Source organism: Dasypus novemcinctus, chromosome 11 (assembly GCF_030445035.2).
Source record: "Dasypus novemcinctus isolate mDasNov1 chromosome 11, mDasNov1.1.hap2, whole genome shotgun sequence".
NCBI lineage: Eukaryota > Metazoa > Chordata > Mammalia > Cingulata > Dasypodidae > Dasypus > Dasypus novemcinctus.
In genome coordinates this window covers 123,253,759-123,314,706 of record NC_080683.1, presented here as the reverse complement: position 1 = coordinate 123,314,706, position 60,948 = coordinate 123,253,759, and the positions used below count along the sequence as shown (strand labels likewise).

At 48.1% G+C, this 60,948-nt stretch overlaps 1 protein-coding gene and 2 long non-coding RNA genes across 3 annotated transcripts; 1 reads left to right on the top strand and 2 right to left on the bottom strand.

The window, feature by feature from the left end:
- Nucleotides 1-6,681: 6,681 nt before the first annotated feature.
- Nucleotides 6,682-8,164, bottom strand: LOC139440027 (uncharacterized). The gene is made up of 2 exons (XR_011650162.1): nucleotides 7,888-8,164; nucleotides 6,682-7,101 (listed from the first exon to the last, which is right to left on the bottom strand). It is a non-coding gene; the product is annotated as an uncharacterized lncRNA (long non-coding RNA).
- Nucleotides 8,165-8,567: 403 nt separating this feature from the next.
- LOC131280476 (uncharacterized) lies at nucleotides 8,568-22,429 on the bottom strand. Its single transcript, XR_011650163.1, has 5 exons — nucleotides 21,869-22,429; nucleotides 11,109-11,269; nucleotides 10,014-10,129; nucleotides 9,647-9,688; nucleotides 8,568-8,683 (listed from the first exon to the last, which is right to left on the bottom strand). It is a non-coding gene; the product is annotated as an uncharacterized lncRNA (long non-coding RNA).
- Nucleotides 22,430-22,901: 472 nt separating this feature from the next.
- On the top strand, nucleotides 22,902-23,572 carry SF3B5 (splicing factor 3b subunit 5). The gene has a single exon (XM_004452037.4). It carries the CDS (start codon nucleotides 23,028-23,030, stop codon nucleotides 23,286-23,288), a length of 261 nt encoding a protein of 86 aa, XP_004452094.1. The 5' UTR covers nucleotides 22,902-23,027; the 3' UTR covers nucleotides 23,289-23,572.
- The last annotated feature ends 37,376 nt before the right edge of the window (nucleotides 23,573-60,948 follow it).

Here is a 60,948-nt window from a genome sequence, read left to right as displayed (position 1 = left end):
CTCCTCCCAGGGAACTGGCAACGGCTGCTCCCACGCCAACCTGTCCACGCACGTCCGCAGCGGCGTTACTCGTGGTCCTGAAACGCGGCAAGCGGGCCAGACGCCCCTCGGTGAAGACGCCGGGGCACCCCGCGTGGGATGTTCCTCGGCAGTGAAAGGACGACCACGCGGCTGGCAGGCCCCCGGGGGCCCTGCTCGAAAGTGGCTCCATTCCTATAGCGCTCTCCAAGTGACAGGCCAGCGGAGACGGGGACAGTGACTGCCGAGGGACAAGGACGGGCAGGTGGGGGGACGGGCGCCGGCTTAGAGGAAGGCGCTGCAGAGGTGCCCTCCCCGACTGTGCCAGCAGGTGCACGGACCCACGCGGGGACTGAACTGCCGAGCGCTGCGCACACGCGGGAACGGCCGCTTAACATGGCAAAACGATAACGCCCGCTCCATTTCCACCTTGACATTGTGCGGTTATGTAAGAGGCCCCGCTGGGGGAGCTGGCTGAACCGTACACAGATTCTTTGGACTATTTTGTGAGCCGATAATTATTTCAAAATAAAAAGTTAAATTGGAAAGACAATTACAAGACCATAACTCCCCGGGACTTATTGCGGAATTGGACGCATGTACACATATGAAATTAGCTTATGATAAATGAGTAATTTGGAATTTCAAATGGGAGGGTGAAATATGTGTTATTCTGTCAGCAAATTGTATTCGTATACACTTGACTAGTCTTTGGGAAAAAGTAAAATAAAGCCATGTTATTGTTTCCTTTCCTTCACCAAAAGAAATTGTAGAATCTAAATTCCAAAGTGGGTACTTGGTAAATATTTGCTGAGCTGATGGGTACGTGATTTAAATATGTGAAAGGCGTAGTTTTGTTGCGCAGGCACTGTGTACAGTGCAGAGAGCCGAAGGCAACAGGTGGCAGCCGCTGGCACACACCCTGCTGCTGGGACCTCAGCTCGGGGCGGGCCCCCCCAAGGCTCCCTGCAGAGCCCCAAGGGGAGCCAGCCTGGCGACAGCTCGGCTCCTTCCCCGCGGGAGAAGAGAGGGGAGAATCCGGTTCTCCAGAGAGCCATTCCCCTCTGTGATGTGAGGACACAGCGTGATGCCCAGGAAGGGCTCACCAAATTCCCGGCGCCGAGTCCACACGCCGCCACGGCAGCTCCTGGAGCCCGGGGGGCCACCGAGCGTTCTCCACCAGAAGGAGCTGTCAGTTATTTATGTGTTTGAAAATACACCAACAACAGGCTCAAATAATTGAGCAAATATTCATGGTGGAAAAAACGCTCTGTGAGAATGCTGGAGGAGATTTCAACCAGAAAGAGCCATCGGATTTATTTATGTGTTTGAAAAAGTACAGCAGGAACAAATAAATGAGTGGGCAAACTTTTATGGGGGGGGAAAGACTTCGCTGTGAGAATGTGGAAGGTTTCCCAGGGCTGGTCTTGGAGGCAAGGTCTTTCTCCTCAGAAGGAGGAATGAGAGCAAAAGTAAAGAAGTGGCGAGAGGGCCGGGGGCCTTGGGGAACGCTTTCCCAGCCGCCGGTCCCGCCAAGCCCACCCGAAGTGCTTCACGTGCCCAGTTCCTTCAGGGTGTGGTGGGCAGACGACGGCCCGCAGTGGCTCACATTCAGAGCTTAATTCCCAGCCTGAAATTCCTGTGGCTTCCCAGCCCACAGTTCGCAGGAAGACGTTTTGTACTGATTAGGATTGGGATCTGCTATGAAGGGCAGAAAGTCCCGGCAGCAATGGCTTGAACAGGGTAGACATTCATTCCTCTCGGGTCCAGTTCCGGAGGTAAGCAGGGCAGGGCTGCCGTGGTCCAGGTTCGTCCAGCTCGTGGCCCTTCCATTCGTAGCTTCCACCTCATGGCCCAAGAGGGCTGCTCCGGTTCTAGCCATCGCGTCCACGTTCCAGTCAGCAGGAAGGAGGAAGATAACGAAGAGCCTGCCTCTTCCTTTAACGTCACTGCACAGAAGGTGCGCATGCTGCTTCCGTGTGCTGGGCCCAGACCTTAGCACCTGGCTCCATCTATCCACACGGGAAGCGGGAATTTGTCTTCACCCCGGGGGCTAAAATTGGGGGTTTACTAGGAAAGGAAGATGAGGAGCGGTCTTTGCCACAGGTGCCCAGCTCTTCAAGGCCCTCCCAGTGTGACCCACCTCCCACCTAGACATTTCCACCGTCCCCTCGCCCCCCGTCGGCCGCCCCCACCTCCGAATTCTCCTGAGTCACTGTTTTTATTGTCAACTCCAACAGCTTTCATTAAGTCACACCTTGTCCCACAATCTCCAGGGACCCTTGACTTACAGTCATGTCCACGCTTTGGCTCACCGTGGCGACAGGGCTCCAGGCGCCCTCCAGCTTCGCCTCCCCCTGCGCCCCTTCCCGAGGTGACAGGGGCCTCCTGGAAACGCTGCAGGCTCAGCCCCAGCACTTTGGTGGTGACAGACCCAGGCCGGCAGGGCCCCCGAGGCTCCCGCCACCAAGCCCATCCCGAGGTCATTTCTTTTATAAACTCGATCTTCTTCACGCCTCTTAAAAGCGCTCTCCTGCTGCTCTGAATGGGCACGTTCTCACGCTGCCTTGCATTGTAATACGTCTCAAAATGCTCACAGTCACAACCACAATCTGATTTAAATCTTCAGCCTTCAGTACTGCTCATTCGCCTTTGCAGCCCTAGCACTAGCCCCTGGCGTTCCGCCTAATTGCTGCAAAATGCCTGTTTATTAAATGGAATTGATGTGAAAGATTTGACTTCTAGAAGGAAAGAGCTAAATCTCAAGTCAGCTTTCTTTGGATAAAGCATTCATTTAAACTGAATTAAATAAATGCTTTATCAATGTCTAGTTTTATTTATTGCACAATTCTCTCTCGACAGGTGCTCTGTTAGAATTATTTGGAGTGATTTGTGTTACTCAATACGGGTTTGCATGAGGAAGAGCAGCTCGTAAGAGCTGTTGTCTATTTTCAGCTCAAACCAGGAAGCGGCAGTTTTTCAATTTTTAGCAGAAGTGTTATAACTTATCTCAGTCAGCCCTGCTGGGTCATTTGGCCTGTCACTTATATATAACTAAACTTTCTGTGTTAACTTCTCTGGCCTACATCAAAATACAAGACCTGGAAAATTGTGTTTTGCTTGCTGTTAATTTTTTGTGACAGAACCAAATGAAATGAAAATATTTTCAAGATTGAATTGTCTATATATTAAAAAATGACCACGAAACCTATTTCACATTCCTCTTTTATCTGTGTTGGCCAGTTTTGTCCACATTTCAGGAAAAACGTGGCTATAGAATTGGAAGTAAGCAATCAGCTCCATTTAAGAGCTGCGAGCCCCACGGTCTCGCCAGGACAGCTCCTCCCGGGGATGGGATGGCGCAGCCCCCTCTCGAGGCCCCGTGCTCTCTGCCGCCCCTCGGAGTCCTTCTGGCTCACGTGCACTTGGAGCCGGCCAGCCGGGCAGAGGGTGGGGACGCAGCGCTCAGGGCCACAGGCCACTCCAGCTGGCTTGGGACGCATCTGGGCGCGAGGGACTTAGATGCTAATGCCTCCAGTTCCAGCTCAGGATCCGGTTTCCTGCCCCTTTTCAATGCGAGGAGAGCCGCTTGCGTTTCCAGGAAGCTTCCAGCAACAAGACAAAGCAGAACAAAAGCCAGCGTCGTTTCCAACACCCTAGATTTCTTAGGCTATTACTTCCTCCACCTACTTTAAAGAAAGAGTTAATATCGTTTTGACAGAGCCTCTGCCACGACGTGCAGGAAGAGGGAGCTACCCTGTCCTCAAGGGACAGTAGTCCTGTTTGTACTCAGAGGCCCCCTCGGTGGCGGAAGGCCAGCGGGTCACAGCTCCAAATTGGGGAAGGACGAGTGCTGCAATGGGGGAGCAGCCGCAGCTGCCAGGCGTCCGAGGCATGCTGGGGCCATGACCCGCGTCTCCCCAGCCTTCCTCAGCCCGACACTGAGGCCGGGTCCCGAGGAGTTTCTAGGGGACCCCGAGGTCAGCACGTGTCCTCGGGATGCCTGCTCCTGTGCTGCCACCGCCCTCCTGCAAGGCAATGGTGCTGTCTGCTGGTATGTCCTTGCAGCAGAGCTGTGTCCTCCCTGGGGAGGTGCGCAGCTCTTGGGGGACAAGGCTGCCACGTGGGGAGAGCCCCCTCCCCACCCCCCCCTGGGGGCCCCTCCCCCGTCTGGGTGCCCCTCCCCCACCTGCGGCCCCTCCCCCACCTGGGTGCCCCTCCCCCCTGGGGCCCCTCCCCCGTCTGGGTGCCCCTCCCCCGTCTGAGTGTGGGGCTTGGCTGGATGAGCCCCCAAGCCACCACCAGAGCTTTAGTAAGATGCCCCTTGAGTTGCCCACTGGCCCATCTCCCCAGGTCTCACCCCACTTTGTAAATCAAGCTTTTTGAAATCTTGCTCAAGCTCCTGGTGCCTAACCCTCAGCAGCTCTCTTCCCAGATGCAGAAGAGAAAGGCACCTGGGAGGCCTCGGTCCCAGGCCACAGACCCCCCCCCAGGAGCGCTGCCGTGGGAGAGAGCAAGTGTGGGAGAGTGCGTGAGTGAGTGGATTCTCAGCCACCGCAGGTGAGTCTGCCCCCAGGAAGCCCCTCAGGCTAAGGCAGACTTAGCCTCTCTTTTCCAGACATCCCAGCATGACATGCCTCCCTCAGAGTCTAGCTCCTTAACATTTAATTTCACGTCACACCGTGAAAGAATCCGTGAGCAGGCTGACCTCGTCCCTCTTCTGGAGAAGGGGTCGGCGCGCCCCGCTCCCCCGTTCCTTCATCTGGATAGTAAATTGGACCTTGAACGACCCTGCCCTCAACACTCCCTCCTCTGGAGAGCTGGCCCAGACGAGGCCCAGCCAGTGCCCTGCCTGACACGTAACTATTGCCATCTGTAGACTATTCACAAACGCAGAGAAATCCAACCACGTGTTTACCTCCCTGTTTTACAGATAGAGACACTGAGGCTCCGAGGGCTAAAGACGTTTATCCTTCCATCAGTTCCTTCCTGGCTGGGATTAGGGGTTGGGTTAGAGTCAGGACACAAACCCAGAGAACAGACTGCCGATTAAAATGTATCCAGTTCTCCTACCTTGACACACTTTAAAGCTACCTGGAAGACCAGGCGGGATTTAGATTTCTGGTTGCCGTGCTGTGGCTGCGTGGGAGCCTGACCCCCACTCCTTCTCTCCACTCTGCCCCAAGGCGTGCCCCTGCATGCACACATGCCCAGCCTGCGTGTGCAAGCTCCGTCCCTGACCACAGCCTCCTGGGCACCCTGAAGACTTGGCGGTGCCCGTCAGCAGGCAGGGCGGCCTTTGGGGAGGAGCCAGCTTGGGGCCATCTGTCTGGGGACTGGGTTTCAAAGCCTGACCCGTGTTGTGTGTGTGCATGCAGGGGCACGCAGACACCAGGCGGTGTGTTCTCCTGACCCAGGGGCGGCGCAGCTCACGGGAGGTGCAGTGGGAGGGGGCCAGAGGGAACCTCTAAAGCGAGGGGCCCGGGGCGGGCCCCCCGTGCCTTGGTCTGGGAGGAGAACCCAGACACAACAGTGGATGCTTTTCTCGCCTGTTTAAGTAAAGCTCTTAAGCCTGATATAAAGTCCATCCTAGTAAACCAAGAGGCACAAAAACAGATGAAAGGGAAAGCTGATACAGCATTTTGCTGCCTTGAAGACTCCAAAATTGACACTTTGACTGGAAATATGTTTCTATCTCTCCAGAGCAAATGGGGTTGTCAAGCAAGTGGAGCAGTCAGCACACAGGGTGACCTCACGCAGCAACGCCAGGATTTCTTCATAAGAGAGACTTCGAGGTACATATCTAGTGGGGAGGCTTGAAACTGCATTTGTGGGTTACATAAGCTGAAGGAAATGTCAATTGTCCATTTTAAAGAAAGGGTGGGGAAATGGCAACTGGTATTTAGCTGTGGTGGTGTGACAAACCGTCCCACCCTCAAATTCCTTTTTGACCTTCAGCTACCGCAAAGCAGTAAACACTACAAAAATCAGACTTGACTCTGTCGTCTTCCTTCAGGCACTGAACAGAGCATGTCTTTGGGGACTTGTAGCCTCAGCCCAGGAGCACTCGTCAGTGACATGAGAAAGAAACACAATACACGTGCAAAGCATCACGACAACACACAGCTGGTTTGAAATACGTTTGTTTTATGAAAATGAGTGCAACTTGTGGGGAGGGCAAGAAGCCGTTCTGGCTAAGGGTGTGTGTTAGCACTTGTCTAGCCCTTCCTGCTCTGCAAAGGAAAGACAAACTGCCTTTCTCACTAGGAGGCAGACGAATCTCGAATCTCACGTTTGCTCAAGTCAAAGGTAGACGCTCAGCTCCTCGGCTCTGGATTCGCAGGCAGATGTGCCCGGAGGCAGTCGGTGGTGACTCATCTCTCTAACAGGCTCCCCGCACCTGCACGGCAGGCAGGTCCCACCCCGTCACTTCTCGCCCTTAGATTCCACGTTCTCGCCCTTGTGGTTACCCGTGCTGGAGGACCTCAGCTGAACCGCTCAGCTCTGAAAGGGTACTCCAGGCGGTCCTTTCAGATTACTCACAGAAGCAGCTCCAAACCATTAAAAGTTAACATGTGCTGAGACCAGCTCAGCAATAGGTTTGCACGAAGGGAAGGACGCAGAACAGAAGAAATAAAAGGACAGAAAGAAAGATGCAAGAGAGAAAATAAAGATGGGACCAGGCGGCTCAACAGCTTCTGGAACTGAGAGCCTCGGCCCTAGTTTCCACATCGTATTTATTAGAAATGACAAAGCAGTAGTTATCTCTGTTTATTTTCAAGGCTGCTTGTTAGTAAAGCTGCAGCACCGGCCATGCTGGGGAGCAGGCCACACAAAGTTCAAACAACTCCACACGCAAACAGTTTTCATGCTGACCAGACAGTCTAGTCTAGGCTGGTGTTCCTAAGCCCACACTTCTTATCTGCATTATGGAAACGTTCAACGTGAAGCCAGGTTCCCACATTCAAATTCAAGCTATTTTCCAACATCTCCCCCTTTTTTGTTTTTGCAAAGCAGTGAAGGCAGACTTGGAGATTTCTTGCTGCTTCATACCCCAGAGGGTTTGTTGCGTGCATCTGAGAACTAAATACATACACAACAGACAGGAACAGATAATTAATATACCTCCTAGAAGACTCCTTCCCCAACTCTAATCCATATCACAGGGTTCAGGGATCTTAATCCACCCACAATTCCTGTCATAGTTTGTGAGGCAGGAAGCAGTTGCAAAAGAGCATGTTGAATGCTGGTTATTGGGCTTGTAATTGAGAAACAGCTAAGCTTAAATTGCTTTTATGACCACGCAAATGATGTTTCACTGATTCCTAAGGAATATCACTGCTATGGTATACCTAGGGGGTCACACACCAACTAGATATATTCCAATCTCTTTGTAGGCGTAAGCACATATTTACAGTTTGTCATTCTTCTACCAAGCTCAACGCTGCATTTTATACATAATCTATAACTGCAGATTATACAACAATAAACAGTAAGACTTCCAACCAGCAGACGTTTAATGAATAGACTTTCATTTCTCATGGGCTTAAGATTCCCAGCCAGCAAGGGCACCTCGGCCGGTACTCGATCAAAAATGACCTCTTTTTCCCCAATTTGTATGGTCTGAGGCATAGGCGCAACAAATTACTGTTACTTTCCCATTTTGGGCTGTAGGGTAGCTGGCACTTTAACTCATAATTTCAGTGCCTTTGTTGGTCTCATTTTAGCATCTGTATTGGACCTGGAGCCACAACTCAGTGTTGAATTTAAACTTAGTCCATTGTTGTGAGGATTCATTTTCTAATCAGAAAATAGTAGCTGTGTTATTATAAGAGTCCCAATGCAGTGTCTGCAGCAATGAAAGCATACCTCATCCCTCCCAAGTGCAACTGTTTGCCTATTTTAGGCTCTTAAGATAAGATCCTATTGTCTCTGATGTTTCTTTTAATTCTGAAAAAAGGATTACTGGTTAATGTAATGTCATCAGTAGGGTTTCAGCCACAGATGTCTTCTATGCAGCCAGATTCTTTGCCACCAGGCCAGGGCAGATGGTCGGGCTATGCACACAGCCTTGGGGAGGCACTGCAAAAGTCCACTGTTGACTTTTCTACAGGTAGGAGAATGCGGACCCGCCAGCTTGACTTGCCTAAGGAAATACTAAAGAAAGTCTTAGCAAGTTTTAAAACAAAGTGATAGTGACACAATTGGATATTAATTTCTTGCAACAAACTAGCAATATTTGGGACTGCTGCATACAGCAGTGGTGTTACTTTAATTTACAGTGAGAGGTTGTTTCTGTGACACATACTATTAAATAATTACAACCATGATTAACAACATTGTATTTTTATCTAATATTATGCTGAAACATTGGTAAATTTCCAGAAATTTTATACACTCTTTATTCATATGAACTTTTCATTCATATAACTTTAATTAGCAGAGGGTTAAATAATCCTTTTAATTTTATAACACTTTTAAACACTTTCCATTCAACTTACAACATATTAAAGGAACTTAGCTATTTTATTACTTTAATTTTTTTTTAGGTAAAAGAACAAATTTTTTGCAATAGTTTGAAATAAAAAGATACTTTTTAGGAACTGACTTTGAGAAAGCAGATTTGAACATTATGTTCCTTCAAAAGTGATGAGACTTGCTTCTTCTTAAAAAAAAACAAGGAAATGATAAGGTTAAACTACAAGAATCTATTCTGATAAAACAGATCTTTTTTGTATACTGATTATTCAGAAGAAAAACTCTTTATAAACTTTTACTAAAATAGACCAATTACTTGAGAAACTTTGAGAAAGAACTAAATTTTAACTTTGCATCAATATACTATTTGATACTAAAGCTTTTAAAACTTTATAGATAGACCATCAAATCTTACTCAACTTTAACCATGACAATTCCTTTTCCATGAACCGTCTGCACTTTCAGTATTCATTCAGGCTTTGTCCCATAGTTTACTCTTTCTAATAACCAATCATTTTATCTTAGGACAAAATTATTTTCTGTTTCTTTAATAATAAAACACATTCTATACATCCTGCATACATAAGTTACCAAAATTATTTTGGAAACTGTCTCCAAGCAAACTTCTTACAACATACAATTACCATTAACACTAAACAAACTTTTAAAAATAATGATTTAGTTTGGTTATATGCAAAAATAACTTTATTTTAAATACCTAGTATTTATTTTAAATACCTAGTAGTATGTAACAGTCTTTAGAAACAAGTTGGCAGGGGAGGCTGGCTGCCAACAAGTTTTCCTGTTAAAAAATTACTTTTTGCTATTATTGTCAATTTAGTTTCTGTTTAATAATGACTTCTTGGAATTAGCCATGTTTGTTTAATTCAAACAATGTTTCCATAAACTTCTTATATTTATAACCATATAGACTATAATTATATTATTTTAAGACAAATTTCACCTTCACAGAATACGTTCCCTTACTTAATGTTACCATAATACCTTCTACAACTTGCCACATGCATTCAAGTCCTGTCCTGTGTATGTTCATTCTGATTCCATGAAAACCAGCCATCTTATTTTAGGACAAAACACACTTTTTTTGAAAAGCTTGTTAAATTTCAGTCAGCACTCCCACAAACTTTACCTTCTTTAATATTCATTTACGTTTTACATCCTTCATTTTATCCTGTGAAGAAAAATAAACTATTAATTTCAATTTAGGCAAGAACTATTCTTTATGAAGACTTATAGTAATTTCGTTAATCAAGACTTACAATTATTATCATTGTAGAGATCTTATTAACATTTAAACTTATGTATTAATATAAGCACTTATTTAATTTTTGGCCATTTGAATAGAGCTCTTCTAAAACTTTTTATTTATTAATTTATATTATATTACCATCCGGAGGTATCAAAACATACACTAACATTGAACAAACAGACAAACAAAAACAAACACAACACACCAACAGAAACATAAAGTTTACAACTTGACTCACAATTCTTACTTTTCTGGTATAGCTGTTTTTTCACATCTCCATTATTTCACTTTTAGATTTACTGCTTTTAAGATTTCTTCTAGAATCCATGTTGTCTGTAACATGCACGCTTGTTCTTGGAAACACTTTTATTAGTAATCAGCAGCCAGTTAGAATAACTTCAGCAGCATAAATGCAGCTAAGCTCTTATTTGGCAGTTTAGACAGACAGCTAACACACATTTTTTGGATGACTACTCTTTAAGACTACACTAAGACTTGAAGTTCAGGAGTAAGCTACTGATTCAAAACTGAAAATTCCTTTTAACTTGATAAAAATCTTGTACTAATTTATTAATTTGGCCAAATAGGCCTAATCAGAATCAGTATGAAAACAAAATAGAATACCAATATTCCCATGTTTTCCTTCTCTTCCAGAGATTTAATTCTATTACCCCCCCACTAGCCCACAGCTACATTATCATGTAGGCAGCATAAGGGGGTTTGCACAGTTGCTGCCAGACTATTTTCCTTCTCTTAGTTAACACTTTAACAGAGAATTTTCTTACAAGCATGATTGTACTAACAAGGGCCTTACTTAGCACTTTTGCCTGTATGGGACATTGTATTTGTGACTTAACCTCGCCTTGCACAAGTGGCTCCGCATGATTTCCCTCCGTTCTGGCCTGCAAGATGCCCTGCTGTAAAGCTGACAACTTTGGCTGAGCATCTCCGGGTGTGGGAGAGGGAGGTGTCAGTGGAGGGGAAAGTGACTTTCTAAAGTCAATTAACGAAGGAGCTGAGGGCAAAACAACTTTAGATTTAGTATCAAAACAGATTTAATAATAGTCCAAGTGGGCCAAATAGTAAGAGGGAGCAAAACACCTTGTACATGTAATTTTAAAACTCTTTTTCTATTCTCTCCTAATCTCCTAATTCTAAACTTCCTATTGCTGGAAACTATGAGCAGTATTTTTCTATAATCTGTAAGAGTTCTAAAATACAAGACTCACTGGCCTTGGCTCCTCTTGCCTTGACGAGTTGATTTAGGAGACAGACATACGGGTGAACTGTCTCCGTTTCCCATCGTGCCCGTGCTAGAATGCCCGAGGGCATCCTCACTCACCGAGGACGTGGAAGGCCTTCTCATCCACTTGGGGCTCTGCACCGGGACAACACCTTTAGTTTCACTGGAAGCGATCCTTCTTCCCCTTGAGTCCCAGCTCAGGCGCCAGTTGCTGAGACCAGCTCAGTAATAGTTTTGCACGAAGGGAAGGCGACACAGAACTTAAGAAATGAAAGGACAGAAAGAAAGACACAAGGGAGAAAATAAAGATGGGACCAGGGGGCTCAACAGCCTCTGGAACTGAGAGCCTCGACCCTAGTTTCCACATCGCAGTTATTAGAAATTACAAAGCAGTAGTTCTCTATCTTTACTTTCAAGGTTGCTTGTTATTAAAGCTGCAGCATGGGCAATGCTAGGGATCAGACCATACAAAGTTCAAACGTCTCCACACGCAAACAATTTTTGTGCTGACCAGACAGCGTTCTGTCTAGTCAAGGCTGGTGTTCCTAAGCCCACACTTCTTATCTGCATTGTGGAAATGTTTCAACTTGAAGCCAGGTTCCCACATTCAAATTCAAGCTATTTTCCCACAGATATGTTCGTAATTCTGTAAAGTCCTGTCATATGTCTTTTTCTCTGACGTTAACTTCACAGGAAAAAAAAATCGCTATCCTAAATCCACATCACTGAGGCTCAGGGTAAAGGACTGTGGGGACCGTGGAACTCCTGTGGGACGCTTTGAGGGTCTGGGACTCTCCCTGCCTAACCCAGGATGAGAACAACATCCTGACTGCTAAGTATTTATTGAGTGCCTGCTGTGGGTATGTTATCATGTTACAGTAAAGCCGGGAGTTCTGAATCGTAGAAACTCAACAACTGGCTCTCCAGAAAGGTGGCCGGACAGTTTTAGTACCCGCGGGCCCAGAGGAGAGTCAGTCTCCAAATTCTGAGCCCCGTTTTTCAGTTCTCATAGGTTTATATGGGATTTCAGGTGGGATCAACCTAATCTTTGCTCATTGGCTAACGCGTTGCTAGGCGAAATTTTGCAAGCAGGGGGGTTAGAGAGGCAGAACAAGGCTGCAAGGTTGCGGGCTGATTTACAGAAGGGGGGGAATCACCCCTTTGATATCTTCCTTCTAGGCCATGTTTTCACAGGCTGATTTACAGAAACAGGGGGCAGGGGTTATTCATTTGATGTTCTCCTGCAAGGCCATGCCCTCACAGGCCGATCCACAGAAGCGGGGGCAGGAGGGACTTGTTAGATATTTTGCAATCACACCGCCTATTTCAAAGGAGCTTGTAGGAGACACGGCGCATGTATTCAGAAAATGATGGGGTCTAAGAGCGTTCAGAGCTCAGAGAGCTCAAGGAAGGCTTTGCAGGAGAGAGAGGCCCTGGAGTCAGACCTTAAAGGGGACTAGGATGGCAGCAGGCTAGTCTCAAAACAGGTTCAGAGCACGAGCAAATGCTGGGCATTGTGTGCGTGGACAGACGTCCATGCGGTGGTTCTTTTGCTGTCATCTCCAACTCAAGTGTCATACATGCACTCCTAAGCGTGGAGCTTGGTGACACTCAGAGAGCAAGCGCCGATGTGTAACTGCCCCAGTTCAAGAACTGGAGCCTCGCAGTTTCCCCAAGGCCTCCTTGTGCAACCACGAAGCTAACTGCTATCCGGACTTCAATCACCTTAGTTTGATTTTGACCATTTTTCAAACATAATATATGTAAGTGTGTATTCTTTTGCGTCTGGCTGGCTTTTTTTTTTTTTTTTTTTGAGGTACCAGGGCCAGGGATTGAACCTGGAACCTCGTATGTGGGAAGCCGGCACTCAACTGCTGAGCCACGTTGGCTTCCCTGAGTTGGCTTTTTCATTTGTTTTGCTTTTTGCTTTTTCAGAAGGCTCCAGGAGCCAAATCCAGGACCTCCCATGTGGGAGGCAGAAGCTCAACCGCTTGAGCCAAGGTTGCTCCCCTCTAGCTGCTTTTTGTGACGTCATGTTTGTGAGATTCATCCACGTTGTTGCAAGTAGTTCTGGTTCATTTGTTGCCATTATTCTACGGCATTCCACTGGATGAGTATGCCACAACCAATTGCCCTCTCTAGGGCTGATGGGCATTTGGGCGGGTTCCCTTCAGGCTTTTAAATAACAGTTCTATAAATATGCTTGCCTATGCATTTTGGCATCCATTTGAAGGCATTTTTGTTGAGCATATATACCTCAGCTTTAATAAATACTGTTAACATTTTTTCAAGTTCATGAAGGTTCCAGGCTCTGGAATTATCAGTATTTTAAACTTTATCCATTCTGGTGACTGTGGTATGGAATCTTGTCTTGGTTTCAATTAATTTTTTTTTAATTTAATTAATTTTATTTCAAAGGTAACGCATGCTGTTTGATGGAGAGTCCATCAAAACCCTACCTCAGTTGCCCCATCCTATTCCCAGGAGGGAATTGGTTAATCACCGACCTGTCCTTTTTCTTTGCAGACACACGTGTATGATGTAGGTTTACAAAATGGAATCATAGCGTTTATATTTGCTACAACTCCCCTTTCCCACTTAATACAGAATGGACATCTTTCCATGTCTTTTTTTAATCTACTAGGTATATGAGACTTTGTAAAACTATTTATTAGTACACCAAAATTTATTTAATTATTCCTTTATTGTTGGACACTCATTTCCAATCTCTTGTTATCACTCATGAGGCTGTAGTGAACCATAAATACTAATATTAATTTAGTACCTATTATATGCTGTCCCTACTCTCGGTTCTAGGAACAGAGCAGGGAACCAAACGCTAAAAATCCTCATCCTTATGGACCTCTTCTTCTAGCCAGGGAGGCCGACAAGAAGGAAGATAAGTCACTACATAGTGTGTTAGCAATAAGTGCTAAGGGGAAAATAAAGGAAATGGTGATAGGAAACGGTGGTGGAGGGACAGGCTGGCAATTTTCAATGAGGTGGCCAGGAAAGGACTCCCTTGAAAAAGTGCCATTAAGTGAAGCCTAACCAAAGCGTGGGTATCTGGGGAAGAGGCCTTCCAGGTGGGGGAAGCTAGAAGCAACAGGAGCCTGAGCTGGAGCCTGCCTGGCCCGCGGGGATGGACTGAACGGGCAGGGGACAGCCAGACAGCGGGACAGCCCTGAAGCTGTGTCTTTACACCAGCTGTGTCCTTGGCGGAGCCTGGGACGTCCGAGAGGGCAGCCCTTGGATTGTGCCTCCTGCCCTTACGCCGGGACTTCCCTTCCACTTTCATCACCTGGTCAGTTCCTTTTTCTTCTTCAAAAAGCAGGCTGCATTAACTCCTCCAGGAAGTCTTTCCCAACGCCCCAACAATGACTGAGACCACTCTCTCCTCAGCTCCCAAAGCCTCCCGCACAGGTGGGAATCCTGATGCTCCAGATTTCAACTGCCTCCTTTGCTTTGCAGCAGGGTGTAAAATTCAAACAACACCCTGCTCTGTGCGGCCACTGCTCGCATCTCCAGCATCTCCAGCCTCATCGGACGCTTCAGCCACCGTGCCTCCTCCGGGCCGTTTTCTCGCCCTTCTGTGTCTGAGTGCTCCTCCACAGTGCCTGCATTGCTGGCTTGTTCTGTCCTTCAGGACACATGTACATGTCACCATCTGGGTGGCCTCCCTCACCCGCTTCTCCCTGATGGCCTCCTAACCTCCTCCCCATCACGCTTCCTCACAGCACTCTGTTTTTCCTTTCTCTGCGGTCACAGGAGACTCTTGGTCAAATCCCTTTCCTAGAAACCCTTACATGCAGCACATATTTAAAGATGATTTTTCTCTCTCCTTGGAAAAGTAAGAAAATAGCAAATTATGGCTTAGGTATTTTTCTCATACAAATCCTACAGTAAGAGTAAATACAATATTATTGCAATGAATGGAACATGTGATATGATGCTTCAAAGTTCCTTTGTGAAATTTCTCCTGTAAATTTCTGTTCAAAATTGTACCAGGTTGTGATTTAATGCTATTACTAACGGACAGAGAGGGACCTGCCTATTACATCTCAAATGAGAAGTTATGGATACTATTACATCTGCCGCAGGAGAGAGAAAAAAAATTACAGAACATTGTACCTCCTGGAAGTGTATGCCTGGCTAGGGGCAAAGCTCTCTGCATCCACCCCTCTAAAAATAGAGAGTTCTAGGATCTGCTCAGATACAGGAAACCCACGATGGCTAGGAAAAGAAAGCCAGATGCTAAATGCATTAACAATAGCAACAAAAGTAAGATCATGGTGGAAAAACATTTTTATTAGGAAAAAAAAAAAAGATAATGGCTCACAAACTTTAAAAATTCCCTGAATTCCACACTAATCCATCTATAAATAAACCCCAAAGTAAAATTTATATAATTATTTATACTTTCCTTCCAAGTTATCAAAGTCTTTAAAAATACAGCAGCCCAGTTTTAGCTGGTTGCTCACGTTAAGTACAGTTTGGGCGACCTCTAGTGTGTGTGAAACACCATTTCAGTACCTGGACATAATGATGGTCCTTTTAGTATTTTAATATTCGCTTCCAGACTAACAATGGTATCTAAAATAATTATTCACCAAAGGAAATGTGACTTGACTTTAGTTCATTTAAATTTTCAGGTCATAATTTTCTGCAATAATAAAATTCGAATGACTTCTGAATACAGAAGACATTTGAAAAACACTGAGGATCACTACGGCTAGAAACTCATCAATACATGAAGGGTGCTCAGAGCCACTGTTTGTTTGTTTTAAATAATGCTCCAACTCCACTTCTAGGATTTATCCTACATATATATGTGCACACGTGCAGGAGGAACTATGCGTAAGGTCAGTCATTGCAGCGCTGGAAACAATGGAAATGTCAATTGATAAGGGTGATTATATAAATCCATACACTGGAATACCATGCAGCTGTAAAACAAGACCACAAAAAAAATAATAATAAAGAATGAGGAAGATCTTTACGTACTCACACAAAGAAAACAAAACAAAAACAACCAAAAAACCAAGGTACATAACTATGGTGAGCATTTTGCTACCATCTGAATTTTAAAAGGTGGCAAAATATCATTTATATTGGTGTTTGTTTGTACAGCCATATAAATAATTTCTGAGAGCATACACAAAAAACTAATATAGCAGTGGTTACTTTTTTAGGACGGATGTGGGAAATGGGCAGATGTTAGATTCTGCATTCTTTTGTATACTTTTTAAATTTTGAATGATGCCTTGCCTATTGAAAATAATAAATTACTGTTTGGAAATTTAAGAGCCAGCAGTACAAGATCAAGAAAGACAAGAAAAGAAAATGTTGTCATGAATTTCCAGCCTTAAAAATGGATTAGGGAAGCAAGTGAACATGGGAGGTTGTCAGGTATGTGGTTCAAACTATAATGTTAAGAAAACTCTTTAGAAAATACAATAAGGAAGGGTTACTGGTATAAGGTGTTTAATGGGGTCCATCTGGCACAGGGTGCACTTGGGGCAGGCTTCTAGGGAGTGTGTGAGTGCTCATCTTGTCACAGTGTGTTCTATCAGTGGGTGGAGACAGATACAATTGAGCGGGAAGGTGTTGTACCCCCATCCTGGGGAGGCCTGATGTTCTCAAACAGAGGGGAGGGTGTCTCTCAAGAGCATGAGTGGCTCCCAATGGGGGAGGAGAGACCAGTGAGTCAAGCCCTCAGCATTGTTGCAAGTATCTGTGAATCTTGTCCTTCAAGCAGTGAAGCTTGGTTGTCACTGTGGACCCCGAGGAGAGGGGAAGAGAGTAATAGAATAGTCAGAAGAGGGGGTAACTGGGGGGCAATGGAAGTATTCTGCAATGATGAAAACAGGCCAAGTTAAATATTGCCAAAAATTTATAAAGGTGTATAGTCTAAAATGTAAACCATAATATAAACCATAATGGAAACATGGTTAGTAGCTATGTTTCAATATCTTTGTATCAGATGCAGCAAATGCAACATCCACATGTAAAAGGATCATTGCTGGGGAAGGGGGAAAAGGGTGTGATGTTGGGTATACGAATCCCCTGTATTCTATATGTGACTTTACTGTGACCTAAAACTTTTTTGAAGACGTATTAAAAAAAAAAAATGGATGTAGACACTGAGGAAGAAATGGAAGAGATTGCCTTGCCACTGTATATACAGGGCAACACCTATTACAGTGAAGAAAGGCAAAACGCCAAAAAATTTTTGATATTTTTCACGTTTTTAATGCCCCAATTTATCTTTTTAGTTTTTCTATATTATGTATTCTATTTCTAATCTTTAAACCTATCATTACTATTACATTTTCCTATTAATTGAATTTGGCAATATAATAGGCTTCATTTTTTAAGAAGTTTGGATCACAGAGGGGTTCAGCTATGGCAGGGGAGGAGCACTGGTGTGGGGTGTCACTGATGGGGGATGCATGGGTGGGTGGGAGTTCTCCAGGGCATGCATACAGGGTATATATGATGTAGGCTATGGGTGGGGGGTTGTTCATAGATTCATAGAACCTGAGCGGTACGTTTTCTGTGCGGTGTGTTTGGGACAGTGAGAACTGCAGCCCTGCCCTTGGTAACTATGACAACGCCAGTCCTGGAGAAACAATTTAGCAATGCAAACTCTATAAAAATGCAGACCAAATGTGCTAACAGCGTATCTAGAATGTATGAAGTCCATGCTAACAGCTTACCTAGGATGTAGAAGATATATGCTAATTCAAGCCTGTTGAGCGCTGAAACAGAAGAACCATTTGGCCCTTCCTCTCTGTAGAAAAGAACTCAAAAATCTTGTTCGCGGCTCAGGTTTGAAACAGAAAGCTCCCGAGTCCAGTCAGCAGTCAATAAATAATTTTTTCCTTCTCAAGATCATTCCTGAGTCCTGGCCTTTCTACATGCAAATAACTGAACCTCTCTCATCTTCTACAACATATAGATATATTTGGATGGTCATTGGGTATTGACATAATGGGTAGAGTTTCACATGACAACTGAGGGAGTGCTGAGTTCCCATTCCAGGGAGCTCTGTCACATTCCCCAATGGAACAGCAACAATCCCCCAAGTGCAAGGGCAAACACCAGTGAAGAAGGATGGTCCAATGATGGGCCCTTGATACTGATGACTATGCTTAGGAGCCTGTGTGCTTGAACTTTCAACTAGGCCTAGAGCTGCAGGGTGCCTAAGAGTTACCTCCTGAGAGCCTCCACGTTGCTCCAATGTGGCCACTCTAAGCCAAACTCAGCATGTAAATGCATTACCTTCCCCGCAGCATGGGATATGACTCTTGGGGATGAGCGTCCATGGTGCCAAGGGATTACTACCAAGCACCGGCTGGCGATGCAACTAGAAAAAGACCTTGAATAAAAGGGAGAAATGGTAAAAACAAATGAGTTTATATGGCTAAGAGACTTCAAAATGAGTCAGAGGTCAGCAGAGGGGTCATGCTTACCCAAGTCTCAGGAGGATCTCAGAGCCAGCCAAAGTAGATACAACCCCAGGTAGGGGTGCTCCTGAGGGCTATGGAGACAGCTAGGTCCTACAGTCATGACAGATGGCTCTGGAGTTCAGTGCCTTGTCAGTGAGTCCTACTTTGGAATTTGTGCTCCTGAGTGTGATGGAGTTAGACTCAGGTATGACCTCTCTCTGTATGCTTCTTCTGTCACTTTTACTGAACCTGTGGTTGGCACTGGGGTTGGTGTATGCTCAGGAGACCTGAATCTCTGGACTGTCCATGTGCCAGCTGGGCCCTGAGCCTCAGCAGAGTTGCAACACCTACTCTCCGGTTCTTTGGACTTATCCAGGTCAGCTGACAGGGAGGTGAGGATAGTCAACTACCACATCAGGGAACCAAGAGAGTCTACAGCTGTAAGCAGGAGCATTCCATCCAACAGCCATGTGGGATCTAAGCCCCCTCTCGATTTAGAGGTGGAGTGGACATCGTCAACCCAGGGTCCTCAGGATGGAGGAATAAAATATGGATTAGAGTGGATTTACCAGTATTCTACTATAGAATTATTTTGACTCTAGCAATGGAAGAAATTATATCACTGATGTCGAGACAGTGGCCACCTGAGTTGCTGAAGGCAGGGAGATGGAAGAAGAGGTGTGATACAGGAGCATTTTTAGGACTTGCAGTTGTCCTCAATGATACTGCAGGGACAGATGTAGGACATTCTATATCCACTGAATGGACTGGGAGAGTGTAAACTACAACATAAACTGTAATTCATGATGTGTAGCAGTGCTCTTATCAAATGTAATGAATGTACCACACTAATGAAAGTTGTCAGTGTGGGAGGAGTGGGGGGTGTAGAGAGTGGGGTATATGGGAAACTCTTATATTTTTTAATGTAACATTGTGTGATCTATGTATCTTTAAAAAAAGATAATTTAAAAAAACAATTAAAAAAAGATAAAAAATGGGTTAGATGTTGTTAATGTGGGGAAGTACGGGAGGGGGAGGGAATGGGCATATGGCAATCCCTTATATTTTTTATGTAACATTTATGTAACCTAAAGCTTCTTTAAAAATTTAAAAATGGAGTAGACAAAATATAATTTTCAATCTGAACATTTTTTCTTTTCCTCATATATTTTAAATTCTATGTAACTTTCCAATGGAATCTTTTCTTACATATTTTCCTTATTCAAATGCCAAATTTTAAGACCACATTTGATGGTTGCATGGAAACAAACGAACAGGCAGGATTGACTTGAGGAAATATCTTAGGGCGGGAAATGCTAACAGCTCTCCCAGCATGCTTGCCAACAAAGTCACTGGTGCTAGACCAAAATTCTTTATTGGCAATAAGTGTGAAAAACTGTGATATTCCCTACCAGGCCACAATTTAAGACTCATAAGGAACATCTGTAAGTACACATTACAGCGAGCCAGCAATAAATCTAACCAAACACGTGAAGATCCTCACGGAGAAAATTATACGAGTTTTATTTAGAACTTTTAAAACTGAGTTAAATAAACAGAACTATGTGCATTGATGGAAAAATTCATTATAGTTAAGAAGCCGATTCTCTCAAAATTTATCTATAAATTAAAATAAAAATCCCACCAAGGTTTTCATGTTATTTGCAGACTGACTTTATTGAATGTGAGGGGCTTGGGTGCCTTTTAGGGTCATTTGGGGGACGTAGAAAGCATGATTCAGAGATTTATTTAGAGGTTAAGAGTTAATGTTCAATGTATTCAAGTTCTAAATTGTTAAAAACTGCCTTTTTTCTTAAGCTCTTAAACTCAGCTGAAAATCCTAATTTATTTATAAGTCCAGCAAATTTTAGAAATCATTTTAAGAGGTTGTTAAAGTTTGGTTCCACTCCAAATTTTAACTCTTTCAAACATTTTAACCCACAGTTATTAATGTACATTTCACTTTCTTTGTAAGTATTGCAATTATCTGGCATATCAAATAAAACCTTTTAAGTACTTATAATTTCATCTCAGAGATCAAGACTTACAAATTAACAAAACCCTGTATTACTGGTACAGGGAGAGACAAAGAGGCTAATGGGCCAGAATGCCCAGAAACAGAGCCACCCATTTATAACAGAAGCAATAAAGATAAGGAGGAAAATGATGAACTATTTAATGAATGATTAATTACCCTGGGAACCGGGGATCTGGTTAGCCATATGGAAAAATATAAAAAATTAGATCCCTACAACAACACAAATCTTTAGGTGGATTAGTCTTAAATATGAAAAATCAAATTTTAAAAACTTTTTAATGGCACCAGTGTAGGAAAGGGTTTTCCTTGATTTAGTTTAAAGCAAATGCAAAATGCACAAACCATAAAGGAAGACGGATATGACTAAACTTAAGAACTTCTATATAGCAAAAAAACTATAAAGGACCACATAAAGATACTTTCATTACACATAACTGGCAAGCCTAATATCCTGAATATATAAAGATCTTCTAAAAATTAGTAAGAAAAAGACCAACAGTTCAATAGGAAAATGGGCAAAGGAAATGAATATACAATTCACAGAAGCAGAAGCCCAGCAGGCCAAGACACACACAAAAAGATGCCTGGTCTTCCTTGTAATCAGGGACATGGAAAATAAAGCCACAACGAAGTTCCATACTACTCATCAGATCTGCAAATTTAAAATGTCTCAAGACACCACGTAGCAGGAAGGATGTGGAGCAAGAGGGATTCTCATTTCGCTGGTGGGAGAGCCAAATGTTAGAAGCACTCTGGAGAGCAATTTGGCAGCTTCTAGCAAAGCTCGAAGACGTGCATACTTATGTCCCAGCGATTTTATTCCAATATATATGCCCAAGAGAAACTCCTGCACATGCAAGAACATTCACTGCAGCACTGTTTCTAATAAAAATCTGGACATAAAGTATCCATTACTGTGAGAGTGAACAAACCTTTAACTTCATTCAGTGGCTATTGGAATAATGAAAATGCTCTAATGATTAAACTGATCAATGCACAACTATGTGTTCATACCAAATACCATGAATTGTACACTTGAGGATTGTATGCTTTTTGAATATATATCTATAAAATTGATTTGCTTAAAAATATTTAAAAATTCACTGGCATACCGCACAGCAGTAAAAATGAGCTAAAGCGATATATACACGTCGAGAGACACTGAGGAGTGAAAAAAGCAACTTCTATAACAGATCACGCGTCATTTATATAAAACTTTAAAACATGCCTAACAATAACCCCTATTGTTTATAGCTACACAAACATTCAGCAAAAGGAAAAACAGGCTGAGGAATAATTAACTGTAAATTCAGGAAAGCTTCCTGAGGTGAACAGATTTGGGAGGGGAAAACAGAGAATTTCAAGTTTACCTGTATCGGTTTATTTCTTAAACAAAAACACCAAACTAAGTCCTGGAAAAATGACGATGTTTGATAAATGTGGGTGGTGGACCCCCAGACACGCTTTATAATCATGTCCTTTAGGAACGCAATGTTTGCTCTACACAGTTGAACCGGCAGAAGAGGAGAATCTTAAAGCTCTCTCTGCCAGTGGAGCGCCCTCTCTTGAGCGGTGGTGCGGCTGTTTACCTAGCCACCGCGGGCTCGGGGCCGTGCGGGTGTGCTGAGAACAGCTCGGGATCCCTTTCGCAAGGAATGCCTATGCGCGTGAGGAGACATTCGCAGGCCACGTGAGGTTGCAAGGCGACGGTAACGAGGAGCTGCCGGGGAGGCAGGGGCCTTCGCAGCTGTCTGGAGCAGCCAGCGCAGACCTCAGGATGCTTTCGGGCTGACTTCACGGCAGCAGCGCGCGCCAAGGCAACAAGGGCGTTCCCAGCGGAGGAACGGCTCGTCCGCGGGCCTGCGGCGCCCGCGGCACGTAGCACCGAGCGGCCGGGCGGGGCAGGGGAGGAAGCCGCCGCGGAGGAAGGCGGGGCTTCGAGAGGCAGCGCGACGCCTCCGCGGGCGCCCGAGTCGCCGCGGGGTCCCCCAGTCACCCCGGGGCCCCAGCCACGTCTCTCCTGCCCGGCTGGGAGGCGGCCGCCGCCCGCCACGTTAGCTCCACGAGCCCAACTGCACCTCGAGGCCATTTTCCCGGTCCCAATTCCTCCCCCAGCCCCGCCGACTGGGACGTTCCCCGTCTCCCAGACCCTGCCTTCCATAGGCCTCCGGACACCGGAGACGCCCAGGCGCCTGCGCGCGCTGGCCGGCGGCGGCCGCAAGTCCCCGGATGTAGCATTCCCATTTGAGAGGAACCGCCGGGCCGCCACGAGGACCAGCATACCACGCGGCGCGAGGAGGCGGTGCAATGGCTGCGTCGCCTAGGTAACCCCAATGAGGTGCCAGAACACGCTTCCGCCTCCGACCCCGAGCCCTATGGCCGAGAGCCCGTGCGGTGGCGTCGTCGTGACGGCATCATCCTGCGACTGCGCGCCCTGAGAATTTCCTGGGCCTACCTCGAACCGGCGCGAAGCTTTGGAACCGCTGCTGCCTTTCTCCCGCGGCGCCGGTAGCAGAGGAAGACGGCGACATGACGGACCGCTACACCATCCACAGCCAGCTGGAGCACCTGCAGTCCAAGTACATCGGCACGGGCCACGCGGACACCACCAAGTGGGAGTGGCTAGTGAACCAGCACCGGGACTCGTACTGCTCCTACATGGGCCACTTCGACCTGCTCAACTACTTCGCCATCGCGGAGAACGAGAGCAAGGCGCGAGTCCGCTTCAACTTGATGGAGAAGATGCTGCAGCCGTGCGGGCCGCCGGCCGACAAACCCGAGGAGAACTGAGCCTTCCCGGATTGCCTCCCCGCGCATCCCTGTCTCCAGAGCATGGCTCCGGTGGCTGCCGCTTGTCGCGCGCCCCTTACACACCAGCGCCTGCCGGGAACGTCCCTCCCGCCCTGCTTTCCAGTGGACCATTTGGAACACAGCAGTGGGAGGCCATCGGTACTCCTGAGAACTGGGACCTAGAGAGATCCTAGAGCCGGCTAGCGTCTGGGGAGGCGGCCGGGGTTTGGAAGTTCGTGATTGTCGATGTTGCTTTTTTCATAAAGTTTAGACGTTGTTCGCTTTCTTGGTGTAGACTGCTTGTGTTCGAGCGGAGGGATCCTGGAAAGGCCCTGGAGGCTGACGTTTCGTGGGCGTCCCGATAGCAGATGGTGGGCCTCATAAGACCATCGTTCATTGCCAGCCACTGAAATCCTCGCTTCCCAACCTTTATAATTTTCCCAAGCGCCTTTTTATCAGGCCCACAATGCCTTCAGTATTGAGGTTTGTGGCATTGTATCCCACCTTTTTCTTCATGTCGCTGTCATTGTTCTCCTCGCTGTAGGTTGCCTCCCCTTTTGCTCTTGGGACTTTGTGACCTTGTCTTCAGGACTGACAAGCTGCCAAACAAGTTCTTTCATTCAGTCAACGTTCAACAAATATGTATTGAGCTTTATGTGGCAGGCATCTTTCTCAGGCTTTTGGGGCTTCCATTATACAGGTCGGGTTGGGAATTGGGGGATGGAGATGCCAAATAAACGATAAGTATAAATGAGCAAATATTAGAAGATACCGGAGGGAAAAAAAGGAAATTAAGAAGGAAACTGAGTGGCAATAGGGTTACAATTTTAAGTAGAAGGGTCATGTTAAAGTACTGGTATGGCGACATTTGAGCAAAAACGTTAAAGAAGTGCTTTCAAGACAGAGCTAACTGCCAAAACGAGGGTTCCAGCACTGAAAGTGGGTCTGGCTTACTGGAGAAACAGCAGAGACCCAGGGTGGCCCGAGTGAATGAGCAAAGGGTAAAGTAGAGGGAGTTGAGGTCTGACAGCCGACGGGGGGAGCAGCTCCAGTAAAGCTCCAGGGTAATTGCTTTGGCTTTTACCCTGAGGGAGATGGCAGCCAGAGGAAGAGGTTAAGCAGAGGTTGAAGATTTTGACATATTTTAGGTCAGTGGTTCTCAGACATTTTGGCCTTGGGACTCCATTGCACTTTTTAATTATTGAAGACCCCAAAGAGCCTTTGTTTACATGGATTATACTATCACTGGTCACATTAGAAATTACAATTGAGAACATTTAAAAGTATTTAGTAATTCATTTAAAGCAATTAATTGAAACCACATCTAACAAACAAAAAAAAAACATTTTAGTGAAAAGTAACTATCCTCCAAGACATGAATTAGTGAGAAGAGTGGCATTGTTTGACAGTTTTACAGATGGTTTCAGTGTCTGCCTTAATAGACCACAGCTGGGTTCTCATTATCATCTCCCGTATAAAAAACTTCTTCTGGCTTCATGTCAGGGAAGAATATTTTAATCGTTTTTTCAAATAGTGGATATTCTTTACTGCTCTAGCAAAATCCAACAAGTGGTAGTTTCTTAAAAATTATGAGAAATCTGAAACTACATGAAATTTTCTTTCCCTATTACCCATGTATGATTTTGTAACATGCATTAGTCATTTGCAAAATGTTGGCTTATTGAGTTATACAGATCTTCAAATGTTGGCACATTTCATACATACCAAAAAGTCACTTTAGTATCAACACCAATCACATCAGGAAAAATCTTAATCGGGAAAGGGAAAAGCTCATAATGATGGATAGACATTTTCCAACATTTCAGGTTTTCACTTAGTTGTTTTCTTTGAAATGACAGGCCACCTGGTTTATTTTCAAGGAAATGTCTGCCAAATACCCAAGTCTGATCAGCTATGGCTTGGGTTCTCTTATGTAAGAATGATATTCCTTAAAGCAGCCAGTTTCAGTTTGCAACTTGAATAACTAAAAGTTTTTCCTTAAGAAAACCATCATACTTTGGGAGGCAGCAAAAATGCCTTTTGCAGCCTATAAATTTTGTCACAAAATATTAAAAAGACATGTCCTCGTGTTAAGATTGAATAAAATTGGTCATTTTTACTGCTTCATCAAGGATGCTCTTTAAGTGAAACGATTTGAGTTTTATTTTATTTTGTTTTATTGTTGAGTATGGCATTGAAGAATATTGTGACCCCTTGCACATGTGGTGCAGCTGTCCTGGTTCTTGCCAGGTGCCAGGAGTTATGTACCTTGACTTTACCTTACCATCCAGGCAAAGGTCAGCTCAGTGAAAAAAGGCAAATATGATCTTACTATTATTGTGATAAAAATAGTTTGGACTGTATGGATTCCCTGGAATTTCTTTCTCACCGTTTTTCCTTGGATTATAGACTGATAGTAGATTAGGCTATTTTTTTTTTTTTTTTTTTGGTTTTTGACTTAGTTATTTGGCAGATATTTTCTCAAAAATAAATGAAATTGGCTGTCACTTCAAAGAAAACAACTGAATTGCAGTTTCAGAGGATGCCTCTGGATGCTGTGATGAGAAGAGAATAGACTAATTGTCAGTAACTAGATAAAGATGCCCTTTTTTCCTTACTGGGTCAAGCTGTAAGTCATCACTATTAACAAAACTTGATAAAAGGTATACAGAGTATACTTCTGCATTCCTAATTAGGGGTTGACAACCTGCATTGGAGATGGAGAGGAAGGACTGGATAGTCATTCATATGTAAAGAATCATGCAAAGTGAACAATAAGAACTGCAAGAATTGAGGAAGTTAGTAATTTATGCAAAGACATCCATGAACTGGCTAAGATTCATATTAATAGGTTTCACAAGGGCAAAGATTATGTATGGTCTGTTTCATTCACTGATGTTTCACAAGTGTGACTGGTGCCTAATGGGTTCAGTAAACGTTGAGTGTTGAATATGGCAGGATATGGCAATCCAGATGATGTGCTGGGCCTAGGCTAATTCACAAAACAGGTGATACCAAAGAAGAGATAATGGAGAACCCATGCTTCCTATGATAGTAACAGCTAACAGCCTTTTTTATTTTTATTTTTTATTCTATTTATTTATTTATTTGAGTTAGGCCAGTAATTTATTCAGGTAGGAGGGAAGAGAAATGGGAGAAAATAACTGATCAGGGGTCCCAGGTAGAGAGGAAGGGGCTGAAAAGTGATAAAGAGACTGATTTACAGGCTACGATTTCCCATTATAGGTTATAAATGCCCAGGTTTTATGTGCGTGGTGATCCAAGCGGGGGAGAAGGCAGCTGGAGTCTGGGTCCAGAGGCAAGAGAGCACACTGAACCTTTTTAAGGTATGCTAAGAGTTTGATCTTGTGTGATCTTTGGGAGGGATTACCTTCATTTTACAGATGAAACAGTTCAGGAAAGTTACTTGCTCAATGTCACAACTAGTAAGTGGCCAAGCCAGCATTTGAACCAAGTCTTTCCAATCTGTAGTAATCTTAAGTACACTGTTGCCAGAGCAGGTCTAGTATATAAAAATCATACTCAGATGATATACAGCTGGTCATTGTCTCAGAGGGGGAAAATTAAAAATTAAAAGTTTAGTAGATTATACTGGAGGAATGTCAGACCAATATGAAAGTTCTCCTATAACTAAGTAAGAAATTTACCTTGAAATATATTGAATAAAGATAATAGCAAGGTAATTTGTAGGGGAAAAAATTCTATCCTAGTAACTGATAGTAACAAAATGAAGTCCAGATAAATTTAATTGAGCCAGTCATTTTTTGTTCTGGTATAAAATAACATTTCTATCAATTACAAGAGAAAAGCATTACTTTTGAAAAGAGTCCCAAATTTGTAGATTCCTGCTACCTTGGGAGAAAACTCAGTTGTTTCTATGTTTATTTACAGAGTGATGCAATAGAAAGCCACTTGGCAAATGATAAAGCAATGGGCACATTTTTTATTTGCCAAACTTGAATCGTTATTGTACAGACAAGGAAGGGACGGGATTGTGAATCCCGGCCTTGAAATGATACTAGTTGAAGAAATTAATTTGGCAGCACATAAATATGACCTGTAGCAGAAATTAGTAAGTGCTACAGAAAGGACGGAGAAACAGGAGTTTATAGGAAGAGATTATTGCAGCTTTCCTGAGAGGGAGTGGTGAGGACATTGTTGAGAAATTGGCTTCTGAGCAGGAATTTGAGTGATAAATGGGATTTGTGGGCACTGAGATGAGGAAAAGGCCTCATGAGGCCTGGGATGTCATCAGCTGCCAAGCAAGGACGGACAACCCAGGCCACTTTCCTGCTTCAAACCTTTCTGTTACTTCCAATAACCTCTTATGTGTATTTGGTCTCTACTTCCTAAATGAGGCTGAAAAAGTTAAGGTACAAATTGTAGAATGGTAGCACTGATGTAGCAGCTACTATTTATTTGCCAAGTGCTTGCAGTGTGCCAAAAAGCTACATAAATTATCTCAATCTTCACAACAAGCCTGGGAAGGTTATTATCCCATTTTGCTAATAAGCAGACACGGGAGAAATGCAGTTGTTTGCCTAACGTCATTCGGCTGGTAAGTGTTAGAGCAGGGGCTCAAGTCTGGTTCCAGGGAATAGGCACGTCCCTGGGTAGGCCAGGAGTTCCCAGACTCTCGCAGAGTTCTAAGCCTTGAAAAGTTAGAGGTTTGTTTATTTTTAGGGGTAAGCAAAGGGGAACATTCTGGTTAAATAAGTCTAAAAACTGCCACACACCTTGCAGTATTAGCTTATTAAAGTTGTACAATAAGAAATGTTCAACCCATCATTTCCTAAGCTTATTTGATCTTGGAACTCCTTTAAAAAAAAAAAAAACAAACTCACCAAGATAATTGACGCATACGAGGGAGACCCTGCGTTTTGGCAGTGAGGAGGCACTGAAGAGTGAAATAATACATTCACGCTCCTGGGTTGAGGAAGGTGGGTTTGGCCTCAGAGTCCAGGGTGGAGCTCACAACCGTAGATGCCTTCCCTTTCCCGCCGGTCATAACGCCCTCATCTGAACATGGAGACCTCTGTGCGGGGAGAGTGCTTATCCTCGGCCCTCATTCTTTCCACCCCTGAGACCGGCACCGGGGGGATGTTAGGGAGGAAACATTGGCTCTCCCACACAGACTCGTCGGGAGCACTCTCAGCTCCGTTCTTTCCCAGGCAAAGCAAGGAACCAGCGTGGCAGAGGACCCTGGACATGGCTGTGCGCTCGCTTGAGTGTCTGAAGATGTGTCCTGGCGGGCGGGCATCTGCTGGGAACGGCCCAGCAGTGAAGGTTGACCCACTTCGGAGAGATAAGAAACTGCTCTTCCTTTCACTGGTTTTATCTCATGGCCCACATTTCTTCCAGCCTCCCCCGTCCTTCATTTTCCTGCCGTTCAGTAAACACACACAGCCTCGCACATTCCCGCCCACCCAGGCGCTTAGGCTGAAATCCTCTTACACAACCCAGATGGTCCTTTGAAGCGCCAGCCCTTTGATGGGCCTTCCCTCACTTTTCTCATTTCCGGTCCTCTGTCCTGGGTCCTTATCTTGTCCTCCAGCCTTCCTTCTTATCAGTTTATCCTTGGGTCAGTGAACCTTAGCCTCACTTCCTCCGTGTCTCCTCACAAATGCTGCAGTCCTCAGAACAGAAGTGTCTGCCTAATGCTAGAAATGGGGTGGGGGGGAGACCACGGGCTCAGTTTCGGGGTTGTGCGCAGCACCCTAGAGTTTAGGGTCTTCTCCTCCAGCTCTCTCCAGCGGGCTCCCAGCCCTGGCCTGCCCATTGTGGCCTATTCCAGAATTCTGCTCTTTAGAGGGAGGCCTAAGGGGCAAATGATGTGTGCTTTTGAGAAAAGTTGTCTTTTTTCCCTTCAAATAATCCAGACAGAGGCAAAGAATAAAATGCATATTCTTCCTACCCCAGATTAACAAAGGTTTATATTTTATCACATTTGCCTCTCTTTTCCCTGCTGTTTTATGGTTACACTAATAACGTATGTATCTACGTCCCTTTGGAGATAAAGCGGGTGGCTCTGAGCACCCAGAGCCCAGCTGCTGCTCCCTGCAGCCCTCACCCCCCCCCCCAGGTCCCTGCTCCTGTGAGAGCTCCCCAACCTGCACCCCTCAGTCCTTAACATGCACCTGCATCAAGGAACGCAGGGGGGAGCAGGACAGATAAAGGTGCTACCTGCTGCCTTCAGCCTCTGCTTCGCCCACACTTGGTTTTTCTGAGACCTCCTTGAGCTGGGGTCGAGGCTGTGCGCTCCTCTCTCCTCCCCTGCTAGGGGCGAGTGAGGCTCTGGCAGCCTCACCATGGGCCTCAGGTGCGTCCTTTGGGTGCCTGGGGGTTTGCAGCCTCGTGGACGTGCAGTTCCTTTGCAGAACTCCCCTCCTAGCCTGTTCCCACATGCTGAGGCTGCAGCAGACCAGCTTGGCCGCCGCCTTTGGGTCCCCAAGGACCAGTGGGGAGGGGGCCAGGCGGCAGCTGGTGGCAGGTGGGGGCGCCAGGCTGCACACCTCCACCCACTTGGGGCGCCTACCCCCCCTTCCCCCTACTGCTCCTTCCCGCCCTGCCCTTCCTCCGGGGTCCTTAGCTAGCCCCCCCATTGCCTCATCGCCCCACCTCTTTGAACATCCCCTTCTACTTACTGTCTCCAAGGCACTTTGTAAAAAAGTACAAGCTTTAGAAGAAATGTTCCTAAAAGCGAGGACAGTCCAGAACACCCTGAGACCCAGCAGAGTTGCAACACCTATTCTCCGGTTCGTTGGACTTACCCAGGTCAGCTGAGAGGGAGGTGAGGATGGTCACCCACCACACCAGGGAACCAAGAGGGCCTACAACTGCAAGCAGGAGAATTCCATCCTCAGCCATGTGGAATCTAAGCCCCCTCTCAGTACAGAGGTGGAGTGGACATCACCATCCCAGGGTCCACAGGATGGAGGAATAATATATGGACTAGAGTAAACTTACTGGTATTCTACTATAGAGCTATTGTGACTCTAGCAATGGAAGAAACTGTGTCATTGATGTGGAGACAGTGGCCACAGGAGTTACTGAGGGCAGGGAGAAGGAGGTAGAGATGTTATGTGGGGGCGTTTTGGGGACTTGGAGTTGTCCTAAATGATATTGCAGGGACAGATGTTGGACATTATATATCCTGGCATGATCCACTGAATGGACTGGGGGAGAGTGTGAACTACAACATAAACTATCATCCATGCAGTGCAACAGTGCACCAAAATGTACTCACCAAATGCAGCCAAGGTGCCACACCAATGAAAGAAATTGTTGATGAGGGAAGAGTCGGGGGTGTGGGGAATGGGGTATATGGGAACCTCATATTTTTAATGTAACATTTTGTGTGTTCCATGTATCTTTTTTTAAAAAGATAATTAAAAAAAAACTAAAAAAAAAAGTGAGTAGAGGGAGGCAACATGCATTAATACCTGTCCCCGGGGGACGGGAGCATGCCCCCTGCTCTGGCTCGGGTGCCCTGCTCTGGCCTGGCGCTCAACAGGGTGGGCCTGCGCCGTCACCCCTGCTGAGGCCAGCATCCGACACCCCAGGGACACCTCAAAAGCGTGTGCGGAGCCCAGCGCCGTGGCTTCTCCGCCCTGAGCCCCGGGTGAGGACGGCGGGCCCCGCCTCACAGTGGGCACTTGGCGTCGGGGTGTCCGGGGGCCAGAAACCTGGAGAGGGGCCCTGGAGCTGACCGAGGCCCACAGGGTGGCCGGGTGGTGCAGGGGCCGCGCGCAGAGCCCAGCCACGTGGCCCAGGTCCCCCCGTGGCGCCCAGCATGGCGCGGCTACCCCAGCCCGGCCTGGCGAGGAGGCTCTCCCGCCCACATGCTGGCAGACGGACAAGCAACGGGGAAGAGACCCAATGCCCAGGTAACCCCTGCGGCTGATCCGAGAGCCTCCAGCGAAGCCAGTCCCGAAATATATTTTTGACCGACTAAGCAATGTCACAATATCCTTTTTTACAGGGTCATGTGGGAATTCTTGCTCTTAATTTCTAGAGGAAAGGAGTTTGCTAAAAAATGAAACACTGTCCACATGCAGAAGAAAGCAATTTTTGAATTGTGAAAAATGAAATCTCAACAGCACCGGGCTGCATGTGAGCCTTGTTCTCCAGGTAATTTTAAATACCCCAGAATGCTTGGAGAAGGGAAAGTCAATATGTTTCCACTCAGGGAAAGCTGACCCCACATTCCTTTTTTTGTCAGCATTCTCTGGCATTTGGTCTATCTCCCTTCTCAATTATCTCTTCATGATTATGGCTGTTCTGTGAAAATAAATTTTGCTATTAATTAGTATAGTGAAGCCAATACATCTTTAACACTTTCAGCCTTAGAACTTCTTAGGATTCGACAATTAAGACTTGTAGCGCTAATGAAATTTCTCACGCTTTTAAGTTTGTCACATAGAGATTCAACTTTTTAAGATGGTAAAAGTAAGGTGTCTTTGTGAGAAGGACTCCATATTTGTTGGGATAGAAAAGGCATAACTAATGGAAAATTCTATGATAAACAGTTCTTTCATACTTACAGGGAGAGCTGCGCTAGAAGAAGATTGCGCCGTTATTAATTCTTAGCAGCACCTGGGTATGTTTCAAGTATTAATTATATTTGAACTGCTTAGCCTCAAATCTCTGGAAGAAAACCTGTTAAACTGTGTCTCCCCCCGTTGATGGATCTTCTTTGGAAACCCAGTTGGAAATAGGGTCTCTGAAGGTGTGGTCAGTCAAGAGGAGGCCATAGGACGGGGAGCCCTGCCCAGGGTGGCTGCTCTTCTAGCGGGGACAGGGACCTGAGCTTAGAGACAGGCAGATGCAGGGGCAGAGGGGACCCGCTGCTGCTGCCGGGGGGACCCCCGGAGGCCAGCCCTGCCCAGCCCAGCGCGGTCCCGGCCCCCCCGCGAGCCCAGGCCTCAGGACTGTGAGCCGGCGTCACCCCTGTTCCGGCCGCCCGGTCTGTGGCCTGGCAGCGCAGGAGCTGGCGCTGCTGAGTTGCTTTGATGGGAGCATTTTCTGAATGAGACCGTCGTGTGGTGCACCCACTCTGAAGCAGGTGCCTTTGCTCACTGCAGTTCTGCAACGAGATAGAAACGACATCCCTGCCCAGGCCAGACGCGTGGGCCTGCTTCCAGGGGAGGAGGGCTGCAGACCTGTCCAGGGGCTGCCTGGAGCCAAGTCCAACGCCACAGCCCCTGCGCAGCTCCTGGTATTTCCTCCCTAGACAGAGTGTTGTGGGTGGTGGCGGGTGGGTTGGTTTTTTTTTTTCTTCTTTCTTTTTATGTTTCTGGGAAAATTACTTCAAGTTTTAGATAGACGACCAATAACATACCAAGATATCAATATCCAGAAGGTTCCTCTGATACTCAAAGCCTGTGCAATCCAGATGGCCAGATTAGGGCTGTCCCATGCGTCTGTGGGATTACATTTGGAAGGTTCAGTTAATCCTTCCTCTATAAAGGGAGCGCCCAAGACCAGGAGGATTTTAAAGGCCCTGAGGGTCCTTTCCTCATTTCCCCGAAGTCTGCTTGGCCCCAGGCGCAAGGCCATTCCCACGGTAGAAACTTGCCTTCCCTAGGTGCAAACCCAGTTTTAGGTTTCCAGTAGAAGCAGTGATATCTGCTGAAACCTCAGTTCCCACTTCGTATTTGAGTTTTAAATACAATTGGTATCAGTAATAACTGGCTTTTATTTTGTCAAATATGCCCACGACTGCACTAGTCTGTCCTGAGCTTTAAGTCTGACTTCCTCGGACGAGCTCTGAGTTAATGAGCTCTCTCGGCCTGGGACTGGACGGGAGCGCTGGAGCGCACTGCAGCGCCCAGTTGTTCCTCCCCACCCCTGCCCGGTTCCCCCCGTGGGGCGCGCGTGCGTGGAGGCAAACTGGCAGTCCAGACAGCTGGTGCTTGTTCCCCAACATGGCATGTCTTTTCCTTTCTCCTCACCCCGACACGCTGAATATTTTTTGTTCCAGATTTCCACAAAGTAACTAAACCTCGAGTATCAGGATGTACACGGGGAACAAAAAGGCTTTACTTCAAACTACCCTTTGTTTCCTTGGTGGGACTCACTGTGACACCTTGGAAGCAGGACTGCTGGCTCTAAGCCACGGGGGCGGGGGATTGAGCCCGGGACCCCGTATGTGGGAAGACGGTGCTGAGCTGCTGGGCCACGTCAGCTCCCCTGAGTTGGTTTTCTCATTTGTTTGGCTTGTTGTGTGCTTTAGTTTTTTCAGGAGGCACTGGGAACCAAACCCGGGACCTCTCGTGTGGGAGGTGGGCACTCAGCTGCGCGAGCCACATCCACTCCCTGAGCTATAATGTTAACTCCATGTCTTAATTTGTTTGCAGTGAGAGACTACCACTGTGAAAAATAAAAAGTTTATCACGAACATGGTTAATAAAAGCCCAAATTGTGCCCATTATACAGCACATGTCTGGAAATTCTTCCTAACCAAGCACACTCGTGGGCATGTACCCTGTTGGTGGGGAGGGGCACTAGAGCAGACCTAGCAGAATGCCAGCCTAACCTGCGCGAGGCTGGTGGGAAGCCACCCGTTGTGCAGGAGGAGCTTGAGTGGAGAAGCACAGCGTGTTGTTCACATCTATAGCCAGGCTTTGTCTGGTAGAGCCCGTACCCAGTAGGTGTGCCAGGAGGGCTGGTTGCACGGGTCCCTCTGCCTAGGGCCTCGCCTCCTCTGTTTTGATTCAGGGTTATTTCCGTTGCACAAGAAAGGCATTGAGAGGCACTGGCTGAGGCAGGACGGGAGCCCCGCGCTCACGTCCCCCCACACAGGGGTAGCTCCTCGTGCTTCACGCTCAGGGCTGGAGCTTGGGCCAGGACTTGGGTTTTCTCTCTCTCGGCTACTTATTTCCGGTTCGTCAGGCTGCCTCCCTTCTCTGGGGCCCCGCGGTTGAGGGAAGGCTGCCTGTTGCTCCAGCGGCGCTCCACCTCCAGGTTCAGACCCCTGACCAAGCTCCCACACTGCCCGGGACAGTCGCCCCACCAAGGCCACTGATCCTCAGAACACTTCAGCCGTGGCGTGGGTCTCCCCTGGGATCACAGGGGAACTCTGCTGCCGGAAGCTCCTGGGCCCCGGGTGGGCAAGGGGCTGTTGCTGTCAAGTTGTGTTCTCAGAACGTGTGTGGAGCCCTGATCCCTGTTAGCTCAGAAGGCAACTTGGTTTGGTGATAGGGTTGATGCAGGTGGAATTAGTTGGGACGAGGTCATACAGGAGAAGGGGGTGGGACTTGAACAAGTTGTCTGGTGTCCTTGTTCTTGTGTGACACAGAGGGACGCGGGCGAAGGCCAGCTGCGGAAGGAACGGGAGGCCCCTGCACGCCACCAGAGGCGGGGAAGGCTGCCCCCTACTGGTGTCTGACTTCTGGGTGTCAGAAATGTGAGCCCATCAATTTCTGTTGTTTTAACATCCAGCTCTTGGTACTTTGCTAAGTACCTAGGAGACCAAGACCTGGATGGGCCTACTAGAAGAAAGAGGTGGATGGCTTCAAGGGAAGACTGAATGGGCGTTGGACAAAAATCACCCCGAGTTGTCCCTTAGGGGCATTTGGGTTGAGCCTAAGCGTTCAGCTGCCTCCATGCCTCACACTACACTTCATTTATTCTCAGCACGTGGTCATGTCCTAGGATCGGGGAGCTCAGGAGGCACCCCCGGTTCCTGCTGGCTGGAAGCCATGGTGATGTGGTTGTCATGGTATATGAGTCAGGGTTCTCAAGGGAAACAGAACCAACAGGAGATACCAGGAAATATTACGAGGTTGTATAAATTGTCTCATGCTGCCACGGGGATGCACAAGTCCAGATTCCACAGGGCAGGCTATAAGCTGAGAACTTGCATGAGCGTCCTCGTTGAGGTCCCCAGGGGAGTCTGGCTGTTTGAAGCGCAGATGGGAATTCTCTCTCTGGTGCTGAACTGACTTCTTTTAAGGCCTTCAACTGATTGGGTGAGGTACCACGTATTTCTGACCCTAATCTGCTCAGTTGATTATAAATGTATTGAGCCAGAAATGGAGTCAATTCACTGATGATCCAAGTCCACGAAATATCCCTGCAGTACAATTAGTCTGAAATATCCCTGCAGTACAATTAGTCCAGTGCTTGACCAAACAGCTGGGCACCATTACCTGGCTGAGTTGGCCCAGCAGCCTAGCCATCACACACGGTCTGTGCCACACCCACTGATAGACGCTCCAGCCAGCACCAAGACCCATCAGAGTGGCTGGTGGCAGCTCGGAGAGAATCCAGAGACAAATATGGCTGCACCCTCTTAGCCCTCAGGAACCAAATGGTTGTGGAAAATTGGGGCGGGGGCGGGGTTGGTGGAAAGTGGATCAGTTGTGTTCAGTGACATCCCTGAAGCAGGAGTCAAAAAGAATTTCTGTCTACACACTTGCAAGGCCAGCTCCAGAGCCAGCACCAGGACTTTTAGTGTTTTTTTTTTTTGTGAGGTCTTTTCAGAAATGCTGCATCACCACCACTCTTTTTGGGACAGTGGGTGGTATAAGAAAGCATTATGCCCTAGATGAAGAAGTAGCACTCTTTTCCTCTCAGTGAGATATAAAATAATGGTGAACCCTACATCCAATAGCATTTTAGATTTGATGGAATATGGCACCTGTTCTATGTCAGGATCGGTAAGGACAAAGAAGAAATTATACGAGGCGTCATCCTTGGCCTTGGATGCCGTATTCCAGCTGGGAGGTGAAGGCATGGATTTGCTGTATTTAGGTATATACGACAAAATGAGATAGTGGATAAATAAAGACAAAAAACAAAAAAGGATGAGGTAGTGGGTGGTGCTGGCCAAGTGGATGGCTTCGAAATTCTAAAGAGGTGGAGACAACCGTGAGGAGCACTCACCTGGGAATGAGGCAGGGAAACTCTTCCCAAAGGAGTGGGTCTTGAACTTGGCATCTAAATAAGGATGTGACTCAGTGGACAAAAAGTAAGACAAAAGAGGCCACCTTAGAAAGAACATGCAGTCATAAGAATTGGAGGTGGCAACATGTGCCTTGGGGAGAAAACCAGTCAAGATTCAGGGATCCTTCAAAAAGATACTGTACCCCAAGTGTCTACAGCTCCTTCATACACAAGAGTCAAAAGGTGGAAGAACCTAAGTGCCCATCAACAGATGACTGGGTAAACAAAATGTGCTCTGTCCACACGATGGAATATTCTTCAGCCATAAAAAAAAAGTTCTGAGACGTGCAACAACGTGGATGGAGTGTGACAACATTGTGCTAAGTGAAAAAGTTAGACATGAAAGTATAAATATTGCATGATTTCCCTTACATGAAATCCTAGGCCAGGCAAATTCATAGAGACAGAAAGTAAATTGCAGGTTTCCAGGGCCTTGGGGAAGGAGAAATGGGTGCAGAGTGTCTGTTTGGAGAGATGAAAAAATGTTGGTAATGGGTGATGGTTGCACAACATGCTGATTATAGTTAATGCCACTGAACTGTACACTTAAAAATGGTTAAATGGGAAATTTATATATTATATATGCTACCCCAGTAAAATAAAATAAGGGATTTAAAAAGATTCCAAGGTTCTTAAGGAAAGGTATGCTGGAAGCCAGATTGTGAAAGAGTCCCAAAGGGTAGGGCAGGACAGCTGGGCTCGGCTGGGGCCGTGGGAATGTCAGAGCAGAGATTTGCCTGTTCAAAGCTGTGCTGATAGAAGTTGAACTCGGAATTGAGTTGTGGGAGAGGAAAGGGTGACGGAGGCGGAGGGGGCAGGGGACAGGAGGGAGAACGGGCTCTGTCCTCGGAGAGTGAAAACCAAGCAAGCAATCTGAGAAAGAAATAGAAATAAACGTCACAGAAGGAAGTGAAAAAGCAGAATGTTAACTTTAACCAAAAAAAAAATCATCGTAACAAGTTTTCCAGGTGGTTTAGCATGATTTCAGAACATTTTTCCCAACACACGGAGGGGGCCTGCAAAAACAAAACAAAGCCCAGGCAAACCAGTTGGGACTTGAATAAACGCCCGGCTGTTCCAGGACGGCCGGCTTGAAGGTGACCTTGAAGATCTAAAGGTCGCCGTTCCTGAAGGGGTGAAGATACGGGGACCAGCAACTTTTCACCCGGTCTGCTCCCCCGGAGCTGCTCTCAGGAGTGCAGACCCCTCTCTGGGGTTCTGGGAAGGATGGGGAACCCACATGACTGGGGGGACCCCTCCAGGGACCAGGAGCCAGGCACGCGGGCCCACTTCCTTCTGCGCGTGCCGCCACTGCTAGCACCAGGGCCGGTTGTGCAGGGGGAGCAGAGGGCGCTGCGAGGCCCCCTCAGGCCTCTTCAGCAGTGTCACCTCTGCCCGCCCACCCACGTCTGGGCGGGGAGGCCCTGAAGCCCCTCTGGAGCTGCAGAAGCCCAGGAGCCAGGCTGGGGCCGCGAGGTGCTTCCCCCGCCCTCCCGCTCAGCACCCCCGCCGCGCAGGCCGGAGGCGCGGGCCACCTGCTTCAGGGCCCAGCTCTGCCACCCGCTGCCTGGGAGAGAGGCCGCCGTGCAAAGGGAACCCAGCTGCCCTGAGCCTCTTTCCCTGCATCCATTAAATGGGAATAACTCGAGAACCCATTTCCTAGGGTTTTTGTAAAGTTCCAGTGATTTTAACATAAGAATGTGAACTGGTCCTGGTGCTTTGTAAGTACCCAGTAAGTGAGTAATTATAATACTCGTGCCACGTCGGGTATGAACTTCCCATAACTTTGGAGAATTATAATCAAGTCTTGAGAAAACATTTAGAAATGATAACATTATGAAAACATTGTGTTAGACAGAACTATCCTATCTCCATATTCTTGGGAGAGAGGCTTGTCCTCACTCAGTCCGCAAAGCCTGGGGTTCCCCACAAACGTGCTAACTGCACCCTGGCTGCACAGACCAAAGCTACACCGCTCAGGTTATTCAAAAGTAATTGCTTCTGTGCTTTGAAAAACATCAAAGCCCAGCTCTCATAATCAAGAACGGTAATTAATTTGTGTGTGGGTATTATGCTCTTTTCTAATGGATAAATTTCACTGAGAGAAGATTCTTACAGTAGAGCATCCTAAATCAAAGAACATAGTTCTATAAAACTATGGTCATCATTTTCTGAATTTCTTCTAAAATAATTTTTTTTTCTTTTATAAAGGGTATTTATTTGGGGTCGAAGCTTAAGTTACAGACCATAAACATAAGTTACTTCCCTAATCAAAGTCTGTTGCCACATGTTGGAGCAAGATGGCTGCTGACGTCTGCCAGGGTTCAGGCTTCCTGGGTTCCTCTCTTCCTAGGGCTTTCTTCTCTTTCCTCTGTGAGCTTACTTTCCTGGGTTCCAGCTTAAGACTCCAGCATCAAACTCCAACATCAAAACTCCAACATCAAAACAATCAGGGAAATGGCTGTGACTCAGGCAATTGAACTCCCATCTACCATATAAGAGGTCCAGGGTTCGATACCCAGGGCCTCCTGGTGAAGGCAAGCTGGCCCATGTGGCAACCTGGCCCATGTGGAGTGCCAGCCCATGTGGAGGGCTGCTCTGTTCAGAAGTGCTGCCCTGCACAGAAGAACCAGGCTGCAAGATGATGCAACAAAAAGAGACACAGAGGAGAGACAATAAGAGACTTAGCAGACCAGGGAGCTGAGGTGGCACAAGAGACTAATCATCTCTCTCCCACTCCAGAAGGTCCCAGGATCAGTTCCCAGAGCTGCCTAATGAGAGTGAAAGCAGACACAGAAGTACACACAGCGAATGAACACAGAGAGCAGACAACGGGGGGAGGGGGAGGTGGATAAATAAATATAAAATCTTGGGAAACGGACTTTGGCCCAGTGGTTAGGGCGTCCGTCTACCACATGGGAGGTCCGCGGTTCAAACCCCGGGCCTCCTTGACCCGTGTGGAGCTGGCCCATGCGCAGTGCTGATGCGCGCAAGGAGTGCCGTGCCACACAGGGGTGTCCCCGCGTGGGGGAGCCCCACGCGCAAGGAGTGCACCCATGAGGAGAGCCACCCAGCGCGAAGGAGGGAGCAGCCTGCCCAGGAATGGCGCCGCCCACACTTCCCGTGCCGCTGACGACAACAAAGCGGACAAAGAAACAAGACGCAGCCAAAAGACACAGAAAACAGACAACCGGGGGAGGGGAGGGGAATTAAATAAATAAAAATAAATCTTTAAAAAAAAAATATATATATATATAAAATCTTAAAAGCTCCATCAAAATGTCAAATTTTATTTTATTTAACCCATTTTATGTCTCTTCAGATCCTGCATTGTGTCACCAGTCTACTCTCATGGAAACCGCCAGACTATGACCAACACTTGACACTGGTACCTACTGAAAGGTCAAGCACCAACTGAGATGAATCCAGGAAAAAGGAGTTGCCAAAATGTGTGCTATCTTTATAACTGACGTATAAGTTTGCCAAAAGGACAGCAATGCAAAGTACCAGAAATCTTTTGACTTTTATAAAAGGTTTGGGGTAAAAACTTACAGTCCCAAGGCCATGGAAAATCTAGCTCAAGGTAGCATAAGAGGTACTTCCTCACCAAAGCCAGCTGCCACGTGTTGAAGCAAGATGGCGGCCCTGCGGGCTCTCAGCCTTCCCTCTGGGCTTCCTCTTCCCCTTGAGGCTCCATGGGCCCGGCTCCTTCCCGATCTCACCTGCAGGCAGGCACAGGGCTCGGCTCTCAGGGCTTCCCGGATCAGGCTCAGCTCTCTTCCCAAGGCCAGCGTGAGCTATCGGGCAAGTGGCCCACCTCTCCCCAGGGCTGGAGCTCTTGAGCCTTCTCCTTCCTGTCACATGGCGGGACCAAAAACGACCAAGTTCTCTCCTCTGTGTCTTTTTGAGTAAGTGTGTTTATATCAGACCCAGCAGGGGCGTGGGGTCTCAGCCTGAGGCACGCCCTGTGCTGCAGTCCCATCGAAACGCCTAATCCTAACCGGTAGCTGATCAAAGACGTCCGAGCTGAATTTAAGGCCGTCAAAGGGTCCCCCGCCCAGAGGAACAGGGTCGTTTACAGACATCATCTTTCTCTTCTTGGGATTCATAAAATAATGTCCCATTGCCACCAGGGCACAGGGCGAGAGAAGAGCACAGGAAATATAAAAGCCTGAGCCAGTGGCGTAGCTTACAGGAAATGGGGCATAGAGCACACTGGCGCCATGTGCCTCAAGGTAGGAAGGATGCAGACAATGCCGAAGGTGGGGCCTCCTGCGGGACGAGGAATGCGGTGTCCCCCAAGCCAGCGGCCAGAGGCTCTGAGCAAAGGGCTCTGGAGACACAACCACCAGAGGCGGTGGGTGGAATCTGTTCAGCTCCTGATTTTTAAAAAACCGTAAAAGTACATTTTTGAGACAGCTGAGAAAATCTGAAGACGGACTGGGTATTATAGGATACCAAATAATTACTGTGAATTCCGGGAGCATGACGATGGCACTGATGTTCTGTAATACAGGGGTGCTGAGGTGAGGAGGGGTGGTTGAGCTCCTGCCTGGGGGTTGCAGAAGAAAGGGGAGGGGAGAAGAGAGGAGGGGAGGGGAAAAAATCTAAACCTGAATGGCAAAAACTTGATAAGAATTGAATTTGAGAGATGGCTTTTTGGAGATGATTTTACTATTTCTCTTCTTTATACAAGTCATATACAAATGATCGAATAAAACAAAATTACTTTTAAAAATGACTGATGTATGTGGTTTTAAGATGTTACCCTCTTATTCTAATGGGCAAAAAGTATTTTAAGTGCATGTAATTTTAACCTGTTAAAATTAAATTAGGAGAGGTAAAGGTTAAGTTTTACATCTTGTACTTGCCCCAGATAGCTTATTGCAGCAGGAATCATAATATTGCCAGTCTTACCCAAAGTTTCTGAGCGGCATGTAAACGCCTTTCTACAACTTTCCCCTAAAAACCGTTGCACGTTGTAATTCAAGACAGAAGCGGGACGGGTGTCCCTAGAAGCCACATGCCAGGCTTGATCAAAGCACAAGTCTGGTGGAGACCGAGGGGTGACTGGGGAGGCAGCCCGGGGCGGAGGCCTGGGATCGGGGCGCACTGTGCCCGGGCTCGCAGCTCACGCAGCGGCGGCGAAGGCCCTCGGCCCGCTGGGCTGAGTGCGCCGCTTGGGTGCCAGGGCCAGGGCTGCAGCGCGGACAGGTGTCTGTGACCGGGGCTGGGGAGGGGAGGGCAGGGGGGAGGCGCGAAGGCAGAGGGGCGTCCGAAGAGAGGCGGGGAGGACCGCCCACATATGGGCAAGGGGGAGGGGAGCGGGGGTGCTGGCAGACCCGGACCGCCCACATATGGGCAAGGGGGAGGGGAGCGGGGGTGCTGGCAGACCCAGAGGCCCAGAACCGCAGAGGGCGAGAGGAGGAGCTGCTCCCGCGGCAGTCCCCCAGGCAGCAGAAGGCTGTGCCGGCCACGTCCTCTCGGGGCGGCTCCTGCATTTCTTCTTCCTTTCCCTTTTATGTTTCTTAGGAGGTACTGGGGATCGAACCCAGGACCTTGTACGTGGGAAGCAGGGTGCTCCACCACTTGCACTACATCCGCTTCCTTTGTATGGTTTCTTTTTTTTCCCCCTCTTTGTTTTTTCAAATGTTACATTCAGAAAGTACGAGGTCCCCATATAGCCCCCACCCCCCTCACCCCACTCCTTCCATATCAACCACCTCTTTCATCATCGTGGGACTTTTGTCGCGTTTGGTGAATACATCTTGGAGCACTGCTGCACCACATGGACAGTGGTTTACAGTGTAGTTTACACTTTTCCCCAGTCCACCCCGTGGGCCATGGCAGGACATGCCGTGTCCAGCATCTGTCCCTGCAGCACCACCCAGGACAACTCCAAGCCCTGAAAATGCCCCCACATCACATCTCTTCTTCCCTCTCCCTGCCCTCAGCAGCTACCGTGGCCACTTTCTCCTCCTCAATGCTACAATTTCTTCCATTACTAATCACAATAGTTCCATAGTAGAATATCAGTAAGTCCACTCTAATCCATACTCTATTCCTCCATCCTGTGGACCCTGGGATGATTATGTCCCCTCGACCTCTATATTGAGAGGGGGCTTAGAGTCCACATGGATGATGGAGGCAGTTCTCCTGCTTGCAGCTGTAGGCTCTCTTGGCTCTCTGGTGTGGTGGTTGACCATCTTCACCTCCCTGCTGGCTGACCAGGGTAAGTCCAATCAACCAGAGGGTAGGAGTGGCAAGTCTGCTGAGGCTCAGGGTCTGGCTGTCACATGGACAGTCTGGAGATTCAGGTCTCCTGAGCATACACCAATCGTATGGTGTCTTGATCATTGCTTTGCCCCTACCCAGAGCTGTGAGAGCTCCCCTTCGTGTGACTGACAGTTCCCACTCCACCCCAGCAAGTGCACAGACACAAAAAACAGGGAGAGGAGTAGGTAAAATCTAGCTCTAGAAAATCTGCACAATTGTGGGGTATCCATGCAGGGCATGGGATACCCAGGTGTTGGCTGGGGTCAGTTTTGAAGTGTTAAAATTTATGGCGCATCAAAGCACCAAATAAGGGTAACAGTGGATGTCAAGTGGCCAATAAAAAATTCCATTTCTGTTAAAAGGAAAGCAACAGAGGGAAGAGAGTGGAAAGAAGTATGTGTGTGTGTGGTGTGTGTGTGGTGTGTGTGTGTGGTGTGTGTGTGGTGTGTGTGTGGTGTGTGTGGTGTGTGTGTGGTGTGTGTGTGGTGTGTGTGTGTGGTGTGTGTGTGGTGTGTGTGTGGTGTGTGTGTGGTGTGTGTGTGTGGTGTGTGTGGTGTGTGTGTGTGTGGTGTGTGTGGTGTGTGTGTGGTGTGTGTGGTGTGTGTGTGGTGTGTGTGTGGTGTGTGTGGTGTGTGTGGTGTGTGTGTGGTGTGTGTGTGGTGTGTGTGTGGTGTGTGGGGGGCACACCAGCCTGGTAAAATGGCTCAGAAGAGCCAGAGACGCTGGGTGTGGGGAACATCCCTGCTGGCCAACAGGGCTTGGTGGCAGCTGGACCCCGAGTAAGTCGCTAGCGTGAGCCACAGAGCTGTTGGAAGTTTTATGTTAATAAATACTAAAGAATAAGGGAGACCCCAGGTGGAAGTCGGAAGCCCAAGAGGTGAGAGCGGACGACTTTGAAAAGGCAAGTCAAAGGGGCCAGCGAGAGCCCGTCCTGGAGGAATGGTCCTCAGGGAAAAGAAAGAAGTGTCAACAAGGGGGAGATGCAGAAGTGTCCGAGGAAGCTCCGGCGGAAAGAGCGCTCTCCCGTGCGGTGGAAGGCATCTGCGTCAGTGAAGGTGAGGAGAGCGAGCCGGGGAGACCCCAGATGGGGGCGAGGGCTGCGGAGGTGGAGGATGCGATGGCGGCACGGCGGCAAGTTGCGGAAGAGCGCCAGGGACCGTGGGTGCTCTTCCCAGTGGATCCCGGGACCTTCCCTGCTGGCCTCCGGGCAGCACACAGCAACTGGGGGAGGCAATCGGTAAGGTGGATGGGGGGGCTCCTGGCCAGGAGTCGAATGAGGCCAAGGCAACGAAGAACCCCACAGGGGTAAGGAAAGGAACACATTTTACCCGCCCTGGTGTGTATGAGGCCGGAGACCAGGGCCTCCAGGAAGGAGGTGATGGGCGGAGGAAGGAGGAGGGGTCCAGGCTGAAGGCCGCTGAGAAACTCAGAGCTGAGCGAGATGGGTGGGGCAGGGCAGGAGGCCATGGAGGGAGGGGAGTTCTGTATCCTTGGCAGTCCCTTACTTGGGGAACCAGGGAGTTCCTGAAAATGAACTCAGAGAGCAAATGCATAAGGGAGGAGACAGAGACAGTGAGCAGTGGAGCTCATTCCTGGAAGACAAAGGGCTACTGAGGTCCCCTTAGGGCTGGCTCCTCAGGCTGGACAGCCAGAGGTCAGGACTAGAGCCTCCCCCCCACCCCCCAGTGGCCCAGGAGGGAGCAGGGCTGCTCGGGAGGGCTGGCCAGCTGCCAGCACCCGGCCAGGTGTGTGGTCAGCAGGAACCGCCCAGAGCTGACCCTCCAGCGCTCCAGGTGGAGCAGCTTCTAGGCCTGGGAAGGGACCCCAAGCCTCCCTCGCAAGGGACAAGGTCAAGGTAAAAGTCCCAGCAACTCTTCAGCTGATAGCCCACCATGTCCAGGAGCTGGAATCACCCCCAGCAGATGACAGGGGGGTTCGGCATCTGAAAGGTGGGGGGCGGGCTATACCGCAGGCACCCAATTGCCCAGGGTGTGCTGAAGGCCAGGGTACTAGGGACTCAGGGCATCCCAATTGATAAGGAAGGCAAGTTGGCGGTCATCTGGTCTACCCCGAGCTGCGCACCTTCCACTTATTGGATCTCCTCCCCCAGCTTCTGGACCAGGTGACCGCCCTGCTCTACAGCGAGGGCCACGGACAAACACCAGAATGGCCGCTGCTGTTCCTCTGGCATCGTCCACAATTTTATCTCCTCCTCTGAACTTCGAAAAATCACCTATTCCTTGAAAATCCTGCTGACGCCCCTTCTCACTTCCCATATTGAATTTGCTTTTGTCTTTGAAAGTTCACTTCCTGCTTGGCTCTTTCCCTGCCCCTGGAGAGGGACAGCCCCTTCCACCACTGGTCACACACAGCTCTGGCCCCCAGCTGTCCCGCAGCCACGCAGGACCGAAATCCTTGAGGGGGGGAGTGCTGGGCAGGGGTGACCTGGATTGGGCTTTATTTTCTACATTAATAAAATGCTCCTTCTACACGAACATAATGAAAATAAAAGGCCGGCTTACACCCCATAGTGTAGGTGAAGAACTGAAAGGGCTTTCTGAAGCCTTGGCGTGTTTCTGGCTGATAGGAAATCCTTTCCATCCCCATTTCCTTCTGTTCCTCTCTGCTCTTTCCTTCCTCCATCCTCCTCTGGCTCCCTCTTAAAATATGATTTGCCAGTTTTATTGGCCAACAGTAACCCAGAAGCAAGATGCGGTGGGAAAAATGGAGGGAGACTTAAACAAAACAAAGCACAACCCTCTCTGCTATACTGTCGTTCTGCAAGACTCACTCCTACTGAGAGGTTCCCACGTGAGGTCCCATGTCAGTGATTCTTTCATGAATTAATTACTTCATTAATCAAAAGTCCCTGCACCAGGCCACTCTCCATCCTCACCCAAGAAAACCAGGTGCTGGGACTCAGCTGGACATTTGCTTCTGTTACAGAAACTGAGTTTAAGAAAAGAACCATTGGGATTGCATATCCGCTTTTCCCCCATGTTGCCAGACCTAATAACCTCACATATTTTTAGTAGTTTCTTCTAGGCATAGCTGCTTCTACCCAAGGAATAGAACAAAGGAGCCCAGGCTTACGATCCAGACAAAACTGGGTTCAAACCCTGACTCTCTCCGTGAGCTTGGGAAACATATTTCTGAGCTTTTATCAGTTCATGGAGAGTAATAACCACAGCAAAGTGATGTGGAAATTTGCCAGGAAGGGCGTGCAGCGTGGCATGTGCGGGGACTCGGTCAGGCCACAAACGCGTGCAGGAGCAGGAGGAGCTGCCCGCTGGCAGGGCTGCGTGTGGAGGCTGCCGGGGGGCCACCGCAGCGGACACGTCAGCAGAGCCTGTCGCTGATCTCGCAACAGGGGGCCCTGCACCCGGGAGCGCAGAGTCACGGCAGCCTCCAGGGCTGCTCCCCGCACAGCACGGGGAATGCTGCGGGGAAAATTCTCAAGTAGCTGTTTCTGAGACCCTGGACTCTCTCACGGGGAATTTCTTCTGTTCTTGCCCAAAGAACAGGTTCAAGTGGTGTATTCGCGTGTGGGTGTTTGTGCGGCGGGATGAGGAAGCAGGTGGGCCCGCGCTGGGCTGAGAGGAGGTAGCCAGAGGCTCTCCCAGGACCTCCCTGCCCTGAGCTGGCCCAGGGGGTCAGCTGGGAGTCAGGACGGCGTGGGTTAAACGCAGGGTCTGACCCGACACCCCGGGGCCCCCTGACATGGCTGTGGCCTCCTCACCTCGCCCCTGCAGCATGTCCCCCTGGCCGGTGCGCCCCTGTGGTGCCTCCCACCCGGGATGGGGGGGGACCCCAGCCCCAAATCCAGTGGCGGGTTTTCCTTGAAGAAGCCCCCGCCCACTGCTTAGGTGCCAGGCCCTGCAGACCGGGGGTCCCGGGCAGGGAGTTGCCGTCCTCGTGGGCAGAGGCGTGAAGGCAGCCGCGGCCTGTGACCCCGCAGTCCACCCACAGTTCAGGAGGCGGTCAGGGTGCCTGGCGCCCCCACTCCCACGCGCGGGGCGTGCTGGCCATGGTGTCCTTGAGAAAGGGGGGCCCAGCCGGGGGACGCAGCACAGCAGGGCCAGCAGTGGGTGGGGGTCCTCAGTGGCCCCCTTCCCTCTCCAAGCAGGCCAGCTCTGGACTTTTGGGGGTGGGGGGCACTGGGTCCTGAGGTGGAGGAGCTTGGGGGTACCCTCGGGGGGAGGGGCCGGGAGGTGCCCAGAGATGTGGGAGATGGTGGGGAGCGTGGCGGGGTGGCGGGCTCGGCGTCCCGCAGGTGCTGAGCGGCCCTGCGCCCTGTCACCCCCCCGCGGTGGCCTTTGTGCGGTGGGCGCCCCTCCTCCTGCTGGGTCTGGGGCGGGCACCCGATGGGCAGGCTGCAGCCAGGGAGGGACAGCGGCTTTGCCCCCGCGCCACTGCCGCCCCCTCCCGGTCAGGCTGAGCACAACTTCTCCAAAGCTCTGTCCTCGAGGAGGAGGGGGCGGACAGGTCCCCGCACAGTGGGTGCCTGAACCTCCCTGATGGGACCTCGGCAGGCTGGAGTGCCCCAAGCCCCTGGGACTCCCCGGACCCTGTGGGAGGAGTGGGCAGGGGTCCCTGCATGGGGTTGGGGGCCTTTCAGGCGCCAGGCGATCGGTTGGCAGCAGCCCAGCGCCAGCCTGCAGTGGGGGACCTCTCGGGGAGCCCCCCCACGGGGCCAGGTCCGTTCAGCGAGAAGGAGGGGCCTGGGATCGCAGTGACCCGGGCACCCGTCCTCTGTCGTGGCCTTGAGCGTAGGGTGGGCGACGGGCCGCATGGGCGTATTCCAGGCAGAATTTCCAGGGGCTGCCCCACCTGCAGAATATCTGGGGACCCCTGGTGCCCACCCGCCCAGCCGTGGGAATCAGAGCTGTGGGTGGTTCCGCCCCGGGGTGGGCGTTTTGGAAAAGCTGCCCAGGCTTGGCTGGGCACCCTGGTGGGGGCCAGGGGGAGCAGAGGCACAGGCCGAGAGCTGGCCAGGTGAGAGCTGGCCAGGTGAGAGCTGGCCAGGTGAGGGAGCCACGTGTGCACAAGCCGGGAGGGGCCCAGCCGGGCAGAGCCGTGGGGGCAGCGAGCGGAGGCCAGCTTTGGTTCCAGGGTGTCTGGGTGGGTGGGGGCGCATGGAGGTCCAGCCTGGGGGCGAGCAGAGGCAGCCCCTGCCGCCGGCTTCCAGAGGGGCCGGGGCTGGGGGAACCAGAGCACAGGAGCGGGGTCTGGGAGGCGAGCCCCAGCCTGCCCTTTCTGGGGAAGACACGTGAAACCGCCCTGGTCACTCTCCTCTTCCCGAGAGCCAGATGCTCTAGATTAGCTCTATCTCCGCCGCGCTGGCACAGGACGCGGCTGCACAGGTGTCCTGCTCTAAGCTGGAGGCCTCTGAAGGCTGTGCGCTTTACCGCTCAATTTTGGTTCCACCATTCACCAAATATGCACTTATTTATCACAAAGGGCATAAAACGGCTTTTTATTTTTTTGCCTTGGCCCTCTCCAGCTGCCCCGGGGCGCTGATGTGAACACAGGCGCTCCATGACCTGCTCAGGAGTTTAAGACCTTTACAGAGTGATGCAGTGGGCGAGGAGAGAGCTGCCCACCCCTGGGGCAAGGGCTTCCCGGCAGCCCCTCAACGGCCTCCGGTCAAAGCTCTGAGAACTTCACACCCTACACCAGGCAATTCTGAGTCCTGTTTTTCTTCATCTGATGCAATTCTGGTGCAATCCTAGGCTGGTAGTCTAAAACTTACTAGGTTTTCTGTCATTTTGTCTTTGTAAGTCTCGGCTGTGTCTGTTAATCCTGCCATAACCCACTGAGTGGACTGGGGGAGAGAGTGGACTGCAGGGTAAGCTGGGGTGTGTGTGGCGTGGCAGTGCCCCAGGTGTATTCCCCAAAGGCAGTGAAAGTGCCTCGCCGAGGAAAGGGGACGTTGATGTGGGAGGAGCGGGGGTGGGGAGGGAGAAATATGGGAACCTCTTCTGTTTTTGAACGTAACATTTTGTGCGATCTATTTATCTTTTTTAAAAAAGACAATAAAAATAAATATATAAAAAAAGAAAATTTGTATGATAAAAAGAAAAATGGGAGACGTGTCCTGCCTTCATACTAAATTTTCAGTTCCTTTTAAGACTAATATCCAGATGAAGTCTTTAAGTTACATGCTCTTTTAAAAGTTGTGCTTTTGTTTTTTCCTCATGGTACGAATTATGAAAGCTTGATAGGGCCGTGGAGGCGAAGGGCACGAATGGAAAAGGGTGAGGGGAGGAAAAGGGAGAGAACTAGCAGAGGAAGGTCAGAAGGTCAAAGGCGACCACCTGGCGGGGGGCGGCTGGGGCGGGCGCGCCTGGGGGCAGGTGAGTCCAGCTTGGCCGCAGCTGCTCGCTGGGGCGCGGTGCCCAGCGCCCGGCTGGCCCTGGTCTCCTCGGCTCCTTCCACGTACAGGTGAGGAGGCGGCGCCCTGTGCCGTGAGGATGAGCAGCGGCAGGGACAGCAGCTGGACAGGGCGTCTGTCCACGCGGGGCTGCGCAGGAAGGGCCACGCTGCAGGTGAGCGGGGCGGCGGGGGCTCCCCTCACCTGTCACCCTGGCAGAGCATGGCCTGGCCGGCAGCGAGGCAGGGCCTGGACTTTGGGGGGCCGGCTGGCTAGAGCCCTCGGGAGAGGGGACGGGAGGCCCCAGCTCTGCCTCTCGCGGAGCCGCTGCTCCCCCTGGACGCCCCCTGGGGCCTGGAGGGGCAAAGGCTGCGTGGCCGGGCCTGGCCACTGCTGCCCGTTCCTCTCTCCGAGATCTGCTTCTCCCAGGCCCCTGGGTGGGGGCGCAGCGGAAAAGGCCTAAGGGGGTCGTTGGTGGAAGGGTTTGGCTGGAACCCTGGGCTCCGGGGGCCGGATGTGCGCGTTTCCACCAACGAGGACTCGGCGGCTGGCGGGAGGGCGGCGTCTAGAGGGTCTCAGAGAGATGGAGGGGGCAGGGGAGAAGAGGCGGGTGTGGCTGTGTCCCCACGCCCCTTCCCACGGCCCGGTTCCCTCGGGGTCAGAGGCGTGGCCGATGCGGCTCACTGTGTGGCGTCCTGTAGCCTTCTGGGAGGGGGACAGGAGGGAGTGCAGGCTTGTTCAGCACCGTGTGGGTTTGGAATCTTTGGGGTACAGGAGACGGCACCCGAGGCAGGGAGGGGACGATTCTCTGGGGGCCCTGAGTGGGACGGCAGGGGAGGGGGAGTACAGAGGGAGTGCCTCTGTGATCAGCAGAAAAAGATTTTTTTTGGGTAACAAATCAATTTTATTGATACATATTAATAAAGCATACAATTGATCCAAAGTGTACACTCATGGTATTTGCTATAATCACATAATTGTATGTTTATCACTTCAATCATTAGTAGAAGATTTTCATTATTTCAATAATAATAATAACAAAAAAATACACAAAATTCCTCACCTCTCCATCTCTTTGCTTCCCCCACTGTACATAGCTGCTGTTTCTGGCTGTTCTCTCCAAAGTGTATACTCAATGGCTTTTAGTATAATCACAGAGTTGTACATTCATCTTCTCAAAAATTTTAGAACAATTGCATTGCTCCAAAAAGAAAGACTCCACTCCCCTTAGCATTCCTTCCTCAGATCTACATGACCGTTAATCCCCTTTCATCTTTATAAATTGATTTAATTTATATTTATATTTACATTTTATATAAATGTAATTATACAATATGTAGTACTCTGTGTCTGGTCTCCATTGAGTAAATTTTTTTTTTTGTCTGATATTAACATTTTGTAGTATTAATTTACATTTGTTCAGCTTCAAAGAAAAATGGTCTTATATATGGAATTCTACCCCTATTTATGTTTCACATAGTATATTTCACATATGTTTAGTTCATAATGGGGTACTCATATAGTCTTTGTCCTTTTGTGTCTGGCTTGCTTCACTCAACATAGTGTCCCCCAGGTTCATCCTTGTTGTCATATGTTTCATGACTTCATTTTTTCATACCATTGCATAATATTCCATTTTGTGTATACTCCACAATTTGTTTATCCATTCATCAGTTGATGGACACCTGGGTTGTTTCCAATTTTTGGCCATGGCGAATAACGCTGCTATGAACATTGGTGTGCAGATGTCTATTCGTGTCACTGCTCTCAGTTCTTCTGGGTGTATACCTAGCTATGGTGTTGCCAGGTCCCACGGTAAGGCTATATTCACTTTCCTCAGGAATGCCAAACGGTGCTCCACAGGGGCTGCACCATTCTGCATTCCCACCAACAGGGAAGAAGCGTTCCTGTCTCTCCACAGCCTCTCCAACAGTTAGAGTTTTCTGACTCTTAATAGCAGCCAGTCTAATAGGTGTGAAATGGTATTTCATTGTAGTTTTGATTTGCATTTCCCTAATTGCTAGTGATGTCGAACATTTTTTCATGTGTTTCTTTGTCATGTATATTTCTTCTTTGGACAGGTGTCTTTTCAAATCTTTTGCCCATTTTTTAATCGGATACCTTGTCTTTTTGTTGTTGAGTTGTATGATCTCCTTCTATAGCATGGATATTAAACCCTAATCAGCTACATGGATACCAAATATCTTCTCCCATTGAGTTGGCTGCCTTTTCACCCTTTTCACAAAGTCCTTTGAGGTGCAGAAGTGTTGAATTTCGAGAAGGCCCCATTTATCTATTTTTTCTTTTGTTGCTCATGCTTTGGGTATAAGGTTTAAGAAACTACCACCTACCACAAGATCTTGAAGCTATTTTCCCACATTAAGAAAAAGATTTTTAATGTATGTGTCATCCAGCACAGAGCAAGATATTGATGAGTGACTTGACAATGTTTGGGAAAAGAGCAGAAAGCTTTTAGCAAGTGAGAGCACACCCCGCTGCTGTGCCTTTGCAGTGTGAAATCGCCATTGAGCCTTGGGCATGGCTCCGCTATGTTTAATGATGGGAACAGAATACTGGTTCCCAAGCTGGTTCTCCAGAGCTCCTCACAGGTGCCCAGCGGTGAGGTGGGGCAGGGGGTGGGGGGTAAGGGGTGGTCTACGCAGGCTGCTTCAACTCTACTGCGCTTCTCTCTCTCACCTGCGGAGCTGCTGCCCTGCTGTCACGGTGGAAAGGGTGCTTCTTTCCCAAGTCAGAGTGCCGCTATTATGCGAGCTTTCAAAGGTTAGATTTTAGCCAAATCATCCGTCTGCCATGTGTTGGGAACGCAGTTCCAACTCGGCGTGCCCACAGCACACAAATTGAGACACCGCCTGTGCAGGCGTGTGGGGAGATGAGAGTCCTTTGACCGCCGTCGGGGTTCGTGTTGAAAAGGCACCTTCCGCTCTCCTGAAGGCACCTGTAGTTGTGATGTTTATGCCTAAGCTGGGGCCCCAGAGGTGAACGTGCACCCATTTCCCTGAGGGAGAGTGAAGGGCCGGGCTAGGGCAGCGTGGGAGCCACCTGGCTTCACCCTGGGGCAGGCTGGAGGAAGGTGGGGAGCTGGGGGTCTAGGACAGAGGCCTCTGGGGTGCTAAGGAGTTAGAGCTGGAGACGACGGTGACTGAGCAAGGAGCGGAATTCCCACGCAGCCCCATGGAACCTGGTGGATGCACTGACGTTCCCCACGCGGCGAAGTGCCAGGTGGCGCGGCCCACGGAGCAGGCGCAGCAGAGGGCTGGCCCCGGGGCTGCCCCGTCCTTGGCTTCGTGGCCTCTTGGTCCCGCCCTCCTTCCATGTGAGTGCTCCTTCGCCATGAAACACTGCGTGCTTCTCTGCTCCTCAGAGGCTTCCTTTGCAGTCTGTGTGGTTCCGCCGTATGTGAAGGATGGTTTTCAAAGGAAGGTCTATCTTCTGAGCTTCAACATAAGTTGGATGGGATCTTTTTTGTATATATATTACAGTTCATGTCGAGAAAGTTCTGGGTTAATGCATTTTTCTCACACTTGTTTGTACATGTTCAAACGTAAGCTACATTAGATACAAAATAAAATGGCATTGGGAAGCGGCTGTGGCTCCATCAGCTGGGCTCCCGTCTGCCATGTGGGAGGCCCTGGGTTCATGTCCCGGGGCCTCCCTGTGAAGGCAGGCTGGCCTGCAAGTGCAGCGGAGAGCTGTCTAGCCCGCAAGCACTGCAGGGAGCCAACTCAGCAAGGTGATGCAACAAAAAAGGAGACAAGCAAAAATACAGAAGAGCCCGCAGCAAATGGACACAGAGAGCAGACAGCAAGCAAGCCACAAGGGGGGCAGAGATAAAATAAATACAGACACAGAAGAACACACAGCGAATGGACACAGAGCAGACAGCATGCAAAAAACCACAAAGGGGGGGATAAAAAAATAAACAAAATGACATTAAATTTGCATTATCATTCATCTATTATTTAAACACTTTTGTTTACAAATTTAAATTTTGCTGGAAATAGTTTTGTAAAAAGCTCTAGTTAATTCATGTGAATACACATGTGCACATACACACACTCACGTTTTCCTCAAAAACTAAGTCCAGAAGAACATACACCAAACTTAATCACACCTACCTCAGGGAATGGACTGTGAGAGATGCTGGCAAATGTCCAGATTTTGCTTTATGTACTATTATATTGTTAAAATGAATATGTCTTAGTTTTATAACTTCATGCTTGTGACTTGTTACAGAATGGACCTTTTAGATCCAGACAATTTATTGGATTTGTAGATGCAATCACCATATGACTTAGGTCATTTAAGGCATGGCATTAATTGGCATCCTCAGAGAAATTAATACCCCTTCTGTATTAGTCAGTCAAAGAGTTGCTGCTGCAAAGTACCAGAAACCTGTTGGCTTTTGTAAAGGGTATTTACTTGGGGTAAAATCTTACAGTTACAAGGCCCTAAAGAGTCCATCTCAAGGTCGTTTCTCTCCAAAGGCAGTTGCCCCGTGTTGGAGCAAGATGGCGGCTGCTCTCTGCTCTCTGCTCTCTGTCTCCCCTCCTGGGACTTCCTCTTCTGAGGCGCCATGGGCCCAGCTTCTTCCCAATCTCAGCTGCAGGCTGGCAAAGGGCTTGTCTCTCAGGGCTTCCTGTATCCAGCTTCTGGCATGGGGTTTGCTTCTTTCGAGGCTTTCTCAGCTGCAAGTCATCAGGCGAACGGCTCCTCTCTTTCCCAGGGTGCAGGGCCAGGCTCCCTTCCTCCTGTGTCTGTGGAGCTCTCTCTCCCTGTGTGTCTTCTCGACGAGTGTCCGTTTACCTCCGGCCCACCAAGGGGCCAGGAGCTCAACCCGAGTCAGGGCCTATCTACCTGGTCGAATCAAAGCCCTAAACTGATGTTATTAAGTAAACTTAAAACCTTTGAATTTAATACAATCAAAGGGGATCACACCCGGAGGGACAGACCAGTTTACAAACATAATCTTTCTTTTTTTTGGGGGGGTGGGATTCATAAATAATATCAAACTGCCGCGACGTCCCTGTGGGGGACGCTGTTTTTGTTGGGCTGTTTTTGTTGGTATGCGCTTGGACAGAATTCAAAACATTTAAGAAGCCAGCATGGTTCTGTCCCCGGCAGAATTACTCAAGAAATAAGAATTAGTGGAATAAGTGAGTAATTCTTTTGTCCTGGTAATGCGAAACACAGGTAATAAATGTAATCCAACAGGATTATGCATCAGTTAAAATAACTTCATCCCTATTCATCAGCACTTTAACCTGCAGTGGTGCTAGGCTGGAAAATTGACTTGGCATTTCTTCTTGGACCGCTTCACTCCTCTCCATTCACAGTACCAAGAAGGAATTAAATGGCTTAAATACATCGAGAAGGAGACGTGCACATATTATTTAATGTTTTGCGTGTGGGAGGGCACCAGTGAGGCAACATCCTAGATGTGGAGTGAAAGCTATTCCTGCTGTTTCTTTCCAGAAGGACCAGCTGTTGCAAAAGAAAAAGAAAGCAAGTTTCCCCTGCCCAGGCTTTTTTTTTTTTTTTTTGAGGAAAGGACTTAGTTAATCCTCTGGTCATATGAAGCTGCCAGGAAATTGGGTCTCCAATTATTTCAGACAGAATATAATAGCGAAATCACGCCTTGGTATGACACCTGCTCACACCAGATGAATGAGATACTTGCTCAGTCAACGGTATTTGTTGAGCACCTGTTACACGCCAGGCTCTGTCCTGGGCTCTGGGAACAGAGGGAAGGGCAGGGCTGTCCTGTCCCATGATGTTCATTAGAGACAGTCCACAGGCATCACATATGCCTTTTTCTGGGTAAATCATATTCATTTTCTGAATAGCAACCCAGGATCTTGTCCTTAAAGCCGTGTGAATAAAATGTGTGAAGTTTGAATCATAGTCAGGCTCTCTGAGTTCTGACCCATTCCTGTACCATGGCGTTAATGTGGTAGGATTAGACCAACATTATATATAAATAAAAACAAACCAACAGAAGACCCACACACAAATGCTAGAATGCATCCCACTTAGTGAGATCAGTGTTGCTAGGTAAACGTTTATTTTATAAATACATGTATGCCATAGGTTGTAACATGAGATTGTTTACTTACTGTTGGTTGAGGTTAAAAACAACAGAACCCCAAACCATTTGAAATATTGATTTAAAGAACATCAGGTAAGATACTGTTGATGGAAAAAATAGGTACACGACTATCCTTAGCTACTTTCTGGGGGTGTGTGCCCTCGCATGCGTGTGTGGTGTTTGCCTCATAAAGGGTTCGTAGCAGCAAGGTAGAATTTGTGTGCTGGAAGGACTAATAGATGCTACTTGGCATCTGAATATCTGCCAAAACACGTTTTATTAAACACACGTGTGTCAGGCGCATGTCCACTCACCCATGCACCCAGGGTTTCCCTCTCACAGGCTTGCGTATTGTGGTTTCCTGTATTGAGTGGTTTTGTTACTTCTTGAAATTTATGTATTTTGTAATTTAATTGCATGATATAGTGAGAAATTTGGGGGAAATAAAGAGCCTAACTGAGGCAACTTCCTATACATTATCTGATTATGGTAAAGTCTACAGCTGTTTAGACTTTAACATCAAGGGTTCAATATGTACTAACATTTAAAAATACAAGGAATATTTTTTTATTTAGTTTCTAAATGTTTGTCAATAGATTTTGCTTGAAGGTATTATTTGTAATATAATAAAAGAGTGAAAAAATCAGTTCCCTAAGTTGGAAATTTAATAGACTTTTGGAAAATGTCATTAATAAAGGAAATGCCATTCATTTGGAATTTGTGATAATTTGGACAGGAATTGGACTTGGAAACACAAGAGTTGGTAGTCTAAAAAGTGAACCATGAAGAGAGATTTTAAAAGCGTTTAGAGCTATGTAAGAACACACTTTTGGAAGCAGTTAAGAAAAAAGCCACTTTTCTGAGTTGTAACTTGGGTCTGTGTAGGCTCCCAGTTACCGTGATGTCGGGGAGAAAGGTGTACTTGAGGACTGTGTGCTTTGTCTTTGCAGGGATGGAGGAGCTGTAGTTCCTCCCCAGAGCAAGTGGACAAGCTCACTGGGGACAGAAACATGGGACAGGGCTCCTGGAGGAGGGCCGTCAGGAAAGCCCTGAGGCTGCTTGCTGAATTCACGCTGGCCCCGCGTGGGCACAACCTGGTCACTTGCGTTTGCCGCGCCAAGGTCCAGGGGAAGGGCTGTTCCTGCGGGAGGGTCCCTGGCACTTCCCCGGGTGGATGCACATGGACTGGCTGTGACATGGGCACCTGGCGTCGCCTGGCCCTACGGCGGGAGCCGTTGCCACTCCACTCTCCCCAGGTACACGAAGCTTTCTCGCTCCGCTCGCGCTCTGCAAACACCCTGACCCCTGTCCTCAGTGCCGAGACCTGGGGCACTTGCCCCACCTGTCCCTTGCCCGCATCTCGCCTGGTCACTCCTGCTCTGACCCAGCTCCGAGGACCTTCCTCGGTCAAAACCCAGACTCTCTCCCCAGGAGTGTCCCCCCAGCAGTGCCCCTCCCTCGTGTCCAGGTGTGCTGCGGCAGCCATCTGACCCTTGTACACTCCCACTGCTTCCAAGTGTGCCACGGCAGCCACATGACCCCTGTACACTCCTCTGCTTTCCAGGTGTGCTATGGCAGCCATCTGACCCCTGTACACTCCCTCTGCTTCCAGGTGTGCCATGGCAGCCATCTGACCTCTATAAGCAACCTTTGCTTCCAGGTGTGCTGTGGCAGCCATCTGACCCCTGTAAGCAACCTCTGCTTTCCAGGTGTGCCACAGCAGCCACTGACCCCTGTATGCTCCTCTGCTTTCCATGTGTGCTGTGGCAGCCATGTGGCCCCCATAAGCTCCCTCTGCTTTCCAGGTGTGCCAGGGCAGCCATCTGACCCCCGTAAGCTCCCTCTGCCTTCCAGGTGCGCCATGGCAGCCACCTGACCCCTATACGCTCCCTCTGCTTCCAGGTGTGCTGGAGGCAGTTCGTCTGACCCCTGTATGCTCCCTTTGCTTCCAGGTGTACTGCAGCAGCCATCTGACCCCCGTAAGCTCCCTCTGCCTTCCAGGTGCGCCATGGCAGCCACCTGACCCCTATACATTCCCTCTGCTTCCAGGTGTGCTGGAGGCAGTTCGTCTGACCCCTGTATGCTCCCTTTGCTTCCAGGTGTGCTGGAGGCAGCTACCTGACCCCTGTATGCTCCCTCTACTTCCCGGTATGCTGCGGCAGCCATCTGACCCGTGTATGTTCCTCTGCTTCTAGGTGTGCAAGAGGCAGCCATGTGACCCCTGTACATTCCTCTGCTTTCCAGGTGTGCCATGGTAGCCACCTGACCACTGTACACTCCCTCTGCCATCTGACCCCTTGCACCTCCCCTGCCCTATCAGCAGAGTGGGCCTGACGGTACTGCTGGCCTTGAGGGACAGGCACCTGTTCCACGACTGCCGCTGGACGCCTGCTAATCTGTCCGTCTCCACCGGCCCTCGCCCCTGGCCCAAGAGCTAGCCAAGGCGTTTCCTACTCGGGACAAGAACGAAGCCCGGGGTGGCTGAAGATGTGCCGCTCCTGCTCTTCACCTCCGACTAGCTTTTGTTTTTCCCTTTTTTGAAATTATTTTTAAAAGATATTGAGTGGATACAAAACTATCCAATACTCCCCGTGACCCCCTCCCTCCCTGGGCCCTGTCCCGTTTTCTGATATCACGATGCAGCGTTTTATGTATTTGTGCCTTTACTTTTTAAGTTTTACCTAGTACTTGTGTGTATTTGGTTTGGCATGCGTTTGAACTTCATAGGTAGAATTATATAATATAAATTATCTGGAAGCTTGCCTTTTTGAAGCTAACTAGGTTTCATTCATTCTTATTGGCACAAAGAATTTCGTTATATGAATATGCCACAGTTCATCTTCCCGTTGAAAGTCGTTTGGGCCTTTTGCTGTTATACACAGGCTTTTACAAACATCCTTGCACATTCATGCATGAGTTCTTCACATTTCCTGCACTTCCCCCTCTATTCATTGAATTTTGCAAAGTGAGGGCCCACGCAGTTATGTTTGTTGATGCCCACATTGGAAGTGTAAATGCTCTCATGGGACTTTTTAATTTGGGGCTGTGTGAGGGTAGCTGATATTTTAAAAACACATTATCTGATTAAAAGTGAAGCCATCCATCTCTCCATCTGATTCTTGGCCAGTTGGGTATATTCTTCAGTGAAGTATCCCTGTTTCACATGTTCGGCCCATTTTCCTTTGGGGTTTATCTTTATTTATTTATAGTAGCCCTTTATAATTCTAGACAAAAGCCTAGCTCCAAACTGTGGCTTGTCCTTTTGCTTTCTTTATGTTCATCCTATCCCTGGGCTGCTTTTGAGTTTTTTAATCACTGGTTTCCAGCAATTTGATTATGATGTGCCTTGATGTGGTTTTCTTTTCTTTATGAAACTGTATTGAGGCGACATTTACATACCATACAATTCACCCATTGAAAGGGTACGGTTCAGTGGCTGTCAGTATATTCAAAGACTTGTGCATCTTTTACCATAACCAGTTTTAGAGCATTTTTTTAGAGCATTTTAATCACCCCCCATAATAAACCCTGCACACCTTAGTTTCCACCTCCCAATCTGTTCCCACCCCCAACCCAGAGCCTGGAACCTCTGATCTACTTCGTGTTTACCTGTTCTTAACATTTCATGTAAATGGAATCCTGCAATATTGCTTCTTTATGTCTGGCTTCTTTCATGAAGTTTTTTGTTTTCAAAATTCATCTGTGTTGTGGCATGGATCAGCATTCTTTTTTTTTTTTATCCCCCCCCCTTGGGGCTTTTTGCGTGCTGTCTGCTCTCTGTGTCCATTCCCTGTGCATTCTTCCGTGTCTGTATTTATTTTTATTTTATTTCCCTCCCTCCTTGAGGCTTGCTTGCTGTCTGCTCTCTGTGTCAGTTCGCTGCATGCTCTTCTGCGGGTTTTTTTTTGCTTGTCTCCCCTTTATGTTGGGTCACCTTGCTGAGTCGGCTCTCTGCAACACGTGCAGGCCGGGCAGGCTGGCGGCTCTCTGTGGAGTGTGGGGGAGCCTGCCTTCACAAGGAGGCCCTGGGACGTGAACCCAGGGCCTCCCATATGGTGGACGGGAGCCCAACTGATGGAGCTACAGTCGCTTCCCAGCATTCATTTATTTTTATTGCCAAGTGTTATTACTTTGCATTGCTAGATCACATTTTATCCGTTCATCTGCTGATGGACATTCAGGTTGTTTCTTCTTTTGTGCTATTATGAAAGTCGCTGTTGTGAGTATTCATGAACAAGCTTCTGTGCGGACATGTGTTTTTATTTCTCTTGGGTAGATACCTAGGAGCAGAATTGCCAAGTCATATGGTAACTCTGTTTAACTATGAGCCTGCAGACCATTTTCTAAAGCCACTGCACCATTTTACATTTCCAACAGCAGTGTAGGAGGGGGCCAATTTCTCCACATTCCGACCAATACTGACCTTTTTTATCCTAGCCATCCTAGCAGGTGTGAAGTGTTATCTCATGGTTTTGATTTGCATTTCCCTGATGAATGTTAAACATCTTTTCACGTGGTGTTATTGGTCATTTTATATAGTCTTTGAAGAAATGCCTATTCATCTCCTCTGCCCATTTTTAAATTATATTGTCTTTTTATATTCTGGACACTACCCCCTTATTAGATATATGATTTATGAAAATTTTCTCTCATTTTGTGGGTTGTCTTTTAACTTTTGTGATGGCATTCTGTGAAGATCAAATGTGTTCAATTTTGATGATGTTCACTTTAATTTTTCTTTTCTTGTTTGAGCTTTTGGTATCACATCTAAGAAACCATTGCCTGACCCAAGTTCACAAAGATGTAGCCCTGTGTTTTCTTCTAAGAGTTTATAATTTTAGCTCTTACATTTGTATCTTAGGTTCATTTTGAGTAAATTTTTGTTCATGGGTAGGGGTCCAAATTCATTCTTTTGCATGTGGATTTCATGTTGTCATAGCATCATATGTTGAAAAGACTATTCTTTTCTCCATTGCATTGTCTTGGCACCCTTGTTGAAATCAATCAGTCGTAAATGTGAGGGTTTATTTTAGACACTCAATTTTATTCCGTTGAGCTACATGTCCAGCCAATACTACACTGTGTTCATTACTGTGATTCATGGTAAGGATTGAAATTGAAATGTCAGAGTCCTGCAACTTTGTTGTGTCACCTTGCTGAGTCGGCACGGTGGTAATCTTTTCAAGATTATTTGAGTTATTTTGGGTCCTTTGAACTTCCATATGAAATTTAGGACCAGTTTGTCAGTTTCAGCAAAGAATTCAGCTGGAATTTTGATAGAGATTGTGTTCAATCTGTCAAACAGTTTGGGTTGTACTTCTGCTTGGGGCTTCACAAATCTGTGGGCTCATAGTTTTCATCAGATTTATAACATTTTCAGACATTATTTTGTCAAATACAATTTCTGCCATTCAATCTCCTCTGTTTCTGGAACTCCAGTTACATGTATAGCTAGACTGTTTGATATTGGTTTCACAGATGTCTGAAGCTGTTTGCTTTTTCCCCAATCTTTTTCCTCTTTGCTCAAGTTTATTATTTATTTGTTTGTTTGTTTATTCATTCACTCATTCACTCATTCATCCTTCATTCATCCTTCATTCATTAGTTACCAGAGCCAGGGGTTGAACCCCAGATTTCCAGTGTGGGAAGCTGGCACTCGATCACTGAGTCACATCGGCTCCTCTGAGTTGGTGGTGTTTTTTTTTAAAAGCATGTTTTTTTTTTAAGATTTATTTTTGTTTATTTATCCCCCCCCACTCCCCCATTGCCCTCACTCCCCCCCCTCCCCCGCTGTCTGCTCTCTGTGTCCACTCACTGTGTGATCTTCTGTGTCTGCTTGGATTCTCATTAGGTGGCTCCAGGAACTGATCCTGGGACCTTCTGGCGTGGGAGAGAGGCGATTACTCTCTTGGGCAATTCTGCTCCCTGTTCTGCTA

What these genes read in the sequence shown, in the direction of transcription:
- SF3B5 (XM_004452037.4), top strand. Translation starts at nt 23,028, where the DNA reads ATGACGGACCGCTACACCATCCACAGCCAGCTGGAGCACCTGCAGTCC.